The sequence below is a fragment of the Camelus ferus genome, chromosome 10 (genome assembly GCF_009834535.1).
Source record: "Camelus ferus isolate YT-003-E chromosome 10, BCGSAC_Cfer_1.0, whole genome shotgun sequence".
Lineage (NCBI taxonomy): Eukaryota > Metazoa > Chordata > Mammalia > Artiodactyla > Camelidae > Camelus > Camelus ferus.
The window spans coordinates 62,633,914-62,694,861 of NC_045705.1; the positions used below are offsets into that span (position 1 = coordinate 62,633,914).

Consider the following 60,948-nt stretch of genomic DNA (forward strand, 5'->3'; position numbering starts at 1 on the left):
CCATCTGCCCTTCCTGGAATGAGGGACCTGAACCTTTTCCCAGCCACATGCCTCCCCCACCTGCTTCACAGAATGCCGGCCACCTCCCCTCACCCTCAATAGCCAGGGATTTCTTTCAGCCCCTCTGGGAACAACATGCATCAACACAAAGATGTCACACATACACACAGCGACGCAGACCCGGCACCCACAGCGGAGCCCTCTCCATCCAGTGTTTGCTAGTAAAATGCCTCCGGTGGGGAGTCACCTCCAACTCACCCCTCATCCCAGCAGGGGAGATGGAGGGTTTCATTTGGCTTTTCATCTCTGAGCAAGGACTGGGGCGGGGTCCCCACTTCCCACTCACTCCTCACCCCAGCACCGCTCAGAGCCTGCTTGGTGGGATGTGGCCCCTGTCCCCCTCAATCCCCTCAGCCAGGCTTAGGGCCCCCGCAGGCCGCAGCCCTTTCCCTGCCCCAGCCCTAGGCACCTCGGGCAGGAAGCTGGCAGAGACCAGGCCCGCCATTCGAATTGGGGCAGATGGTTTTACCAAGGAGGAAGTTGACAGTTTCAACTTCAAACACGGGTGACGCAGGCCCCACACTGTCTGCTTCCCTGTCCCACCCCTGCCTGAGCCTGCCCGCCCTGCCCCCTCCTCCCAGAGAGGGACACACAGGGCCAGACGCACTCACCCACGGGTGCCGAGCTCACCGAGACTGAGGCAGGACGAGGCCGCGCCCATGGGGTCTCAGCATTCGCCGCTCGCCGCCCGGTACCTGCTGGGGCTGCTGGGTGAGTACCCGCTCTGGGGCGTCTGTCAAGGTACCTGGTCTCAAGGTGCCAGGGTGAAGATGTCAGTTCTTTCCTCGGTCTGACTCAGGCTTGCATGTCACCTCTCTGGAGCATCATGGAGGGTTGGGGCCACCAGGACTCCTGTCTTCTCCTCCAGCCCCAGCTCAGCTCTCAACCCTGCTTGTCTCACCCCCAGGGTCCCACCTCTGCTTCTCTCTTGCACTGTTGGGGACCTTACTGTGCCCTTCCAAGCGGAATTCATGCCAAGATAAGACTCAGCCTAGAGATCAAGTTGTGCGGTCCCCATTCCATGCAAGCTTCCCTGTGCAGCTACTCTCCACCCCATGAGTGTCCAGGCCGTTACTTGGATGCCTCCGGGGACAGGAAACTCAGCATCTCCTGGGCAGTTCTGACGATGCTCTGGACAGAGCAGACCTAAGCAGGGTAGGGACCACCTCTGGATTACAGTGGGACAAAGGTCAAAGACACACCGAAGTTCATCCCAGAGGGGCCTTACCCAGGCCTGCCAGCCAAGCGTAAGCACTCTCTGGGTCTGTTCTCACTCCAGGCCTGGAGGACGGGCTTCCAGAACTCTTCCCCAGGGCCATGGTGGAAATGACCTGGGGTCTCTGGAGAAGCTGGCTGGGGATAAGGTTAGGGCTGGGTGAGGTCTGAGGCATCCTATTTGCTGGAGGGGAGATGGTGGACCTGGCAGTCCTCCATCCCTTGAGACCTTGGGACACTAGCTGGGGACCGGAGTCCTGCTGCTAGGGCACTCACGACACTGGTAGTGGGGAGGATCTGGAGCAAACGTGGGGTGGGGAAGGGCAGTGTACTTTGTGGCCTAAGCCCTAGCATCTAAGCCTAGCTGTGTATGACCTCAGATATGTCCCTGAGCCTCTCTGGGCCTCCACTTCCCCATTTATAAAATGCCAGGGGGTGATCTGGATGAGATCTGTCTGCTTCTCAAGGGTCTGGAAGGTGTGGCAGGGTGAGAGGTGATTGACTCAGGACAGGAACAAGCGGGAGCTTGCGGCTTCCCAGTTTGGAGGGAAAGGACTCAGGGGACATTGCCTACCTGAGCAGGAAGCCTCAGTCCTTCCCAGAGAAGGGGGCAGGCAGGTGTGTTTGTGTGTGTGTGTGTGTGTGTGTGTGTGTGTGTTCATGGGCAAAACATGGCCTCCAAGTGTAGGCTTGCCTTCCCGCAGTGTGTGTGACAGTGGACGTGCACACACATGTTCTCATGGCTGTTCTTACATGGAACTGCAGAAGGTACAAAGGGCCTCCCGTCCCCAGGGCGGAGGCTGAGAGGTAGACCCCTGCTGCCCTCTGGGACCCTCCGAGGAGCTTCTGAGTCCTCCTTAGCCCTGGAGATTCCAAGGACCAGGCCCCTAAGCCCCGCTACCTACCCCTCCCCTGTGGCCTCTGACCCCACCAGGGCAGAGAGGCTGGCCAAGCTCCCAGCCAGGAGCAGGGGAGGGAGTCTTGATCTATGGGCCTCCTCCCAAATTCCATCAGGGCCGAGGCTCACGGCAAGACCAGGCCCAACAGAGCCCAGAGTCAGGAAGCGTTGGAGGCAGTGTCTTCACTGGAGTATAGGAACCATCTGGAAGCCCAGGAGCACATGGTTCCTGGTGTGTGTGTGCATCTGTGTGTGTGAACTGGTGGGTAACAAACATTCCCATTGTTCAGTAGGTCACAGCTTAAGAAATACTTTTAAAACCATTTTTTTCTGTAAGCTTCAAAACAGGAAGGAGGTGATCCCATTGCCCCCATTTTACAGTAGGGGAAACTGAGGTCCCTGGGGAGCATCTAGTGAGCTACAGAGCCCACCCCAGCCTGGTGCTCCTGCTCTCACAGAGGCCCCTCTGCACCCCGAGCTAACAGCAAAATGCACCAAAGCCACTCCTCCGAGTAGGAAAATGGCCATGGGACACAACCGCCATGCAGCCACCAAGGGCTAAGGATGCCTAGGGCTGGGGCTGGGGGCAAACAACACAGGCACCCTTCGAGCCATTCCAAGTAGAGGCATCGCCAGAGCCTTGGGGATACTGCGGCCTCCTGGCTGGCCATCAAGGTTGTGTCATGGCTTGGCGACCTTTGATACATGAAGATGCCCGTGGCCTGCTTCCCTCCGCAGCTGCCCTTAGCCCCAGCCTGCCTGGGGCTCACCTGCCGGGGGTGGGGCATAGAGGCCACCCTGATCACCACCCAGCTGGTCAGGCCCAGCCACCGGGACTCCAGAAGCCAGCACTCGGGCGTGGGAAAGTCATGGACTCGGCAGTTTGAATTCTCTTCTGTCGCTTATCAGCTGGGTGACCATGGACCCATTCTATGAGCTTCAGTTTCCTCCTCTGCAAAATGGGTATAATAATAGGACCTGCCTCATAGAGATTGATGAGGATTAAAGGAATCAAAGAATGTGGAGCCGTAGTAGGAACATCAGCACGGAGCATAGTAAGTGCTCAGTTAGCATTAACCACCATCGTAAATTAATTTATCATAGAAATAAATTTATTAATACATAAAATTATTGTATGAATTTATTAATTGTTATTTATTATACAATTCGGCATATCGATTTATTACTTATTATATAAAATTATTATTATTACTATCAGCCTCAGCAAGAGACAAGGTGAAGTAGGACCTGGTGGGGAGGAAAGTCTTGCCAGATGAGAGCCAGGCCATCAGCCTCTCTCTTCCCCAATCCTCCCGCACAGGCTCGGCATCCATTCATTTATCCACCTACAAATATTTACGGAGCATCCGCTACGTGTCCAGCTCTGTGTAAAGCACTGGGGCTACATCAGTGAAGGAGACAGGAGTCCCTCCCCTCATGGAGGGAGCAGCCGAAATATTCACAAATTTCTAAATATCGTGATCGGGGCAATGAAGGAAACAGCAGGGCTGAGATGCAGTGGCCGAGTTCACTTTCAAAGGGGCTCCTGGTCCAAGGGGTTCCCCTGTGAGGAAGCGGCGAGACCCAGATGATGGAAGGAGCCAGTCAGGCAGAGGAAAGAGGCAGGAGTGTCCCAGGCAGATGAGACATCGAGGGCGAAGGCAAGGGCAGGACAGGCAGACAGGGACTGGGTGTCCACAGTAGAGGAGGGGAGAGGGGGGAGCCAACTGCAAGCTGTCCCAGGCTGCAGAGCTGCAGCCCCGAGCGCCCCACCCCCAGCGGGGAGCAGCGGGACCTGGGGTCTCGAGGGCTGGCACTGACCCCTCCGGTCACTCTGGCCAGCTCCAACCATTCAGAGGGGTTTTTCCACAGCAACCAGGGAACCAGGGAAGGACTCCAACTCCACCCAACAACATCGATTGAACACCTGTCCTATGGGCATGCATACAGGTGCCTGGATAGCAAGTGTGTGTATGCTGTGTGCCCGCCTGCTATGTGTGTGTGTATGTGTGTACACACAAGCGTGAAGGCCTGTGGGGCTTGGGAGCAATCAGTCTGGGTTGGATTTCTGCTTGGCCACTCACAGATGGTAAGAACACCCTCTGAGACTCAGCCTTCTCAGCTGTAAGCTGGGGGTAACTTCAGAGGGTCATGGCAATCTTGAGATCTGGTTCATTCAGTCAGTCAGACAGCACGCGTTTAGCGAGCACCTACTGTGTGCCCAGTACTGTCCTAACCGCTGAGGACACATGAGGAACTATCCAAATTCCTGCCCAGGTGGACCTGACTTTGTAGTTGGGGTGCGATGGGGAGGCAGGCAAGAGATGAGGTAAGTCAATGACTATATGGATGTTAGGAGGTTATGAATGATGTAGGGTTGGGGACTGGGTGCTCCAGGGGGCCGTGCTGGACCTGGGAGGGTGCAGTGTTCTCACAAGAAGATAATATTTGAGCAACTATGCACAGGAGATAGTGGGTGCACCGTGCCCTGTGGGCCTGGGGAGGACCGCTCCAGGCAGAGGGGCTGTCACACACAGGCTGGTGGCGAGGCAGAGGCAGCCATGGAGGCCTCCGTGAGGACAGGACATTTTCTCCAATGAACTCAAGCTGCCCAGGTGCCCAGCAGAGGAAACAGGGTGCTGAGTATCCTGGAGAGAAAGGGTAACTCTCACCTCTCCAGGTGCACAAGTCCCATCTTGAGCCTCAGACCAGGTGCGTTTGGGAACCCGGAATTTTTCAGGTTGCAGGTAATATTGTTTATGTGCTATGTGCTCATGACACGCCAACAAGGTCCGGGCAATACCTCGTAATCAAACACATCCCCAGTTCTGCAGTGAAACTGAATTCACACACTAAAGGCACAAATATCTTCCCACCAAATGCATCAGAAAAGCCTTTTGGTTTTGGACTTGGAATTACAGTGGCAGATGGGACCCTGTATCACTTCCTCTAAAGCCACTACTGTCACCACGATTACCTCTGTCATTATCATGTATCCTTAGGGTGCTCGACTCTCAGGTTTCCACTAAGGACCCTGATACTCCCTTCTCCCTGGGGGCGCGGCTGGGAGAGATGTAGTGGGAACAGGGTACGAAATTGGTGGCAGTTGGCAGAAGTGACTTGGATCCCATGCGCTGCCACAGATGCCCCCTTGGAGTGAGCCTCTCCCTCTCCCTGGCCTCAGTTTCCCCTGTCTGTACCAAGAGGCAAGCAGGCTCTGGGGTCTCCCACTGGTAAACCCCCAGGGCACCCTGTTAAGTGATGGTGTTGCCAAGAAACCAGCCTCTGAACCCCGATAGCCGAACTGAGAGTCGGAGGCAGTTTTGAGAGGAGAGGAAAGAACAGCTTTATTGCTTTGCCTGGTAAACGGAGTCAGCAGGCTAATGCCTTTAAGACTGAGAGTCCATCTTGGGGTAAGGGTCCTGGGGTTTTATAGAAAAATGGGAGCAGGGAGGGTGGTAACAATCAGGTGTGAGCAGAGTCTACATTCCTTTCATCTTGGCAAGAACTTACTGCTGTTATGGAGGAATTGAGGGTCTGCCCATTTTCTCAAGGTTCAGTCCATGACCTTTCAAGACCTCTAGGGTAAAAGGATAAGTTATTCTAAGAAAAGAACGCACAGGGAGGGGAGCGTGTTAGTCAAAAGATCAGTTTAGTCACGAGTTCAGGCCTGAACAGCACGGTAGCCATCTTGTTAGTTTTCTATTCTTTCAGTGGTGATGGGGTTTCTGCCCTGACTCTACCACCAGTGAGCTGTGTGACCTTGGGCAAGTCACTCAGCCTCTCTGAACCTCAGTTTCTTGATCTGAAAATGGAGGTAAACATGGTCCCTTCATCACAGGGCTGTGGGTGGAAAGGACAGTTCCCTGGGTGTGAAAAGGCTTTGGGATCTGTGCCACTCTGAACAGAAGGAAGGGTTTGTCCCTGTGACAGTGGAGGCACACACTGCACCATGAAACTCATGCAGATTCAATCAGACGCACCAGGCCACCAAGGAGAGCGTGGCATCGCAATTTAGATAGTGAAGGCCATTCTGCCCATAGTCTTGCTATCACTCGTTGGCACAGGGCCTGGGTGGGTGAGATTAGAGACCCGAATCTGCTGTTCTTTCTGCCAACTCCAGCCCCCAGGCTTCTCTTGGCATGAGCTCAGCTTGATTCTTTGCATGTTTTGCACATAAAAAGGCCCCTGATCAAAAAGCAACCGCTGCATCTGGTACTCGACCCAAGAAACAGAATTTTGGCCCTTTATGATCTTCGTTTCCCTGAGGCCCTGATACAGAATCGGGTTAACACGGCTCCACTGATGAGTGTCGTTTCGGAGAAGCAGGGTTCCTGGACTTTCGAGTCAGCATCTCATCAGAGGATGAGGGAAGGGCAGTCCAGAATGCCCCCAAAAGACAGTCAGCATATCGTGTTTGTGGTAAATCGATGAGAATCTTATGGACCATTAGAGGGAATCACTGTTAATGGAAACAATGATTCGTCTGACTTCCAAACCGCATTAAATCAGTCTGTCAGTTTCCTTATCTGGAAAACAGAATGATGACAGCCTCTCTGATTGAGCCTGTCAGGAAGAAGTGGGGTCTCCCGTAAAATAGCCTCGCCCAGGGGGTCTGCACAGAGTAAGACTCAATGAATGTCCCAGCCCTGTGACAGTGGGATCTCGATGCCCGCTGGGCCCTCAGCAGGCCACGCTCTTGCCTCCACTTCCCAGTGTGTGGGAGCTGCGGGCTCAGATCCTCACTGGTCCAGGCAGACCCCGGAGTGAGTCAGAGTCGAGCATCAAGGATACAGGCTCTGAAGCCTGCAGCCTGGGCCAAATTCTGGCTCTGCTGTAAAATGGGATCCATAATACAAGTCCACCAACATTCATCTGCAATTCCGAAACCCAAAACCCGTTTGCAAATTTCGGGCAAACTGCATACAGTGCAAAATTCCGACCTGAATGAGTAGGAGACTATTTATAATCTTGGCGCATCCCACTCCGTGTGAAAATTCCTCACGTTCCACTGCAGAAACCATCATGTGTTTGAAGATGAGGCTCTCCAGACACAGGGTGATGGGGGGGTGGGGTCCCGAGGGTGCTGGCAAGCCAGGACAAAACAGGCCGAAACCTTGGAGCTCACGGCAGTGCAGCCCCATGTGGCCAAAGCATAGTGTTTTTCAAAAACATCTGGATCTTTGGGTTTTTTTTAAAGCAAAACAGAACCAAAAGAAAGCTTTAAAAACAATGGACTCAAAAAAAGATGTAAACACTGTGCAGAGCAAATAAAACTCATCCGTGGCCTGATGGGGCCAGCAGGGTCGCTGTCCAGAGATCCAAAGTTAGAACCATCTGGAATGTGGGGGGGCGCAAGAGGAGAGGGGAGGGAGGGAATGTGTATGCAAATGTCTCAGAGCTGCTTTCAGGAATTCATTTACTCCTCGCTGAGACTTCATCAGGGCAGGCAGGGTCAACATTTAAATCTCTGCAAAGGTAGAGATGTGGAGAGGGTCTCACGGAGAATTAAAAAGCTTTCTAACTCTCTGGCGTTTTTGGCCCTGAGCTTTCGCTGGCTTGGTTGGTCTAAGCCCTAAGTAGCGGGGCCTCCCAGGAGAGTTTGGCAGGGCAGGGATGGGGGCCGGCCCCCTACTGCTCCAGGTATAGTTGCTGATGATGGATTGGGAAATGGCACGATGCTTCCGTGCCTCATGTCCCTCATGGTCTCGAGGGTCCCCAGGCTTCCGTTTGCAGATTCTGCAGCAGCAGATCCCTGGGCCTTGGACTCCATGCAGGGGCTGGGCTAAGTTGTAGCCAGGGAGGGGGTGGTCAGAGGGACCCCAAGCACAGGCTGCAGGGCTCAGGGGAAGGAGGATGTTGGTCTGAGCCCCATAAGAAGCAGCTGAAAGAATGGAAATAAGTCGTGGGCAATCAAAACCTGAACGGATCCCTGGACAGACAGGAAGACGCAGCACCCAGGAAGCCTCCCAGTCAGTTACACATCTCACCTGCCCACGCCTGCCAGCTGCTGAGATGCATCAGGAACTAAGACTATAGACCCTGGAAGTTTGAGTTGAAAGGAAGGTGAGGGATGGTGGAATCTAACTTTATAGACAAAGAGACCAAACCCAGACAGGTTGAGTGGCTTGCCAAGATCTCACAGCAGATTCCTGGAAACGTCTTCCCACAGCATGTTTCACTGACTGAACGGAATCCCAAGTTCACCCCCTTTCAGCAGGCGTGCACGCCAGGAGCACGCAGGAACTGGTGGCACACAGGGCAGGCGGTCGCAGCCGTCCCTCTGAAAGAAAGGGCGGCAGCTGGGCCCATCAGTCAAAAGCACAGACTCTGGGCCACATGGCCTGGCTCAGAGTCCTGGCCCCAGCACTCACCAGTTGCTTAGCAAGTTACTTACTCTGTTTCCTTTTCTATAAAACGGTGATCACAATAACAGTGTGAAGTCTAAGTAGTGAAGTCTAAGAGAGTTAATGTGCAAAAATGCCAGGGGAAGAGTGCAAACTATAAGTGTTAATGATGGTGATGGTGATGGAGATGGCGCTGGTGACGGTGACAATGTTGGTGATGGTGACGGTGACAGTGACGGTGTTGGTGCTGCCGACCTGAGACCAGTCAAGCTCCCAGAGGGAGGCAAAGCCCTGGAATGCATAGATGCCTTTTCTCCACAGAGCATTTTCTTCTCCAGAATTTTTCTCAGTTCCCGGGCTGTGCAGTCTTTTCCTGAGAACATTCTCTGAGCAGAGCCTGGCTGTTCTGGGTAAGATCTGCTAGGCTGGTCAGGCCCAGTCCGTGCCCTGGGGGCGTCAGGGTCTGGGAGTTCCAGAACCACAGGGTCAGGGTCTAGGTCATTTTCATTTCTGCATTCCCAAACTTGGGACTTTGGAGGCCCCACTGGGTGGCAGAGAGCAGAGAGCATGGGTTTGGAAGGCAGAATCGTGGTTCAACTCCAGGCCTTGCCAGTGGCTGGCATTGTCACCCTGGACAGGGCACTCGCCCTCTACCAACATCTACACCGTGAACATATTCAGCTCGTGTTGGGGGGCCGTGTGGAAGATGAACAATGATATTTGTAATGACCCCTCCCCCAGGAGGCTGAGTACACAGTAGGTGGTCAATAATTGGTAGCTGCCGTTAATGAATGTTGACTGTGGTGACTTTGGGAATATGCAGGTCCTAGTGGGAAAGGGAAGTGGTGAGCCCTGTGACCTGGCTCTGCAATGGTACAGACAGGGATCGCTCCTGCTGGGGAAACTCCTGAGCAGGCCTGCAGCCCCACCACCCCTGCCCCGGGGCCCAGCCAGTAACACCAGCTCTGAGCACTGAACACGGGCCAGGAAGGCACAGGGCTAAGTCCTCTACATAGATTATTTCATCTCATCCTCATGACATTGCTGTCAAGTTGGTCCCTTTCTTGCTCCCATGCTGCAGATGAGGAAACTGAGGCTCAGGGGGGCTAAGAGACTGTACCCCAGGGCCCTCAGGTAGGAAGTGGCAGAGCTGGTACTCAGATCCAGCGAAAGGCATCAGTGTCCGAAAAGCTGCCCTGCGTCACACAGCGCCAAAGGGTGGATCTTTGGCCACTTCAAGCTGCCTCAGCCCTCAGGGCTTAGCCAAATAAATGAATCACTAAAGGTAGACAGACAGTACCATTCACAATGGGGATGTGGGACCAGAGGGAAGTGGGAATGAGAAGTCAGGGGTGAGAGTTGAGGGAGAGACAAAGCCTCCTGCCTTCTCTCTCACCAAGCTAGCCGGGCATCTCCACCATGTCCTCCAAGGCTGCAATAGAGCAGATGATTGACAGTTGGCCAGCCCCCTCCCAACCCAGGCCAGAGCTCTGCCTCTGCTCTAAGTCCCACACTCCCTCTGCGTAGGAAAAGCCTTCTCCTTCCGAGGCCCAGGACTCCCCGGGCCACCACAGTGGGCTCTTGCCAAGATGGACAAAACTTACCACAGGCCACAGCTTCATTATAAGGCGCCTTGGTTGTGGGGAGACGGCAGTTTGGCTGGTTCAGCTCTCCCCTTAAAATTCTACCATCAGCTTCAGAACACACAGGGAAAAATGGGCTTTTTTACACCCAGCAACAATTTCTCAAAAGCAACTTAAACACAGCCGTTTACTGTATAAAGTGGTCACCCTGATCCCAGGGTGAGAAGCCAGCCCAGGGGGCAGATGGAAACCAAAACACCCGCTCCATGACCGAGAAAGCCAGGCAGCAAATTTGGGGAGGGGGGTGGGCTCTGAGGCCATGCAAGCCTGCCACCCCACCGCATCCCCATCCAAATCAAACTTCTGCCCCTGCCACACATGAGCTGGCCACAGGCTGCTCGGCCAAGAGCCCGGCAAGGAGCCACTGGGCCCCCGCTGCACAGAGGGGCTGGGAGGAGGCGGAGCGTCCTACATGGCCCCCATTCCTATCAAAGAGGCACAGGCAGGAGCCAGGCCAGAGGGGAGGCCAGTTACCCCCCAGACCCACGTTCACTGGGCTCCTTCACCAACTGGCCACGTTATCGTGGGCAAGTCCCTTTGCCTCTTTGAGCTCCGATTTCCTCGTCTAGAACTGGGAGCTGTTAAAGGGAAATTGCTATCATTCTTATCCAGCCTTGGGAATTCTAGAAAGCACCAATGCTGTCCTGGATTCCCATTCTGGCTCATTTCTCAGCTCTCTAGAACCATGACATCCAAGCTTTTTTTGACTGAAAACAACACTCAGGAGATTTTTATACCACCACCAATGCACAAAAAGTGAGCCTTACCCTCACAAGACATGATGCATTCTGACATTCTCTATTCTACCCCATTTCATTTTTTAAAAAATGGATGGTTGCATTATCATATAATTTTTAAAAATTGATGGTTGCAATGCTGCATGTTCCTGCAGAGGGACAGCATGAGGAAATCTGGGGGGTGATGGGCTGTCGTACGCCTCGTTTGTTATGGTGATTACACAGATCTATATGTGTGTTAATATTCATAGAATTGTGCATTAAGGGAAAATCAATTTTACTGCATGTTTGTTTAAAAAGTAAAGTTTTAAAACAAGAAAGAGAAGTGATGGTTGCCTTGCATTAAATTGATTTCCTGACCCCCTAGGTGTTCCAACTTGTAGGATGAAAATCCCTGCCCCTGAACCCTGTGGTGGGTGATGGCGGCCGGAGGCGGAAAAGGCCATTGATCAGGCTGTGGGTAGTGGAGAGGCGGGGGGGGGGGGCGGGTGGAGAAGGGAGTGGGGGACAGACTTCATTTCCTGACGTCCTCTCTCCTTTCCGCAGTCACTTCCTGCCTCGGAGGCCTCCGAGGGCTCAACTTGGAGGAGTCAGGTAAGGAAGAGCCACACAGAGAGGGGGGCGTGGAGCAGGGCTGTGATGCCACCAGGCTGTAGGTGGACCTGCCATCCCTCTGTCAGAGTGAATCCACCCTGAGGAGTTGGGGAGAGAGAGAGAGAGAGGGCTCCGACACACATACACACACACGTGCACATGCACACACATGCACGCCCACTTAAGAGGCCCATTTCAGGTCGATGCCCTCGATGGCCATAAAGCACCACACAAATGCTAGCTCTCCTGATAATTATTATTACCACCCACTCACCAGGCACAGAAAACAGACTGGCCCGTAAATGCACCTTGCAAAGTCTTGCTTCCTACCCAGTCCTGCCAGATGCTCCCTGGTCAAAGACATTTGCAGCTGAGGCTGCAGAGAGAGGCTGCACCAGACTGTAAAGTGTGTTAAATGTCTTGCCTTTGAGGGTGGACTCAGCCTAGAGGCTAGTGTTTCCCAGACAGGGTTCCACGGAACTCGTTGGACCCACGTTAGGCAACACTACCTCACCCCCTGCAGACTGTTGGGGTGCACAGGCCAGGTAGAAGCAGCTGAGAAGTCCTCCAGCGAGGAACTCTGTTAAGCATTTTCAAATTCAGCGGTTCCCAGACTCATTTGACCACAGACCTCTCTTTTTTACATTTCCTGAGATAACATCATGCTGAATGTATTTGAGGATTAATGCGGCGGGAGGGTCCCATGAAGCCACGGTGCAAAGGGGCCTTGATGGGCCCTGAGCCAGGACCTGGAACCCTGTGATGGCAACCTAGCTCCCAGCTCTAGCAAGACTGCACCTGCTGTACGAGCCCACTTCTGTAACATGTGAGAACGGGCAAAACTCATCTCAAGTGACAGAAAGCAGATCAGTGGTTGCCTGAGGCCGGATTCAGGGAAATTGACTACGAAAGGGTGTGAGGGAACTTTCTGGGCGATGGGGACGTTCTCTGTCTAGAGGGTGGCAGTGGCCACAGGCATGTATATGTTTGTCATCTTCCACTGAACAAGTGCCCTTAAGATGAGTGCCTTTCCCTGCATGTAAATAGTACTCAATAACATTGAATTTACAAGTTAAAGGGTAAAAACCCAATTAGGAACCGGGCCCTATCCGCGATCTATTGAAACAGAATTTCCAGGAGTGGGGCGATTCTGCTGGACAGTGGGTGCCGAGAACCCCTCGCTCACTGCTCCAAGTTCCCCTGGGCTCTGGGGTCTCCAGCCCCATCCTCCTAGGCCTGGTTTCAAGAGACCACCTGGGGCAGGAGCAGCACCAGCCCGAGTCTCTGGGAAGTCCCTGCAGGGCCCCAGGGGAAGCTCACAGGAGAAGCCAAGCAGGCAGCGCGTGGGCAGAGGGAGCCTCCCTGGGTGTGGGCGCCAGGCGGGGAGGGTGCAGCGAGGGGACCTCGTGGAAGGCCCTTTCCCACCTGACCCCCACCCTCACCTCTTTGACCCCCTAGGGTTCAGTGTGAGACTCAGTGGTTCCGGCTCGTGGTGCCAGGGCCGGCTGGAGGTCAACGCCAAGGACACGTGGTACATAGTACACAGCCAGAGCTGGGGCCTGAGTCCGTTCCGCCAGGACTCCGCCGGGGCCTCGAAGCTCTGCCGGCAGCTGCAATGCGGGGAGCCCTTGTTCCTCGCCCACTCCCATCCCCTCACAGGGAAGCTATTCCTGAAACAGATCACTTGCCATGGACAAGTGGGGTCCTTCTCCAATTGTAGCTTGAGCTCCAGCAGGACAAACCGGGCAGAACCTCTGGCCCTGATCTGCTTAGGTGAGTAACTAGCTGGCCACGGGGGTTCCCTGGGCTTGGCGCCAGCCTCAAGGAGACAGCCCAGGGCCTGTGACCTGGAGCCTGAGCAGGCAGGTGGAAAGGGTCCCAGATTTACAACCACCCCCTCAGAAACATACACTGGTGGGGAACTGGAGGGGGCGCGCTGAGGGGGTGCCGGCACCTGTCTGGTAAGATGGAAAAAGTTGAGGACCTGGTTCTGCCAACTGCTAACTTCTCTCAACCTCTATTTTCCCAACTGTAAAACGAGCTGGTACTCCCCGCCTCACAGGAGGCTTAGAGACAGCGTGCGGGCCGAGGGGACTTGCATCCTGAGTTCTGGGTCTTTCTCAACACTGCCGGTTGCCCCCAGCTCTCCGCACACCCCCATCTCTTCCCTCGTCCCTCCCAGGGTCCCCAGCTCCTCTCTAACCAGAGTGTCTATTTGTAGAGCCACGGAAGACGACGCCTCCTCCCACGAGCCCCCCGCCCACAACCACGCCAGAGCCAACAGGTAAAAAGATTCTGAGGGCCTTGGGGGTCGGGGGTTGGATTTAGCAAGTAAAAACACAGGATGTGCAGTTACATTGGAATTTCAGATAAGAATGAAAAGTTTTAGTGTAAGTATGTTCTACACAATATTTGGGACCTTACCATACCCCTGGGCTGTCGGCTAGTCCATGTGTTAGAGCCACTGAGCAAGGACGGCCCCAGGGCTGGTCATCAGTGCTCAGCTCCACTCTGCCCCATGCCTCTCTTCCCCCAGCTCCTCCCAGGCTGCAGCTGGTGGCAGGTCCCGGGGGCCTGAGCTGTGCCGGTGTGGTGGAGTTCTACAGAGGCAGCCTGGGTGGCACCATCAGCATCGAGTCCCAGGATGGGACCCAGGACCTGGGGAACCACATCTGTGCAGCCCTCCAGTGTGGCTCTTTCCTGAAGCATCTGCCGGAGACCGAGGCCACCAGGGCACTAGAGGCTGGAGAGAGAAGACCCTTGCCAATCCGATGGAAAATCCAGAACACAAGCTGTGCCTCCCTAGAACAGTGCCTCCGAAAAGTCCAGCCCCAGGCAGGCGGCCAAGCTCTTGGCCTCATCTGTACTGGTGAGTGGGGCCCGGCCAAGACCCATGGGTATCCCCAGATAGTCAGTCACCACACGGTCTCCAGGCAGAAGCAGCCCCTGAGGGTCTCTTGGCCTGAGGAGAGGAAAACCTGGCTGGCTCTCAGGCCCACCCACCCTTCTGCTAGGAGGCCTCTGCAGGCTCTAACCTGCAAAACCAAACCCAGAGGTCTTGCCTTTGATTTTTTTTTTTTCCTAAATAGGAGATTTACTAGGGCTTTGAAGATGCATGTTGCTATAGAAATTGGCCAAAGCTGGTGAGATCACAACTCACTCTAACCTGAGCACGTGTGGGCCTCCAGGACCAACCCTGTCAAGCAGAAATGAATTCAGTCTCCATTGGGCCAGGCCCTTTTATGAAAGCCTGTCCTTCAAGGCTCGAGGCCTGGGCAGTTGGATCCCTGGGTTCTGTCCCATCCGTGAGTCACCAGGACTCAGAGCAGGAGGTACTTCCCACCCCAGGCCTCCGTTTCCCCTTTCTGAAAAGCCCTTCCTCCTCCTGAGGTGGGAGCAAGAGAATGAGAGGATGTTCCCAGGAGAAAAGTGGATCCAGGTGGAGCCGATTCCTCACAGCTCATCTTTTCCTGCCCCTGGGCAGAGGCTGACTCCCTGCTGGTGGCTGCCGAAGGGCACTGCCACCTGCCGGCCCCTTCACGGAAAGTGCCAGAGCTGTTGCAGCTGTGCAGGGGGTCCAGGGACAGAGCTTGATGGGGGAAATGCAGGAAAGGATGTCAGAAGAAGGAAAAGGCAGAAAGGAAGGTGGTCTCACAAGGTGCCCTGCCGCCCCCACCCCCGAGAGCTGGGCCCTGCCAGGGCCCCCACTTTGCCAGTGCCACAGGGCCCAGGGAACTCCCGCCCAGCCCGCTACCTCACCTCCCCTTGCTTTCCCCCCAGATTTCCAGCCCAAGGTGCAGAGTCGCCTGGTTGGGGGCAGCAGCTCATGTGAAGGCACTGTGGAGGTGCGCCACGGCAAGCAGTGGGATCCCCTGTGCGACAGCTCCTCGGCCAAGGGCTCGGCAGCGCGGTGGGAGGAGGTGTGCCAGGAGCAGCAGTGCGGCAACGTCAGCTCCTACCAAGTGCTGGATGCCACCGAGAAGACCTCCCAGGGGCTCTTCTGTCCCCCAGGGAAGCTGTCCCAGTGCTACCAGCTTCTAGAGAGAAAATCCCACTGCAAGAGGGTGTTTGTCACATGTGAGTTGGCTACAGGCCATGGTGGTTGGAGGGCGGTTCTGGATTTTCCTTCTAGGACTCAGTCAATGAGCCCTTTTCTGAAGAGCAGGCCCGGGGCACTAAACAGAGAGCCCCGGAGACCTAGGAAAGTGTGGGGAAATGACAAATAGGGGTGGGGAGGGGACAGGAGTGCTGAGACAGCAATGAGCATGAACCATAAAGGGGAGACTGGCCGTAACTGTTAGGCAGCTAATGAATGACACAACTCTCATTCCGTTCTCTATCCTCCAGATGGGAGACAGAAAAGCAAGGGAGCGGTGCTGCTCATTCGCTGCACTAGTGGTACCTGAATAGCACAGGAGAGAGAGAAACGAGGGGCGGGGGTAACAGCTCAGTGGTAGAGCACATGCCTAACATGTATGAGGCCCTGGGTTCAATCACCAGTACCTCCATTAAAAAAAGAGAGAGAGAGAGAGAAATGGCTGGCTGGCTACTGGTATACAGTCTTATACTGGTATGTGATGGCAAGGTGATCACTTATAAGCAACTGGCTAATGGTAGAAAGTTACAGAGTTGAAAACAGGAGTGGCAAACGATAGCCATCCGGATGATCAATTGTTAGATAGTAAATCATGGATAAATGACTGTGCAGCAGAGAATTCCAGAGATGGGTGGAGAGAGAACCAGATACCGCACTCGCTGGTGAATTACTGGGGAAGCCGGCCAGCCCGCAGCTTCCTGCTGATGGACAGTTTCCAGAGCTCCCAGGCCGGAATGACCTAACCCCTCCGCCTCCCCCAGGCCAGAGCTCGAGCCCAGCAGGCCTGGGCGCCGGCACCGTGATGAGCATCATCCTGGCCCTTGTGCTGCTGGCAGTGCTGCTGGTCGTGTGTGGCCCTCTCGCCTACAAGAAGCTGGTGAAGAAATGTAGGTGTCCGTGCCCCAGATCACATTCCTCTCAAGGCCCCGCGTGGGGAGACTGGGCGGGCTGCACTCGGAGGGGTCCCACCTCCAAGAGCCAGCTGCCAGCACCCCTGCTCACCAGCCAGTCCTGCCCCTCTCCTGTCCCCGCTCCCTCCCAGGCCCTTCTCTGCTCAGAGGAACAAACAGAAAGTCAGGAAAATCCCTGATGAGCCCACATCTGGAGCCCGGCTGGGACCCACTCCAGGCTGAAGGGAGGGCGTGGCCATCCTTTAGACCTGGGTGGGTCCAGGGGGTCATCAGCCCCCACTCTGATCTCAGAAGACACAAGTCCCAGGCCAGGCCCCACCACCTACCAGCAGATTGAACCACTTCCTCTCTGAGCTGATTTCCTCCAGCAACAACTGGGCGATGGGGGACCTTGTGAATGTAGAGGGTATTCCCCTGGCCTGGCAGAACTCAGGAGAAAATCATTCAGAGACAAGAAAGTGAGGCGGGAGAGGCTGGAAGGAGAAAGCCCAGAGGTGGGCAGGGTTGGCGGGGGTCCCTGGCGCCCTCTCAGGTCTTAATTCTGGTTCTAGAATTCTCTCCAGGAGAACCAGCCCCTCAGCATGCACCTGCTGCCTCCTCCCTCCTTCTCTGACTCCCCCCACCCCGCCCCACCCCTCCCTCACTCGACCCCTCTCCCTAACCCCCATCCTGATGTGTCTTTACTGTCTGTCGCCCAGTCCGCCAGAAGAAGCAGCGTCAGTGGATTGGCCCAACGGGAATGAATCAGAACAGTAAGTATCCCCAGAGGCAGGGTCCTTCCTTGGCCCCAGCCAGTGTCCCCCAGGCTGAGGAAGGAGGCCGTGGAGCAGGGTCATGAGTCACCGCTGACCACAGATGGAGCCAGTGCAGTGGCTGCTTGAAGCCTCTGATCTCCACCATGCTTGTCTAATGTTGTGCTTCTGGCCACAGGTGTGAACAGGTGGCACTGGGAAAAGGGGACTCCATGATCCAAAGGGTGTGGGAATCAATGAGTTCAGCAAGCCAGACATGGTTCTTTACTTCAGGACTTATCAGAACCTTCATTGGCATTTTTGCACTGTTCATCTCTGGAGTGGGCATACGTTTCTTAACAGGTTGTTCGAGCTAGATTTATCATGGAACATCTTTATCATGGAGCAACTTTAAGAAGCCAGTTTTAAAACCTTTTGATGCAGCCAGCCCAACCCCCACCCGTGTTCTCCACCCCCCTCTCCTTCTGGCCACAGCCCTCCCCCTGCCTCCAGTCCACATTCTCCCCTGCTTCACATGTCAAGGGCCAGATCCTTCAGGAAGGCTGTATGTTGTGAAGTCTTTCTTACAATATAAAGACCCTCAGCTCCAGGAGGGCAGGGACCGTATCTGTCCTATCACTTGTGTTCCAATCCCTTGCTTGATAAATGTTTGATGACTGACTGACTGACCAACTGACTGAAGGCCCACCAGCCAATCAGCTTGCCAGCCAATCCAAAGCTGCTCTAAAACTCTGAGCCCTGCTAGAATGAGACTCCCCAGGAAGAAATGGAAAAAGAAATGCATTGAAAGATCTCCAGGGCCCTTGTTTCCCACCCCACCCCCATTACATGGTGGGAAGAGGAATTTTGAGTCCTGGGCCCCTGTTGGGGAGGAGGAAGAGGAGGACAGAGCAGCAAGTCTAATGACACTCCCGTCTCCTGCTCAGTGTCTTTCCATCGCAACCACACGGTGACCGTCCGGTCCCAGGTGGAGAACCCCTCGGCCTCCCACGTGGAGAATGAATATAGTCAGCCTCCGAGGAACTCCCAAATCTCAGCCTATCCAGGTAAGCACTGGCTGGCACTCCTAGGAATGAAGGCAGGGCAGAGCAGAGGGCCACATGATTGCTCGGAGAGAGAAGGGAGGCTGCAGAGGGATGGTGGTGTTGGGAACAGTGGGGGTGTGGAGGGGATCAAACTGCCCCTTTGACAGCCAGTCACGGCAGGTTACGGAAGGGATACAGCTTAACAGGCCGCTCAGCTAGAGAGAAGGACGTGCCGGGATGCCATTAACCTCAGCACTGCTGTGACTGAAAGGGCCTGTTTCGCAATAAATGAGGCCCCTTGAATTCCTTTGAGGCAGAACAGAACCATCCATCAGTGGCCCGCAGAGCCCTGTATCGAATACCCTCTGATTGGCGCTGACAATTAAGCCCCAGGCAGCCCGGAGTTCAGCATCATTAGTGGACACTAGCTGATTCCATCACAACAGATCCAGGGCTGTTGAGCCACCAGCTCAGAAAGCCTCTGTGATCTTCCGACCCCTGCGGGGCTCTTGGCTCTAAGGACTCTCTCTGTGTAGCCTGGAGGGATAACCCGGCTGCAAGTAGCCTCCTTTCTTTCCGCAGCTCTGGAAGGGGCCCTGCATCGGATCTCCACCCAGCCTGATAACTCCTCCGACAGTGACTATGATCTGCATGGGGCTCAGAGGCTGTAAAAGGTGAGCCCGGCCCTCGGCCCCGGGACCCCTGCACAGCCCTGGAGACAAGCACCAGCCACCCCGTTCCTCACCTCCTGCTCACCCTGCCCATCCATGACCCGGGGGAGGTGGGGGCGGGGAGGGGCTGGCTGAGCATCTTGGCTCTTGGAAAGAACAAGCATCAGCAGTTCAGGAGACGGCAGCTGATTTGGCAATTTGAGCAGAGGGATCGTGGACCTTAAACACCACCTTAAACTCCATCTCAGAAGACCACACAAAAGAGCTCCTAAAAATAGGGGAAAGATTAAGAGATACAAACCACTATGTATAAAATAAATAAGCTACAAGGATATATTGTACAGCACAGGGAATATGGCCAATATTCTATAACTACAAATGGAGTGTAATCTATAAACATTTTGAATCACCATGCTGTGCACCTGAAACTAATACAATGTTGTAAATCAATGACCCCTCAATTTTTTAAAAAGCACCCCTAAGAGTGTCCAAATGGACTTGCACCAGCAAGAAGGCGAAACCACTGTCCCTGATACTGAACGGGAGCTTTGGGGGCCCGTCCCCCACCTCCCTGCACCATCTCCTCAGACACATTTCGTCACCCCACAGAACCAGGAATCTGGAACAAACGTCGAGAGCCAGGACTTTTGTCCTGAGAACTCTCTGCAGTCACTGCTTGGAAACGATGTCCCGGTTCCTGCCCGGTTCCTGCCCGGTTCCTGCCCAGCAGGGACATGGACATGACTCTCCAACACGTCCTACTGCCCTGCAGAGGCAGGCCAGCTCTGACATCTCCCCACTGAGCCCCACCCAGGTGAAGACCCCCAACACAGCTCAGCTGGCCCCTCCAAGTGTGGAAGCTGTGAAAGGGCGGAGCCCTGAAACAAGCAACCCTCCCCAGCAGAGACACTCGGGGTCCGGACCTGGGCAGCCCCCCACCCTCGTCCACAGGGTTGCTGTGCAGGATCGGTTCTCTTCTCAGACTTTGACCCCATGGGGCCCACAAGGAAGTCACACCTGGGGGATGGGGGCGGGCTGATTTCTCTCATGTATTTTTAATATGTTCTTTGTAAATAATGTTTTTTCTGCTTCCTGAGAACTTGCTTGCCTGCCCTCCTCAGTCCAGGGTCCACCCTGTGGATCCCTCTGGGGCTGCCAGTGGGAAGGGGATGTACCGGGCAGGCAGGGGGCTCTGCAGCCTCATGGTCAGAGGGCTGCGGACCTGACACAGGACTGCCGAGCACATCGCGGCCGCTGCCAGCCAGCACGTGCAGTGCGTGCCCGGGCTGTGTGTGGCTGCCTGACTTGGAGCCTGGTCACCAGCCCACCAACAGCCTGTCATCTGTTCCCTGCCCCCTACCCACCTCGCAGCCCCTCACTCGACCGAGAGCAGGGACCGCTGGCTGTCAAGCCCAAACCAGCACCCCCACCTCAGGGCCCTGCACAAAAATGGTACCTAGTAAATCCTAGCCGACTGGCGGTTTGGGTCAATGAACCTTCTAACCTGAGGGTCAGAGAACCGGGCTGAACATTCCTGTGGGTTAAATCACTCCCTTAACTAAAATAATCTCCTTACTCCCTGGAGAAACAGACACATACCTAACCCTGCAGTGGCCAGGTTTCCTTAACTACAGTGGGACGAGGACCTCTGACTAGGAACTTAAGGGCCCAGTAAAGGGAGAGTGTGCCTGGCCTCACCGAGCCCCGGGCAGCTGACAGTTCCCCGAGAAGAGGTCTTGGGGCTGGGGCCTTTCCCCACGTGATTTGGCCCTGTATCTGCTGGGAGCAACAGATACCGATGGTCCGAACCACAGAAGCTAACTCTGGAAGAGCAAAAAGAAGTTACTAGAAGGGTATGGCGAGGGTGGGGGTGTGCTCATAGAATCGGGGAGCTGGAGGGACACCTGCACGCCTGAAGAGCCTGGCCAGCACTCTGCTCCACCAACATCCTCCTACCAGCCCTCCCGCCCACCCCCGTTCCCGTGAGAGCCCGGGGCGTGGCTCTGCCCTGACCCTGCCGGGAATCCGGAAATGGGGCCACCCAGTCACCTTCCTGTATGTGGCAGGGGCTCCTATACTGGAGGGGCTCCTCCAAAGGGAACTGGGAGGCTGCTGTCAGGAAGGGGCTCTAAGGACCTCTTACTGCACCTTTCTGGAAAAAAGCTCTTTAATCTCTAGCTTGGCCACCATGGCCTAATTGGAAAACAAACCACCCCCCAAAAGAGATGCATTGAGCAGAAGATCTCTTTACAAGACTGTTTTCCTAGTAGTGGCTGGCTTGGGCAATGTATTTCCAGAAAGATCTGTTTGGTTAAGCAGCTGAATTAGAATCATCTCAGCCATGGAGGCCCCTTTGTCACGGACCAGTCTTGGTGGGGAGACACAGCCCGCGGGCCGCTGGTCAGCGCTGCTCCTCTGGTGAGCAACTCACGACGTCTCCCTCGGCTGGAGAAGGTGCCCAGCTGGGACCTGGGCCCACCTGGGTCCACATTCCAGCCTGCAGCCCTGCCAGCCAGAGCAGAGCAGGTACACCCTCCGCCTCCGCCAGAGGGGGCGGCTCACCAGTATAGCCCCACAGCCTAGCCCCCTCCCCTACATCATGCTGCCCACCTGACCCTCACGGGCAACCTGAGTCTAGCACATTCTCCTCACGTTAAGTCAAGGAAACTGGGGACTCCAGAAGGAAAGCTCGCTCGGATCACCAAGTACCGGGTCTAACTTCAAACATGTCAGGCCTCTTGGGTCTGGGAGGACTGAGTGGAACAATCTGATGGCTGAAAGGGCACTTCAAATGGCCTCACCAAGCGAACACAGCAAAGTGTCCTTCTCACCGAGCTAGGAATCTCTGTGAGGCTCTGAACTTGGCACTTAGAGCTTGTCCCCGAGCAGCCCACACTGCAGCGAGAGGCCCACTGCGGTCTGGCAGAGGATGCCCAGTGATTTCATGCAGCGAATGCAGAGAGGGAGGGCGTGGGGAGGACTCGTAGGCCAAAGTGAAGGTGGGGAGGGCCTGGGGAGAAGGGACAGCAGAGAGCAGCTCGGGTGACATGCACTGAGTGACCAGAGGAAGCAGCTCTCCACCGAGTGGCTTAGAAAGTGGCGTTTCCTCTATTCATTCGAACCTGGGTACACCCTGCCACCACCCTGGGACCAACTCGGAGCAGGTGACTTGATGCCCCCCTCCCCAACCCTGTGAGCTTTTCAGCTTCTTCCTACAAAGCCTCCTAGCTCTCCCTGCTGTCCTGCATCCTCAGCCCCGGACACACTTGCAAGGCAGGAGTTCAGGAGGCAGCAAAGGGCAGTAACCCTCTGACCCAACCTCAGACAGATTCACCTGTGGGCTTAGATTCCCCAGGCTTTTCTCCAGATGGTGGCCTCTCGAAGCCTGACAACTTCTGGGGCCACAAAGGCATCTCAGAGGAGCCCCTGAAGCCAGATCAAGTCTGCAAATCTGGTCTCCACACCATCCCCCCAGGCTGTGTGGCCCGGTCACTGAACCACCCACCTGCAGTCTCCTCCTGTTGTTTAAACTTGGGAGTCAAAGGGCCACTATGAGGACCCCACAAGAAAATGCCCATAGAAGGTTAATACACGGTGCAGCCCACTGAGTATTCAATACTGGAGATTCTCGGCACCTCCAGGCCTTATCCTCAGGCCGCCTGCCCTTGTCACCTTGCAGGGAAGGAAAAGCAGAGGGCTGAGTTGAGGGTCCGTTAGAAACTTGGCCTAGAAACCTGGCCTCCTGACTCCCTGAAGCTGCACTTCCTCCTGAAAGCAGAAGGCACTCTTTCAGGTCTCACGATGACCATCTGAGCTCAGGGCGAGCTAGAGAGGGAGGCAGAAGACTGCGTGGTTCCACAGCCAGTTCAGCGGCCTGCTGCCCCTCTATCCCAGTTTAGAAATGGGATGAGACTCTGACCCCAGCTGCGGGGCCTGGCCAGCCCAGCAGGTGGCAGCACTGCGGCGGCCTGTGCTCCGCTGAGGCCGGCACGCCCCCTAGTGGGGCTCTGTGGCCTGGCACCGCCCAAGCTCTCCCCCAGGACCAGGGAAACGTGCCCGCGCCAGCGTGAAAATGCCTCAGATGAGGAGACGGCCGGCGTAGGAACGGAAAGGGAAATGCTTTAAGAACCAGGCCCGGGGGGTGCAGGAGCAGGGGAGGGCAGCAGCTCAAGAGACAATATCTAGAAAGATGGGGCTTTGTGAAGAGGAATCAAAGAGGCCTTTCAGCAGGGCAGGATCCTGAAGGCTGCGGGAGAAAACGCAAAGCAAAGAATGCTGCCCATCATCCAGTTCTACGGGGAATCAAATCATTAGCCACTGCAGTCGCTGACCGACAGTGCACCCTGGAAGGCTGTGGGGTGAAAAACGGGATAAGGCACTCCGTGCTTTGGAAAAACAGGCTCCTTAAATAGATACCTTAGGGAAAAAAATGTTAATGAACCCAGGTTCTTGCACCTTCCCATACAGAGAACAGATCATTAAAGGAGATAGCTGGTTTGTGACATCCTCACTACTAACAGTAATTTTTACCAAGATGGGTGCTTGACCGCACACATTCCTCAGACAAAATCATATATACACTGGCTTCTCAGAGCTACTGAGAGGCTGTTTCCTGGGCAACTGTCCTATAGTAAGGTCCCCGAATAAAACTGAAACCAATAGCTCTTACGTCGTGTTTTTCTTTCAGTTGACAGTTTTGGTGACCACAAAGGGACCCAGAGCAGCTTCCCTCCACGCCTGAATTCTCCAAGGATCTGGAGCCTTGGTACCAGCAAGGGCCCCTTGTGCCCATCTGCCTCCTCGGTGAGCCCAGACGATTGGGTGAGTCTCTCCTGAGTCTCATATCTTCCATCTTGGTTGACAGTCCATTCAGTGTTAGTTTTAAAAGTACCTGACTTCTCAGTTGAAAGATACTGAGAAAATTGTTCAGTTGAAAGATACTTGGAAGGTTCGGACTGGGAGATTAGGTAGGAGGCTGGCCTGAAATCCTTCCTCAAACTGGCCATTTTACAGGGTTTGCCAGTACGAAAGTGAAGATACCATATGAGACCTTTCAGCTCCAAAGGGCCCCAGCTCCACCTGGCCAGGTACGGTTTTCTCGGACAACTGAGAAATTTACTGAGAAATTTCCGGGAATGGCGGAGGCGAATCCTCCTAACATGCAGCAGTCCCACAGGGAAACCCGCTCATTAATCTGAAAAACTAGCTCATCCAGGGAGCCACACGTAGAGACGGGCCATCCAGTGCTTTGAGCGCCCAGGGAGGGTTTAGCCTGTCAGGAGAAACTGAGACACACAGAGGAGCTGAAACGATTCTAGGGTGACACCTAGAGGTGCCTGACTGCACGTACACCCTGGCCAAAATCATACGCATACTGGCTTCTCCCCCTACCTCTGTGGAGCAGTTTCTCAGAGCCACCGAGATATAATTCTTAGTAAGGCCTCTGAATAAAACTGAAATCCCCAACTCTCATGTTTCCCGTCTTCCTTTCAGTCGACAAAATCAATGCCTCACAGGCAGCCACATCTTCCGTTCTTAAATTCACCGGAGCCACAAACCTACCTGTAACTCATCAAAGTTTATTATGGCAATTAATTACACAAACATCCCAGCAACCATTCACCCAGTCCATAAGCGCTCGAACTGGAAGAGTCCATTAGTGATTTCTCTGTATAAATAACTTCTGAGAAGCAAGCACAACTGGTAAGAGACCGACATCGCCAGTCAAGCATCCGATCGCATGCACCCACCAATGGCACGCAGGCCGGGAGCGGGGCAGGCTCCAGAGGTCGAGTTTCCCCGTTGGCCCCCAGCCACCCAGGCCCACCAGATGCTGGGTACTCGAGTAGTGGACATTTCAAGGCACATATGACTTCCTAACTGATAGCAGCTCCAGAGTCTGCCCTTGAGACCTGGTTCACGTCGGGAACAACCACATTAACAACCACATTAATGCTTTGCTCATCACACCCTCCCTTTGGTCTGTTGTCATGTCTCTTACTAACCGTGCTGAAAACCCCCAGTGTGCTGGGTGGGGGCTGCATGTGGCATGGAGTCACAATCCCTGCCCCTTACATTCTGAAGATGAGAGATGTAAAGAAACGGATTCTGATGTAGTGATGGTGTTTTACAAAGCACCATTTGGGAAGTAACTGTCAGGGTATCTTCTGATGTCTGTCTTAGGAGGGATTTTGGGAGTGGGGGAAGTGAGTTACATCCAGGAGCCAAAGGAAGGGGATGAAGGGAGGGGGCTGCTGCAAGTGAGACTCAAGGCACTGAAGGAGTGGATGGACGGGGTGGGCCTCAGAGGTCAGCCAGAAGTGGAGGGCACCGGAAAAGAGGGGGGGCTGGGGAGGTGACCCGGCCCTCCGCTCCTAAATGAGCCCCCTATGTGATCATGATCTCCTGGGCCAGAGCTGCTCCCTCTCCTCCAGCCAAAGGGTCCAAGGTAGCCCCCTGGATCCTCTAACCAGGGCAAGCGAGGTCTGGGGTCCACCTCACAATCCCCAGCCTCCTCACTGCGTTGGCTCCACTGCCATCATTCAAACTAGCATACAGAACAAGATTATCTGACACCAGTCTATGAGAGTTCAATTATGGCTTTGTGTGACTTAAAAACCATGAAGTATTTTTCCTAATAACTCTGTTCTCTCCCCTGATCCAACCCTGACATGGCGTGCAGGGCAGGCCATTCTTGAATGGACCTGAGAGACACAAAGAGCTGTAGCCCTCAGCTGAACATGCCAAATCCCAGAGGAGAGGGAGGGGGTGAGCAGGAGACAGAGACCCGGCCACCCTGTCATCGAGAGAACTCCGCATGGGGTTCAGACGTCCAGGAGCGAGTGCAGGCACAAGCAGAGGTCCACAAACGCGAGCATCTGCTCCCTCCCGGGCACCCTCGGTGAGGACTGAGCTCCCAGCCTGGTGAGCACCAGAAAAGCTAAAGCCAGTCACAGAAACGAGGCGCCCCCTTCCCCCGGGAGGGCAGCCAGTGCTGGGACCGGCTGGCGCCTTTCCAGGCCTGTGCACTCCCAGCCGGGTGCCCCCAGGCCCCCCGTGTGGGACACAACACCATGGGGGAGTCAACTCCACTTCCAGTTTAACCTCGAATCTCAGCAGTGGGTGGGCCAAAGGTTGTGCGCCAGGTAGAAGTAGGGAAGGCCAAGGGCCAGGACCATGTCTAATAGCCCGGCCAGGCAGGCCCCTGAGGCGGTGGAAACCCATAGGGAGGGGCGGGCCCGGGGGGATAGGGAGGCTGAAGGGGGCCTGGGGGCTGTAGCTGGCCTGGGAAGCTCGGGAGCTGGGGCTGCGTCGGGTAGGGAGGTTTTCCTCCTGTTGAGGGGTAGGGGGGCTGTTGAGGATAACCAGGACTGGGGCCCTGGCCCCCCATCACGGGGTACCCAGGGCCAGAGGCACCAGTGGGGGCCACAGGATAGCCTGGCCGGGGTGGCATGCTTCTCTGTGGGGACCAGGAGTAGCCTGCAGCAGCCCTAGGCCCCGACTGGGCTGATGAGTACGGGGGCCCCAAAGGCCCACTGTAGGAAAAGGAGGGCTGGGACACCACAGGGAAGGGGGCCGGCTGGAGCGCACCTTGGGCAATGGGGCCCGCGGGAAGGCCTGGAGAGGGGCTGTAGGGCAGAGGAAAGGGAGGGGCCGCTGATGGTGGCGGTAGCGTTGGCGGTGGCTGTGACTGCAGATCCTCAGCCACAGGGGGCGGCACCTGGGGGGTGGGGCGAGGTGGGGGAGGTGGGCGGGGAGGTGGAGCATCACCAGCCGGCTCCAGGGAGGCTCTGGGCTTCCTCATCACATCCTGGAGCTTCTCCACCCGAACCCGGCGCAGATGGGACAGCATCCTCATGGAGGAAAAGTTCTCCAGAAACGTTTCCAAGGGCACCTCGCCCTCCAGGAACTTCTCAGCCATGGCCTGGAAGACATAAACTCCAGTGGCAACAGGGGTCCTGTCGGGATGGAGGCCACCCAAATACCCCCAGGTCGGGGTCAGCTGGGCCCGGGAGCTGCCTGCCTCCTCTGGCCTACATTTGAGAAGTTCTCTCTATGGCCCTTATCACTGCGGATATGTCATACAAGCACATGGCTATTAGTCCATCTTCCTCGCCAGAAACGTGCCATGGCCACTGCTGTCCCCACCCCCGTATTGTGCCAGGCTCACAGCAGCTGCTGCATGTATTGTTGACTGACAGGACGATGAGATCTCCCCATCGCCAGCCCAGCCAGCCCAGGGGCTGTGGGACCCCTGCAGCGTCCTCCACCCAGAGCGTGGAGACGTGGAGACCAAAGAGAGGCCCAGAGGGAGGGAGAAGAGACGCCAGGCAGCCCCAGGAAAGGGGAGTGGCTGGGGGCCCGGCTTCAGGTCCTGCTGCACTGCCCATCCCCCAGGACTGCCAGCTGCCCTGTGGCCGGATTTCCGGATTTCCGCTTCAGCCAGTGAGGCTGGGCTCCTGTTCTCTGCATCCAAAAGGGGCCCCACAGAGAGACAGGAGGAAATGTCATCCACCTTGACCATCTACTAACGCCCGGTCCCACAGTCCCCCACAGGCCCGCAGACCTCGGGGCTCGGGACAAGGCCTCCCGCTCCAGGGGCCGACTCTTCAAGGGAGCAGGGGTGTCACTGGCCATCTCACCTCGGACTCCTCTTCAATCTTCATGCTCTCTATCTGCAGAAGGTCCAACAAGGTCCCTAGCTGCAGGGCTGCAGAGAATTTCTCTGAAAGGGAGGGCAGAAAGGTTGACATTTCAGAAGTGCCTCCTGATTCAGTATCAGAGGCCACGGTTTCCACAAGGCTCTCTGAGGGTTCCCTGCATGCTGGGGCCCAGCCGCCGCCCTGGGCCCTGCTGCAGAACACCTTTCGGTTCGGTTCCCTCAGGTCACCTTCCTGAGCAGAGAGGAGCTCGCCCAAGCCCAGCCCAGACCCTACTCCCCTGCCTCCCCATGCCAGCCTGGGAAGCAAGAAGCCCTGGGCTTCGGGGCACACCCACCAACCCCAATCCTGTTCTGTCTCCCAGGGAGTTTCTTCACCTGCCTGGGTGTCCAGTCCTCTACCTTCAAAACCAGGACAGCCCCTCACCTTCACAGACGGCAGGCTGGGACACAGAGAGCCCAACCAGCTCTGCAAAGCGCCAGAGCAGGGCTGGCTGAGTGGCCGGTGCAGGCTGCAGGCTCTCTGGGTTCCAGTCCCACCTCTGTGGAGCCGCAGAGCCCCAGCCACGTTCCTGACTCTCTCTGCGCCTCACTCCTCTCATCTAGGACATGAGGGGGACAGCAGTGCCTACCCTGAGATGGCTGTTAAAGCACAGCACAGGGCTGGGGACGTGGTGACCCTCAGTAACCGCTGGCCCCTTCCTGTCCTGGGGAGGGAGATGGAATCTGTCCTTCCACGTGACTCCAGCAGCTCCCAACCCAGCCAGGAACAGGGCCCTCGTGTTACCAGAGGCACCCAAGTGCACCGTCGCGGGGCCAGCCGCCTACCCAGCTTCGCCTTCTGCTCCTGGCACCGCTCCACCAGCTTCTGGAGCTCCTGGTACTTGTCCGAGAGGTTCGAGCGGCCGAGCTCCAGGGGACCCTGGAGCTCCAGGTTCTGCTCGGCCAGGCTCCGGTTGGTGGCCAGTGCCATCTCCCGTTCCAGCTGCAGGTCCTGGACCTGAAAGAGCAGGGCGCTTGACCGTAAGACCCACTGCCACCACCAGCACGCGGCTCGCGGTGGGCGGCACCCGGGGCTTCTGGGACTCATCACTGACCGTGGGGGAGCCAGGCAACACTCAGCCCTCAAGGAGAGTCAGACAGACCCAGGTACAAACTCTGAGCAAAGTAGTCCGACCCAGATACCTCACTGCATCCTTAACCCAGCAGCCTATGTGGTGGATACACGCGGGAAACTGGCACTGAAGGGTCATGAGATGAGCAGGAGGAGACCCACCACAGGCTACGCAGAGCTCCGGGGAGCGGGTGGAGAAAGTCAGAGGCTTTCTAGGAGGGAAGGGACCAAAAGTCCCAACCACGTATCACCAGGATTCGGAGATAAGAGCCCTACTCTGATATGCATGAAGGTGGCCTGGCCAGATGACAGGCCAGACACAGAATGAGGCCCCCAAAGAAGGTTAGTCTGAGGAGGGAGGAAGCCAGGGCCAGACCATGACACCGATGCCGGGGAGACCTGTCCCTGCCTCCTTCACAGGCATATCCTGCAGAGAAGCCATGCAGATGAGCTAACAGAGGGGTCTCCAAGAACTGGAAGGGAGTCCCCAGGCCAGCAGAGGACTCCTACCCACACAGGTGACCTGTGGCACCTGAGGCCCTGCTGCCAACCTTAGTGCCTGGACTGCCCATATGTGCCCCACTGAAAGCACGTCCCCAGGCTGAGCAGAACTTTGGCCCATCAGCCAGGTCCTCTGTTGTCACCAGCTGCTGAGGTGGCAGCCCCAGGAACCCTTCCCAGACCTGCTCATACCTGAAGCCCCATCCATTTGCCAGGGAGTCCTCTTCACTGAAAGGAGGGCGGAGGTCACACCCACACCCCTGCGGGAGCGGGGACAACACACCAGCAGCACCACATGACACAGAAGAAAGGACACGGCACCCAAAGCCGGGCTCAGGGTGCAGCTCGGCGAGACCAGCTTCCATGCAGGAGCCGTCGGGCAGCTTTTCCACTGTGGTCGGCCCTTGGTGACCAGGCCACCAAGCCTGACTGGCTCGTCCCCAACCAGATGCAGGAAGGCTGGGGGCATCCTGGAGGAGGGGGTTTCAGAAGGGCCGGCCCCCTGCTGATCCCTGACCACGGGGCCTGGAGCCATGCACTCTGGAGCAGGCCTGGAGCTCCAGACTGGAAAGAAGGATGCCACGGCCACCAGAGATCGTGGGGCCCAGCCATGGTCTCTCAGGTCTGCACCCATATCTGGGCTGTCTGATTTGCTGCCACAAACACCCTCTGGAGCCACTCAGCAAGCACACTGACTCAGGCACACCTGCACCACGTAGTTCCAGACTCACTGTCACCAGCCGTGAGAGCTTTTTTCCCTTGAGTGACTGACACGGAGTGGGAGGCCTGAAGCCCCCTGCTCAGCTGCCCAACAGGGGGCCCCAGATCCTCAGCGCATCCTCTGTATACCTTCACCGCCTTTTCCCTGGACCTCAACCAGTAAGTCTACAACCAGCAAAGTATCACTCTCCCCTACACCCGCCCTCCCCATTTCTGCCCCACTCCTAGGAAACTCCCCCAATTTTTCCCCATCTGGGGTTCGCTACAAAGCCCTCCGCCAGACATTAGAACAGGTCAGTAAGATAGTCTAGCACCCCACCCAGAAGAGCTCGCCCACCCTGCCTCGACCCCGCCGTTCACACTCGTCCACGTGGAGAGGTCCTGCTCTTTTCTCCAAGCAATGTCCCCGCCCCAAACTAAATGAGCTCCCGTCTCTCCTCACAGCCCACTGCGACTCAGGTGTCATTTTCCAGCCCATGGTAGAAAGCTAGCCCAAGGGGTCTGGACAGTCTATGGAGCTCTCCCGCCTTCATCTCCCCTTGATCCCGAGTGTCTCTCCCATCAGAGAATTCAAATCCATCCATCAAGACACAGCTGCGCACCACAAAATTCAACATGCCTTTTGCCCAAGCTGGTGTTTCTGCCTGTTTTCCGTGATTCCGCGCTTCGCCGCCGCCATTTCCACCAGCCTGCCCAGCTTGGAAGTCAACTAATCATAATGATGTAATCAGGCTTGTTTCTACACGGTTCTGTGTGCTTTAGAGCAGGCCTTGGGATCCCCAAAGCACAGTGCTCGTGCCAGATTCAAGAAGCACTTGGTGCTTAACATGGGGAAGGCGAAGGCGTGAAGGCTGGCACCGAGCTGGCTCGGACTGGACCCGGCAGGGCTCTGGGCCTCACCAGCCCCTGGAGCCAGCCTCACAGCTGGACCAGGACAACTTTTGCTAACGTCCCTGCTGAACGAGCTCTTGCTGGCTCAGGTTCAGCTCAGGGTGGCAGGACACACCACATCCAGCCCCCGTGGCTCTGCTCACACCCTGCCCCGTCCTCCGTGCCCTCCGGCCCCTGCAGAGATTGCTCCTATGGGTAGAGGGACAGCGGGGCAGCAAGCACACAGCACGGGAGAACTGGGAGAGCACGTCCGGCTGCGCATCCTGTTACGGAGAGGGAAGTGGGCTGCAGAGGCAGAAGGAGAGAAGCTGGATGGCGAGGCTTCCTTTTCTGGGGTCAGATATTGTGAATTCACACAAGAGACATACCACTTCTGTTCACCAGTAAAGATTAAAAACACACTCCAAATGCGAATCAATGAGCCTGGCACTATTTGTGTCCGTGTCTCCCGCACGCTAGGGGCAGGAGGCAGCAGCTTGCAGTGTTGCCACCTCCAGGTGTGACTATGGGCATGTCCAGCCCTGCGGCCACAGCCACATCCAGCCACCTGACCTCTCCGACCTCACAGGGGAGTCACAGGGACAAGGAGACGGGGAGGCCGGGAAAGCCTTTTATAAAGGGCAAAGCTCTGTACGTTCAGAAGGGATGTTTCATTCCCATCGGGACCGTGATTAGGAGCTGAGTCAACAGTTAGGTGCTTGTTCTGAGAAGGAAAGGGTTAACAGGATTAGGAGGTGAGCCTAATCCCAGCCCCAGCACGGCTCCTCCAGCTCTTCCTCCTCTGGGAGCTGCAGGGCCAGACAAGGCAGCTGGGGAAAGACAGCTACAAAACAGCACCAGTGCTTCTAGAAGCTGCCTCCAAATTCAGGCTGGAACAACAGGGTGGGGGCTCCTAGGGCACACAGGTCCTTGAAGGCACCAGGAGCCCGGCTTTGTGCGGGGGCCCTGGACCCTCTAGCACTGCCCGTCCTGGAACTCCCAGAGGGCCCAGGAACTGGATTGAGACCTCAGGGGCTCCTCTGGCTGGGTCCACATCAAGGGCAAGGCCATAGAAAGAGGAGATGAACTTGACCCAACCTCCCAACCAGCCAGTGCCCTTAAGAAGGGCCCCATTCCCATCTGCTGTCTTTGGCCCCATGACAGCCTTCCTCTACCTCAGGGGACTCCTGGGCCAGCCGGTCAATGGCCTCCGGGTCATTCTGCATCTCCTCCAGCTGCTCCAGGGTCTTGTCTTTCAGTGTCTCCATCTTTCCCTGTGAACACAGAATGATGCTGAAGTGAGGGAGGGGACAGCTCAGGTAGAAGGGACCCCCAAGCCTATATATTACCTGTCAAAGACAAATTGCAGTTTTCCAATGACGCTTTGAGTCCATATGCAGGCTCAAGGAGGGGCACACTTCGGCCACCCTGCCCATCCCCTGTACCCAGGGAGACCAAGGACTGCTCCTCCACCCACACCATCAACAGCAGGATACAGTGGATGCACTAGGAAGCCAGAGGCTAAACCATGATTCTTGGCAGGTGCCAGATGAAGCTCCCCAAGGAACAGGCGGGAGGAGGGAGAGAGACAGCCAGAGACAGAGACTAACTTGGCCCCGGGCCACCTGCACGCCCTCTGGGAGGTGTCTATTTCTGTCTGGGCCCGAAATACACGCACCCTCCACACACTGAGACTTTCCCGGCCTCGTTGTCACAGGCTCAGCTGCCCCCTGCCTGTTCTATTCAGTGCCTTGGGTTTCCCTCGAGGATTCTCTGCGGCGGCAGCCCTCTCCATGTGCCACAAAAATGGACTGTCACATGCGTGTCCTCATCAGAGAAGAACAAAAAATAGCCACCAAATTGGCCCCTCCGGCAACCAAAAGAAAAGGAAATCGACCGACCTGAATAGGACGTCTGCTTTGACCGGACAGCCGGTTTCAGCGGTCCTCTCCCTCCATCACTCTGCCCAGAGGGACATCGACCAGTGTCTGTGACACAGGGGTCACAGTCAGACCCCAGAACGGAACCCCAGGGACAGAGAAGAGGAAGCACAAATGTACCCAGGATTCCCCTTCTGCTGACAGGATCCTCTATTTTCATCTGTTCTCAATCTTTTCTAGACATGCATTTTATAGCCCTGAAGTGGGTTTTTCTCACTACAAAGGCTATGGAAGTTTTCCAAAGATCCCAGCACTGTAGAAACCCAGAGCCCCCAACCCCCACACCAGCGCCCGGCGCGAGTGAGCCAGCCCTGACGCCTGGGCCCAGGCGGCAGCGGGGCAGCAGGCCCAGGGTCACTGTTGTGCGGCCAGAGGCCACCTCCAGGTCTGCTTCCTCATCTGTACCAGGAAGGGTGGGCTCCTCCCAGCACCAGCAGAAGACTAAGGAGAAACTACATTTGTGTGTTTGTTTCTGAGGTACCACTGACCTATAAGACTGTTCGTTCCCATTACACACATAGTGACTTTTTTCCATGCATTTCAAAATGACCACCAGGGTTAAGTCGGGTTATGATAAGTCACCATGCAAAGATACTAGTTATCGATTATATTCCCCAAACTGCGTTTTATACCCGTGACTCATTTATTTTGTGGCTGGAAGTCTGTACCTCTGAGCCCCCTCACCTATTTCCCTCCTCCCCTGACCCGACCCCCGCCTCTGATAACCACCTGTTAGTTCTGGTATCTATGACTCTGTTTCTGTTTCATTATGTTTGTTCGTTTGTTTTGTTTTTTTAGATTCCACAGATAAGTGAAATCACACGACCTTTGTCTTTCTCTGTCCGGCTTATTTCACTTAGCATAATAATTTAACTTAACTAATTAAATTTGTAATGATGTTTAAGGTTTTGCCTAAGCTACCTGGATCAAGCTAGCTTGGCATCTCCCGTCTTTCCACTCCCTCCAGCTCTGAGGGGACTCAGGGGGACTAGCCTCATGGGACAGGAGAAAAGCAAAGACCCCGAGAGAGGAAGGGCTTTGTCCACGAGTCCCTGCACAAGCAGGATGAGAATCAGGGTTCACCCCATGTTGTTTCTATGGCGTCTCCACCAGGACCCCAAATGCACTTCCCTCTAGGTATCAATGGCCTGGCTTGCGTAGGTATGGTGGGACCCAGGTCTTCCACTCCAGGATTTGAACTCCAGATATGCGGCCCTGTGACATCAAGCACCATCGAGTGAGGCAGTGTTGGCAGTGGCCACCACAGTGTCAAGGTCAACCAGCGGAATGTGGGGTCGACAGCCCTGGAGAGGTGAGCCCACACTCTGGCCAAATGCAGGGGGAGAGCCCTGCAATGAGCATGCCCGCCACGTCAGGCTTCCAGCAGGTCAGGAGACCCACACCGCGTGCAGGCAGAGCCAGGAGAGGCCGAGGGGGCCTGCACTGGGCCCCGGAGGAGCTCATCCAACTGAGCAGGAGGTGCTGACGTAGGACCCACCCTGCAGCCGCCCCAGGGGCCTGGCTTCCCTGACCAGCTTGCCTTTCCCAGCTACTTTTTCCCCTAAAAAAGGGGAAATATTTTGATTAGACAAGTTACCAAAACAAAATCTTTCTAGAACCTTCAAATATTTTACAACATTCTGAATTGTCTTCCTAGGGGGCTGGCAAAAGGCAGGGCTGATGCCCGGCAGGCTCGAGTGCACGTCCATCCTTCCGCGGGCCCCTGTGGAGGAGGCTGTGAAAGCAAAGTTGCCAAGCCCTCCCACTGGGCTTGAAAGTCCCAGGTCACACAAAGGGGACCTGATGCTGCTAAGAGCTGCGTGATGCTGCTGCTTCCACAAGGGACGGGGCGGCAGCAAAGATGTAACCTGTCATAAAGGTTTGGTAACAAGTCACCAAAGATATTTAGCAAGAAAGGAGACTTCTCTGTGTTCAGTAAAGAACAGTGGCCAATCAAGGAATGAAGAAGGAAGGGAGCACCCTGGGTGATTCTAGAATGCTCTGAAGTGTGCACCCCATGGTACCACGAACACCTGGCCCCCCCGAGATACCTTCCCCTCTAACCGCCATCCCAAATAATAACCTTGCTCTGCCATCTGAAGCCCCACACCTAGCTCTGTCTGATGGCTTTAAACTCCTTGTGGCAAAAATCCCTGTAACATCAATCTGCCTGGTGATCTGGATAGTCCCGTGTCTTTAGACATCAAGAAGTCACCCCAAAGTGGGCAAGGAATGAAACATACAGCTCTCCAGGAGTCCACTCTGCGTACGGAATGTGATCTCAGGTGCTGGTATGAACCAGAGGCCCGAACCCGGACTTTCATCACCTGTCTGTGATGACCATCTCTACCGCTCCCTGATGGGGAAAGATGACCCCAGAAATGCAGAAAAAAGGCCAGATCAGCCCAGGGGCCATAAATCACCTCTCCCCTGTGTCAATTCCCTTTCATCGAAGACTTCCGTATCTGAGCTACCTCAAGAAGTTCAAGTACGAAATACGTCCCTTTCACACAGGTCAACACAAATTAGAATGGACTCTCAAGGTCAGCCTGCATACCCGATGACCTCGATACTACTGGAAACAGACCCCTTTCCAGACAGCAAGTTTTCAGTTGAAATGTAACCAGCTACCGCGGAATGCGGGCTGTGGTGCCTTTCTTCTCATTCCACCTTCTCTGGTTTCTAACTCAACATCCCCCTCAATTCTACCATGCCTGTTTCACAAGGGGTAGAGTGGCATGTAACTTGCCTGTGGTGACAAGAGTGGGGACACCAGACCTGGGAACCCTGACACAGCCTGCTGTTCCTTCCACCAGGCTTTGCCCCCCGCCCTCCTCTCACACGGCCTCACTAGGCGCTGCTGGCACGTGTGAGAGCCACACGTTCCTGCTCCTTCTGGAACAGGTGCGCTCAAGATCCCATGCCCACATGTGCCACACTCAATTTTCCATACTTGATGGTCCCACAGCTCCTTTCTTCTGAGATCCAAACCCTTTGCAAACTCTCCCTTTAATGTATATAATCACTCTAGTGAGGAAAGGGAACACAGGGTTTAATACCCCTATTTCAGAGATGAAATGAAGGCCAGAGAGAAATCATAAGGGAATTGCCCGAGGTCCTATAAACTGCTGGGGTCAAACGACCAGAGGCCAGAGCTTCTTCCCAACTCTGGTATTTTAACAAACGATACCGGGTAGTGATGAGGCCAGAGTTTAGTTATAAGATCATCCAAAATGCAGAGATTACAGGCCCATGCAAGCCACAGCTTATCTGCCTCCCCACCACGGTCCCTGCCTCCCAGCTAGAGGTGGCTCACATCTGCGCCGCTGACAACATCTCAGGCCAGAGGAGCAGGCAGGCAAGTTCCATTTTACGAGATTTATTGTGGCATCACCTACCCCTGGAAGTCACTGGTGCCTTTCCTTCTGAAGTTCACAGAAATCACCTGATCCTGAGTCACCCAGTGAGGTTGAAAATAGCATGCATTTCCCTGGGTCCACAATTTGAAAAAACAGCAGGACAACATTCTATCCGAGGCCCACAACACAGGTGCCCCTGAAGTCTGGGCACCTGCCACCTGCCAGCGTTCTGCCTCCGGATCATCCAATGTGGCAGAAAAATCCAAACCAGTGCTCCTCAAAATGGCCAAAACCACCGACCAACCTCCACAAAGTGGAGAACTGGGGGTGAGGGGTTGGGGGTGAGAAGCTATTTGGGGACGCAGAGTCCAGAGGTTTTCGCTTCTGGAGGATCTGACGTGTCCAATGACCTCGCCACCTGGGCCCCGACCTGGACCCCCTGCCGCTTACCAAGCGCGCAGGAGAATGCTGGCCGCTTCCTGAGCAGTGCCCGGAGTCTGCCCCGGGGAAGGGACAGCAGAGGAGAGTTGAGGTGAGGAGACAAGACCCATGAAGGCAAGATTTCCTGTTCACCTCTGCACTCCCAGGACCCGGCAGAGGCTGGCACATGGACAGCTCAGGGTGATGCTTGCAGAAAAACAGAAGGAGGAAGGGAGGGAAAGAGGCCATCAGCTGGAGGGCAAGGCACGCAGGACTTGGGGATATGAGGACAGGGCTGCTTCTACTTTTTCAGCCTGCATTCATTTCTCCATGCTTCACTGAATAGACCTTTAATGAGCCGTTACTACATGCCAAGAACTGTGCAAGGCCCCAAAAGGAGGAAGGACAAATGGGGGCAGAGGGATGGAAATAAACATTTACTGACTTCTTACTGTGCACCAGACACAGCCTTAACATATGTAAAAACTCTCTAGGAACTCAGTTTGGTTTGAAAAAACTGAAACACTTCACAGCACATCCTGGTGAGTACAGCTGAGATGGAGGGAGCAGTGGAGTAAGGAGTTGGGGGGGGGGTGTGAGGAGCCCGCAAGGCCTTGCTGCAGGTGCTGCTCGCCGGGACCGGAGTCAGAGGGTCAGGGGCAGGTGACAGCGGGGCCATCGTGGGAACCACCGTAGATCTGCATGGCTGGGAGATGGACTGGGGGAGGCTGGGAAGGTGGGGAGGCAGCTACACAGCAGTCACAGGTACAGAGAGACAACACCTCTTCGAGGGCAACACCATCAGCTCTCAGGAGATGAGATTGAGACAGAGCTGGGAAATGAGCAGGCGCCAGCCTGCGTTCCCTCCACTGAGAAGAGACAATGTCTCACCACTTCCTCACAGCCTCTGAGAAAGAGAAGTTTTCTTTTCTATTCTTTCCTTCTTTTTTTCACCTCCTCTGCAGTTTCCACCTCCACCAGAGGTCACAAACCCAGATGCTAAAACAAGCCAGGAAGGCATGTCAGAGGCTGTGTCCCCTGAAAGCACGGGGCCCAGCCTGGCTCGGGTGCCTCCTGCAGGTAGGAGGGCGGGCCTGGCGCTGCCAGACCTGTCAGGTCTCCAAGGAGGCTGGAAATCCAGGTCCTGTGGCATCTCCCCATTTTTCAATTGCAGGAGCCAAAGTTGTAACAAACCTGGGGCGGGCTATGGTCTGTCAATTGAAATCAACACCAGACCCTCCATGAGAGACGCATGCGAGGAGGACAGATTCCATGGGGCGGGGTGTGCGTGGAGGGGCGAAGTGACAGACATTTCTCAGGGTGTCCTGGAGCCCACCTTCTATCAAAAAGCACTGAGTGTGGGGGGCCGACAAAGCTGGAGCAGCGCCAACCAGGAACAAGGAAGCAGTTTCCAGAACGGCTGCTGGGCTGTGCTAATCCACAGGCCATGGTGAGGGGACACAACCTCTCTGGCCGCTGGCCCCCACTCCTTGCACCTCTTGGCCTCAACTTCTTTCCATTACTTTCTATCTCAACGAAATCGATCTCACATACCTCGGACACAAGGAACACGATCTAGCAGAAGATAGTGTGGCCCAGAGGCAACTACACTTCACCTGGTGGACCAGGGCCAGGGCAGTGCTTTTTCTCACCACACCCGGAGGGGGAGGCTGAGAACCTCAGTCAGAGGGACTTCTGGGGGAGCTCACCTCAGGGCAGCCTTCTAGATCAGGCCTCAACAGGGGCAAAAAGGTAAGGTATTGATGTCTCTTGATCGATGAGGATCTTTTTCCCAGGACTGTTCAAGTCAACAACATATAGTTTCAACTGATACCAGATCCTTTGCAAGGATAAACTGGGTAGGGGGGATACAGTAAAGACCGAAAGCAAACCGTGGCACTTTCTAAGCGTGAAAGAGCTTATATCAGAGTAACGTGTGCCAATCCTAAAGGCGCCCCGCACCCCTCGCTTCTGCCTAAACAGTCAGTGCTCTCCCCACACCAGGTGCAGAGGAGAAATGCATAGAACTGGGAGACAGATGCCCTGGGTTTGCGCTTTGGCTCCACAGCTCTTTACCTGTGTGAGCTTGAGTAAGTCCCACAGCCTCAGTGTCCTTACCTGGAAAACGGGCTCCATGATGATAACCCCACCTTGGGGACTGTGTGTGCACCTCGGATGAGCAAACAGCCCTGACAGGGCTTTGCAAGCTCCTAAGCACCGAACAAATATTACTTGTTCTGCCTCCTTGGGGAGGAGGGGTGGAATCTGATGATTAGAGGTAATTCCTGACCCCTCTGGGGCTCAATATTGAGTCAAACTAAATGACTGCTACTAGTCAGCCATAACACAGAACTGACTGAGCCAGGCACTTCTGTTTTCCTGGTGGAGCTAAAGGACTGGCTGCAATCACTCCCCTCCTCACCGTTCCCAGCCAACATTTTCTTGCCAGCTACTTCAAGCCTGAAATCACACTGCAAGGAGAGTCGTAAAGGCCTTTGGTTTCTTGTAAATTTCCCACGCCTACCTATGGCAGCACAAGAAGCCGTTACCACGGCAACCTGCACCAATCTGCACGTGCGACACGGAATTGGCCCCATCCCGCTCCTCACGTCAAAAACACCTGTGGTTGCCTTAGAAACCTTCCTAAGCTTGCTGCTTAATGAGGAAATACACGTTGACCTGATCTAGTTTTCTTTTCCCAGAGTGATTCCAGCCGTGCAACCAAGCAGCCAGACTGTCCAGTCACCTAACTTCCCAAAGGAGGTCATAAAAGCAAACCAATTTCTCACCTGGCCCCGAACGCCATCCAACTGACCTGCTCCAACAATGTGAAAACTTGGCACGTAAGCCTCAGAAGGGAGACTTTTTCAGCTTTCAGTCTAAGGAATTTCTGGGGTTGGATCGAGGCTGGAGAGCCCTCCCCACCCTCAATGCTAAATAGTTAACACAGCGTGAAAGATAGTGGAAAGAATTCAGGGCTTGGGAGCCCAACATTCTGGATTTAAACCCCAGCTCGACCTTTTACTAGCTACATGACTTTGCGCAAATTATTCCGCTTTCTTATTCTGTTTCTCATTGGAAAAATGTGACTAACTCTACCACTATCATGGGGTGGCTGTAAGGATTCACAGAGAAATAAACAAGAAAACGTCTGGAGGTGCTAGGAAGGTCTCGCCCAGCAAGTGCCAGGCACCATTAACACATCCACTCTCACACCTTTTCTAAACTGCTGTTGTAAAATACTGCCTGACAACCTTGCCAGACACCCAGCCAAGGCGCTTGGGGGAGGACTCTGAAAGAACAGGTCCCAGAGGGAAGCAAAAGGTGTGGCTTCGAACCAGGCAACAAATCAATGTGAACAAAGGTCCACAAATATAAGGGGGCCCAGACACCCATGGGGGGATGGACACTCTCTCAAGACAAGGCTTTCTGAAGAAAATGGTCATCTTTACATAAATATTTACTTAACGATGGAATGCTCCTCAGGTCCACTGAATAACTCCATCTGACCCTTCGCTTCCCAGCGGTAGGCCCCCAAGTGAGAAGATGCAGGACTGATGAGCTATTGACTGTGTCAAGGGCTGGGGGCACTCTCATCACCTTTTTTACCTCTACCAAACTAGATTCCCGTCACAGCCTCCACCTCCATCAGTCTCACCCTCACTTCGAAGCCTCCAGGCCATCTCCCTCACCTCTATGTCCATCACCAGATTTTATATAGTCAGGGTTCCAGTGTCTTTTAGGTGCATCCATCCCCATCTTCCATCTTTAGTGCCTCTTCCTCACAACCATCCTGCCAGGCACCTCTGGATTAATTTTTTTTTAAAAACACTGCTTCCAGCCCCCAACATTCCCTGAATCTGGCTACCTCTTCCCTCCTCCCCCGGCTTTTCGCCATCCACCACCACTCCACAGCCCCCACCTGCTCCCCGGCCGGGAGCAGTCTAAGCACAGCCTGATACGCTGTCAGGACACGCCACCTCCATCCTCTTTTCCCACTTGGCTGGTGTGCCCACTCTTTTTGTCTTCCTAAACTTTTTCAACTTCTTTTTTAAAAGAACATTTTGGGGCTTTGTATTTTTTCCAAACAAAACATTACCAGAACCCCCCCAGGCTTTCTGAAGGAAATGGTTGTCACAGAACAGATCACAGAGGCCCTTCTCTGGGTGAAGGGGTAAGGGAGAACCCTACTCTCCCAACTCAGTCTCCCCCTTGACCTCCAGGGGGACGCCTGAGGCATCTTCCCAGAAGGCAGCTGGAAAACCATTGCCCGAAGCCCTCACCTCTGTTGATGGCAACCCTCCCTGCCCCGCCCTCTGCCTGAGCTCCCGCCCTCCAGCTGTGATGCCTCAGCAGGCAGGGCACAGAAGGAGGGAGGGAGGGCTCTGCGTAGTAACGCTATGTGGTACTCACAGAGCACGTGGGAAGACAGGACAAGTCTTTGGGAAAGGGAGCAAGGAAAGGCAGAGGCAGCTCACTTAATCTCTCCATACCTCAGTCTCTCCTGTAACACAGGACGTTCATAAGGATGAAATGAGTTAGTGCCTGGGAGGCCTAACGCCCAGCTCTCAGGCCCGGCTCAAAAAAGGGCCACGATTCTCAGCACCACGGCTGAGCACGCACGCTTGGCCCACTCCTACCCCTGCACCTCAAGCCCTTCCCACATGGACTCCTCCAGAAACCACGTCAGTCAACACAGCGACAGAACTCTCATGCTGGATGGAACTCAGGACAATTGCATTCGGCTTCCATCAACGTGCTGGCCAAAACATAGGTCATTTAATAAGGAGCCTGTTCCTGAAGCTTCCTGACAGTAAAACACAACCCAGCCACTTAGAGAAGCCCCTTTCTTCTCTGGGTCCCAGCTCTGAAATGGAAAAGAAAACCATTCTAAGCAACTTCACACAAACTTCCTTGTGTTTCCCCTCTCTCCCAGCTGTTGAGGTGACTCAGAAAGGAGTTCGCTCTGTAGTTGTTAGTCCTCCACCCAATCCTGCACCTTCTCACCCACAGATCAAGCTGAGCAAACAGGTTCAACCATTCCTTAATTTGAAAGACAAGATTAAGGTCATGCCAAAGGCCTACTCAGGATAAATAACCAGGAGTCTGTATGGGGTCACTCAAGTGTGTCTGTTCAAAGGCCAACATGATGAGGTTCGTTCTTGTCGCTATTTGGGGCTGCCCCAGGCTACACACCCTACCCTTGCCAGTGCTGTCTGACCCTGCGAAATTCTGGGTCCAGTAGAGGCAGGCAGGTGTGGCAACTGTGTAGCCACAGAAAAAGAGAAAGCAGGCCAGAGCCTCCTCAAAGCTACTCTTGAGTCAGGCAGGGATCTACAAAGATCATCATCAAACAGGAGAGAGGTGGCAATGCCATACCAGCAGCCACACTGAGCTCAGGACTCATCTCCATCCTTGTGCAGAATGTCAACCCCCAGCTGGCTTCTCCAGCAGCCACCTGCCGGGTTTTAACAGACTCAGGCCTCTGCAGCCCCCTTCCACATCCCTCAGTAATCTCCAAAGAACACAGTCAATCAGAGCTCTCACACTCTGCTTAAAATATTTTTTTAAAAAACTCAGTGTTTGGTCCCACATTCAAAATCTTGTGCTCCTTGTCTTGGCATACAAGGCCGTGCACCAGCTGACCCCAAGCCTCCCCTTCCAGGTAGCTCTCCCTCCTACTCCACGGACCGTGTACTCCATCAACACTCGGTTCTACCTACTATTCCCAGAACAAAGAACATGCTTCCGATCACCTGATAAATACTCTGCATCCATAGAGATCAATACAACAGGGATCGTGCCCTCTGGGAGTTCCCAGATCTGATGCTCCACCTTTGCTCTTGCTGTTCCCTCTGCCTGGGAATTCTTCCCTACACCCTCTCCAGCTTCAAAATGCCTGCCAATCCTTCCCTGTTAGCTGTCCAGGAAGCGTGGCTTGTTCCTTCTCCGAAAAACTTTGTCCTGTGCTCCCACGGTGCTCCGTAAGTACCACGTAGCACTTCCATGTAGGAATCAGTATGTTTCTGCAGCAAGACTGCGAGCTCCCCAAGGGCACAGCGCCCGACTCACTCATCTCCGTGTCCCAGCACCTAGGTCAGTGCCTCGCACACGCGAGGCACTCAGTGAGCGCTGACTGCACACGGACCGCCACTTGTCAGCAAGCTTACAAGGAAGGGACCAGATTTACTCTCCTGCCTCAAACAACTACAGACAAAATTAATGAAACAACAGTCTTCAGACGTGGGACATCAGGCAGTGAAGGACGAACTCCCAAGAATGGGGAGCAAACAAGGTGAGCCCTATAACTGCCCCAATCTACTGTCTAGAGAGAGCTTCCAGGCCATGGCACGGGCCCAACAGTCTCCCCAAGTTGGGAAGAGAGGGCTGGGGCTCTAGGGAGATCAAGGTAGCCGGAGTTCACAGGGTCAAATACCAGAGAGGAGAGAGCTACACAGAGAGAACTCTGGAAATCTCCAGTGGGCCCCACTCTAGTTTTCAGCTGAGTGCTGATGGTCAGGGAACAATCCTTAGACGTCAGAATGAGCCAAGACTAATTTGTGTCTCCACTTGCCAGAGTGGAAATGCCTCCTAACTCACAGGACATCAGCAGGGTACTAAGGAAGGTATTGCCTTGGTACTGGGGAAGGTTAATCCTGGTCTAGAGGTTGTTCCAGTCCCAGCTAACAAAGTTTAACAGCAAGACTTTGAAGGATCAAACTATTTCCAAGTAACTTAATAGTGCCCCCAAACAATGCCAAGAATATTTATAGACATGCAAAAATATCAACAACAACAAAATCCAATACCTAATAGGGTAAATTTTTAACATGTGACATCCAGTCAAAAATTACCAGACATATGAAGAAACAAGCAAATATGATCCATGATGAGGGAAAAATCAATCAACAGAAACAGGCTCAAAAATATAGATAACAGAATTAGCAGACAAGGACACTAAAATGGTTGCTACAACCGTACTCCATATATTCAAAAAGCTAAAGGAAAGACTGAGCATGTTAAGTAGAGTCATGGAAAATACAAAAAAGGCCTAAATTAAACTGCCAGAGATGGAAACTACAAATGTCTGAGATAAAAGGTGTATTAGATGAAAATAACAGAAGGTTAGATACTACAGAAGAAAAGACCAGTTAACTTGAAGAAATGGCAATAAAACTATGCAAAACAAACAACAATAACAACAAAAAAGACTGTGGAGAAAACGAACTGAGCATCGGAGAGCTGAGGAACAACCTGAAATATCCTAATATACATGTAACTGGTTTCCTCAAAGAAAAGAGAGAGAGTACAGAAAATATCTAAAGAATTAGTAGCTGAAGAAAATTCCAAATTTGATGAAAGCTTTAAACCCACAGATCCAAAACCTCAACTGACCCAAGCACAAGAAACATGAAAACTACACCAAGGAACATCATAATTAAATTGTTTAAAAACAGTAATAAAAGAAAAGTAGCCAGAAGAAAAAAAGACACATAAGAACAGAACAAAAATATGAATGACAGCAGATTATTTATATGAAATCACCCAAGCCAGAGAACACTGGAATCACATCGTCAAAAGCTGAAAGAAAAACAATTGCCATAAAATTCTATACCCAGGGAAAATACCTTTCAAAAACAGAGATAAGAGATTTTCGGTCAAGATGGTGGAGTAGTAGGACCACCAGCTTGCCTCCTCTCACTACAACAAAACCACAAATGGCTGCTAAAGAACCATTGAAAAAAAAAAGACCAGAACCTAGCAAAAAAGATCTTCAACTGGAAACATAAAAAGGGAACCAAAGCAGGACAGTAGAGGGAAGGTATGCTCACAATACAATCAGGCCTCATACCCCTAAGATGGGCAACCTCCAAGACAGAGAATAATTAAATTGCAGAGACTATCTCACAGGAGTGAGAGTTCTAAGCCCGACGTCAGGCTTCCCAGCCTGGGGTTCTGGCATTAGGAGGAGACCCCAGAACATCTGGTTCTGAAGGCCAGGTGGCTTAATTGCAGGAGTTTCACAGGACTGGGGGAAACAGACGTCACTCTCTTGAGAAGTGCACACAGAATCTTGTGTGAGCCGGGACCAAGAGCAGAAGCAGTGATTTCATAGGAACCTGGGCCAGACCGGAATGCTGGTTTTGAAAGTTCTCCTGGGGAGGTGGGGAGTGGCCGTGGCTCACCCTGGAGACATAAAAGCTGGTGGCAGACATTCAGGGAGTGTTCATCTACAAGAGCTTTCCTGGAGGCTGACATCTTGCTTGGGTCACCAAGACCTAGCCGCACCCAACAGCCTGTAGGCTTAAGTGCTGGGAAGCCAGAGGCCAAACAACCTACTGGATGCAAATGCAGCCCTACCCACCAGCAGACTTCCTGAGCCCACAGCTGCCTCTAGACAAGCCCCTAGACATGGCCTTACTCACCAGAGGACTAGGACCTAGCTCCACCCAGCAGTGGGCAGGCACCGACCCTTCCTGTCAGGAAACCCACACAAGCCTCTAGTCCAGCTGCACCCATCAGGGGGCAGACACCAGAAGTAAGAAAACAACAGTCCCACAGCCTGCAGAATGAGTCTCCAAACAAAAGCCAGACTCCACCCTGGAACCAGCTGGACCCTAGCTTTGGGTAACAAGGGGGAGTGCATTGCTGGGACACAGAGGACATCTCATACAGAGGGCCACCTCTCCAACGCCAGGAAATGTAACTAACCTACATAATAATACAAACAGAAATTTAGACAAAATGAGGCAGCAGAGGAATACATTCCAGGCAAAGGCACAAGATAAAATCCCAGAAGAAGAAATAAGTCATGAGGAGATAGGCAATCTACCCAAGAAAGAGTTTAGAGTAATGATTGTGAAGATGATCAGAGAACTTGGGAGGCAAATAGATACACAGAGCAAAGTGTTGAGCAAAGAGTTAGAAAATATAAAGAATACCCAAACAGTTGAATACAATTACTGAAATGAATAATACACTAGAAGGCACCAAGAATAGACTAAATGAACCAGAAGAACAGATTGGTGAGCTAGAAGACAGATTAGTGGAAATCACTACTGCAAGAAAAAGAAAAAAAAAGAAAAAAGAATGGAAAGAAATGAGCATAGTTTAAGAGAACTCTGTGACAACATGAAGTACACTAATATTCATATTATAGGGATCCCAGAAAGAGAGAGAAAGGATCTGAGAAAATATTTGAAGAGATAATAGCCGAAAACTTCCCTAACTTGGGAAAGGAAACAGTCGCTCAAGTCCAGGAAGTACGGAGAATCCCACACAGGATTAACCCAAAGAGGAACACACCAAGGCACACAGTATTCAAATTGACAAAAATTAAGGATAAGGAGAAAATATTAAAATCAGCAAGAGAAAAGCAACAAATAAAATGCAAGGGAACTTGCATAATGTTATCAGCTGGTTTTGCAGCAGAAACTCTTCAGGCCAGAAGGGAGTGGCACGATATGTTAAAAGTGATGAAGGGGAAAAGCCTACACCCAAGAATACTTTACTCAGCAAGGCTCTCATTCAGATGTGATGGAGAAATCGAAAGCTTCACAGATACGCAAAGGCAAAAAGAATTCAGCACCACCAAACCAGCTCTACAACAAATGTTAAAGGAACTTCTCTAGGTAAAAAAGAAAAGGCCACAATTAGAAACAAGAAAAGTAATCATGAGGGGAGGAGGGTATGAATACAGGGTACCTAAAATGCATTTGAAATTAAGTGATCAGCAACTTAAAACAATCATGTGTATATACAGATTTCTACACCAAAACTCCATGGTAACCGCAAACTAAAAATCTATAATAGATATACATGCAAAAAAGAAAGAAGAATCCAAATGTAACTCTAGAGTCATCAAACCACAAGAGAAGAGAATAAGAAGAAGAGAAAAAAAAGAGAACTACAAAAATAAATCCAAAACAATTAACAATGGCAATAAGAACATATGTATTGGTAATTACCTTACATGTAAATGAATTAAATGCTCCAACCAAAAGACATAGACTGGCTGAATGGATACAAAAACAAGACCCATACATATGCTGTCTACACGAGACCCACTTCAGAGTTAGAGAAACATGCAGGCTGGAAGTGAGGGGATGAAAGAAGATAGTCCATGCAAATAGAAATCGAAAGAAAGCTGGAGTAGCAATATTTACATTAGACAAAATAGATTTTAAAATAAAGACTGTTACAAGAGACAAAGAAGGACACTACAAAATTCTCAAGGGGTTGATCCAAGAAGAAGATATAGCAATTGTAAATATAATAATGACAGTGTTGTGTGGGACTTATAACATATATAGAAGTGAACAGTGTGACAAGAGCACAAAGGCCAGGAGGGAGGAAATGAGAGTATACTATCGTAAGGTTCTTAAACTACATGTAAAGTAGTATAGTATCACTTGATGATGGGCTGTGACAAGTTAAAGATGCACACTATAACCTTAAAGTAACCACTTTTTAAAAAGAGTTATAAAAATAAATTTTTAAAGTTATAGCTAGTAGACTATAGCTAATAGCTACAAGAGTTATAGCTAAAAGGAAAGAAAAAGGAATCATAAAAATTACTCCAGTCCTAAAGAGATTAGGAAAAAAAGGGAAATCGGAGGAAAGAACATGGAACAGACTGAAAAGAAATAGCAAGATGACAGAGTTAACCCAACTACACGAATAATCACATTCGATGTAAACGGTCTAAACATCCCAATTAAAAGCAGAAATTCTAAGACTGGATTTAACAAAAAGCAAAATTATATGCTGCCTATAAGAAACCCACTTTAAATATAAAGGTACAAATAATTCAAAAGTAAAAGAGTATAAAAAGATATATCACACTCATACTAATTTTTTTAATCCCTATCCATTTTTAAATTGTGCTAAAATATTCATAAAATTAACCATTTTTAAGTATACAATTTTGTGACATTCCATACACTCACACTGTTGTACAACCATCACCACCACCTCCCTCCAGAACTTTTCATTATCCCAAACTGAAACTCGTATCCATTAAACATTAACGTCCCATTCTCCCCTTCCCCCAGCCCTTGTACCATTCTTCTTTCTGTCTCTATGAATTTAACTACTCTAGGAACCTAGAGGAGATGGTGTATCTCTTTATATCCTTTTACTTTTGAACAATTTGTCTTTATATTTAAAGCAGGTTTCTCGTAGGCAGCATATTGATGGATTTTGCATTTTGTAAACTCCAATACATAAGAGGAATCATGCAACATTTGTCCTCTTGTGACTGACTTGTTTCACTTAGCATTATTTCTTCAAGTTTTATCCATGTTGTAGCATGTGTCAAATTTTCCTTCTTTTTTAAAGCTGGATAATATTCTATTGTATGCATGTACCACATGTTATTTATCCATTCATCTGTTATTGGACACTTGGGTTCCTTCTACCTTTTGGTTATTGTGAGTAATGCTGCCATAAACACTGGTGTACAGATGTCTGTTTGAGTCTCTGCTTATACTTCTTCAGGGTATATACCCAGAAATGGAATTGCTAGATCGTATAGTAATGTTATCTTTAATTTTTTAAGGAATTACCAAACTGTATTCCACAGCAGCTGCACATTTTACATTCCCACCAGCAGCATAAATAAGGTTCCAATTTCTCCACATCTTTGCCAATACTTATTTTTTTAATAGTTATTCTCATGAGCATAAAGTGGTATCTCATTGTCATTTTGACTCAGATTTCCCTACTGACTAGTGATGTTGAGTACTGCCATGTGCTTATTAGCCATCTGTATATCTTCTTTAGACAAATGTCTTCTAAAGTCCTTTGCCCATTTTAATCAGGCTGTTTTGTTTTTTCATTGTTGGGATGTAGGAGTTCTTTATTCTGGATATCAATCCACTAGCACTAATTTGTTTTTAAGTTGGACTGGCTATATTAATATGAGACAAAGTACGGTTTCAGAGCAGAGAATATAACCAGGGATTAAAAGAGTCATTTCATGATAAGAGAGGTCAATTCATCAAACGAACATAACATCCCAAAATGTTCATGTACAGGACAGAGCTTCAAAACACATGAAGCAGAAACTAACAAAACTATAAGGAGAAATGGACAAATTCACAATTACAGCCAGAAGTTTCAATGCCCCTCTTTCAATGACTGATAGAACAAGTAGACAGGAGAGCAGTAAGGACACAGAAGACTGGAACAGATCCACCAACCAACTTAACTGACATTTATGGACCACTCCACTCAACAGCAGCAGTAAACATATTCTTCTCAAGTGCTCACAGGGCATTTACCAAGGCAGACCATATGCTAGGCTATAACACAAGTCTCAGTAAATTAAAACAATCCAAAACATACAAAGCACATCCTCTGTTTATAAAGAAATTAAATTAGAAACCAATGTTTACTGGACAGAAGAATAAAGTAATAGCATAATGCTGACTTTCCCTCTTATACTACTTGTAATTCTACGCAGGAGGGAGCAGATAAATCAGCAGCGTGACTTAAAATACATACATGTCTTCAGTCCTAGGCATACCTGACCTGGGGTATCTGACATTCACGGCTCATTCTCTCCTCTCCTCTCTTCTCTGGCCCATCCTAAGCTTAAGACACCACTTGTCAGCCCCAGTTAAATCACGACAAACCTGTCTGGTATTTGCGCAAGTATTTCACATAAACCACAGAAAGGGGAGATGTGCAGTGGAGGAACACATGCATTTAAAGCTCCCTAAACCTCAGAGACTGGGCCTTCACAGAGATGTCTCTGTCATAGGCCAATTATCCTGGAATGAACTGGAACCTTCTAAAAATTCCAGACCCCAAGGAGAAACTGAAATAATTTCTGAACAGAGAGCCAATCAGATTAAAACAGGTCTTTGCTAAGCTATTAGGTCAGTCTGGAAAAACCCTACTAGGGCTGGCCAACAGTGTCCAGAGATGATTCATATGGCCAGTTACCCAAATGTGCTGTAGCAGCAGATTTACGGCAGATAAGCAAATTTCACAGCAACAAGCAAAACGATAACAAGAATCCTTAGAAACAATTTCACTGCCAAGCTCAGCAAATCTACAGACTTGTTAAGGCAGTGCTTCCCAACTTAGGGCAAATGTTAAAAATACAAATTCCTGGGTCCCTCTCCAGAGTCTAAGCAAGACTTCCTAGAAGTGAACTGTATTTTCAAGAAGTATCACAAATGATTCTTAACATCCAGCAAATATACTAGCTTTGAAATGCGACTAACAACAGGTTAAAAATCCCTACTCGGCCACTTACTGGCTATAGGACCCTACCCTAATTACTTAACATCTCTATGACTCACTTCACCTGTAAAATGGGCTCACCTTGAAGTGTTCTCAGAATCCAGCATGTTCATAAAGCCCCTAGAACAGAGCCAACGGCACATGGCAGCCAAGAAAGAAATCAGAGCTACTGCTACCTAAAATTGAAAAAAAAAAAAAAAAGCTACCGGCAGCTGCCCAGATGAAGTCTGCAAAGAAAAGTTTCTACTTAATGGAAATGACAAGGCACCAAGCCAGATTTCTGAGATAATCTAGGAAAAAGCTTTTCTGAGCACTGGGATAGACAAGAACAAAAGACACTCACTTCAGTGGGGAGGGTCTAGCTCAAAGTGGTAGAGTGCATGCTTAGCATGTATGAGGTCCTAGGGATTGAAATAAATAAACCTAATTACCTCCCTCCCCCGCCCCCCAAAAAAACCTAATAAAATTAAAATTAAAAAAAACCTCTCACTTCAGTGTCCAGTATTTCGCCCCAAGCCCTCCCATCCAGAACCAGAGTTCAGGTCTGTGCAGGGTTGCAGCTTTGGACAACAGCCAAAGAAACCGTTTTCTTCCCAAATCACTGTTACCACCACCTTCAGCTGTAGGTCTGCCAGTCGCCGACGGTGGTAACATCTTGGATGCACCAGTAGGAAATGGGACTCTTGGGTAAGAGACAGGGAGCCAATGAAGAGGGTGGAAAAGCCTGAGTCAGCAATAGTATTACTGGGCTACTGCTGAAGTGGAGGGAAGTGAGTTTGTTAAGTTTCCAGAGCTAAGGGTGGACGTTCCCAGGGTGAGTGAGCCCAGACATTGTGTAGCTGAGAAAGCATCGACTCATCTCAAGGCCTGAAACCCTGAGGTGTAGAGTCAATTCTGCCAGTAACTAATTCTCTCCCTCTCTCTCTCACACACACAAACACACCCCAATGCTCTTTGTACACAGCAGGTCCAGGACTAGGGGCTGGTCAGTGATGCTGGGCAGTCCAAGTCCGGGTCCAGAATAAAGTATAAGAACAGACCCAAGGCTGAAAGTCCCATCCTCACTGCCCTGGAAAAAAAGCATAGCTCAGGTAGTTAAAGACAAGAGTGTCCTTCAGACCCCACTCTTGGGCCTGTTTCCCCACCTGTACAATGGGCAAACTGGCTCTAACGTCACCAGAAGTGTGACCAGCATGATGTCCAATACGGGGTGGAGGACGGCCGGTGCGGGATGGGGGGGCGGGGCTGGAGGCGCGACCAGCGCAGGGAGTTCAGGCAGTGCTTACCGCTTCCCCTCTCTTCTCCCGCCCTCCCACCTGCGAGGGGCAGGGGCGCCGGCCCTCGGCGGGAGTCACGCGGCTCTCGCGCCCAATCACCAGCCTCTGCCAATCTGGGGCCGGCAGGAGGGGGCGCGCCGCGAGCGATTGCAGCGCCACCCCCATCCCCGTCCTCGCCCCTCCCTGGGCCCAGCTCACCTACCCCGGCTGCCGCCGCCGCTGCCACCGCCGCCGCGGGTTAAATCGCAGGCCGCGCCCACACTTCCGGGGCCCGCGTGGCCCGCCCCCTCCTGCCGGATATGACCCCCTCCAACGTCCGGGTGCTGGGAGCTGGGCTCACGCTACTCGTTCCTCCACACGTTGGGCGCGCCGCGGGCTTCTTAGTCACCACGACGCCGCCCCGCCGCCCCCACAACACTCACATTCGCGGTCCCTCGGGACCTCACCCATAGGAAGGCCCACGAGACCCCTCCCGCGTGCGGTGCAGCCAGGCCCCGCCCCCGGAGGGACCCCGCCCCCCGGGAGGGACCCCGCCCATTGGGCGGAGCCCAGACCGCCGTGGGCGAGTGCGCCTGCGCAGGCATCTGGAGTTTCTCTGGTCTGCGAGAGATTCTAACAGAACTTGGCCTCGGCTTTGTGGGGGCTGCTCAAAGCGGTCCAAAAGAGACCCGAAAAGAAATGAATGGAATCCCAGCACCGAGGGGACCCCCTAGATGGTCTGAGCTCTGACTGCGGAATCCCGACGCCAGAACTGGAGTGATCACAGTCTTAATTGTACCGTGGCAAACAGCAGTGCCTGTCCGTCTGGAACTAATTGGCGGGCTCCTCAAAACAACTCTGAGTAGCTTCCCCTAAAAGTAACCTGTTTTCCCAGGCCCTAGGTTACATTTAGTCCATTCTGAGTGGGTAGTGTTTTAAAAAATAACAGACGGCTTTATATATCCTCACTTGCCCAGAATCACGAGGCTGATGCCATGTGAAGCAAGACCTTGATGCTCGCTGGCCCTCTCTTCTTTAGGCGCTCATTCTGAACAACAGGCCTGGAGGTGCCCATTCCCTGTGTTATTTCTCAGCACCGTCTATAATTGCACCTTTGTAAAAATAGGACCCCAGGAGGAGAGTTTCTTAGACCAAGGAAACCGTGCCACACAAATTCAAAACCTTATTAGATGTTAAGACCTTGGTTGCTGGTTACAGAAACCCAACTCAAAACAGCTTTTGCAAAATGGAAATTATTGGACCGCATAACAGCAAAATCTTGGGGTGCTGATAGTGCCAGGAACAGCAATATTCAAGGCCTCGTTCTCCCTATTTGATTCTGTTCTTTTTCTTTGGTGTTAAGACCCGTTCCTTTCTATACAATGGAATAAAGTCTCTTCAGCAAATGGTGTTGGGAAAACTGGACAGCAAGCATGTAAATCAAATGAAGCTAGAACACTCCCTTACACTATACACAAAAATAAACTCAAAGTGGATCAAAGACTTAAACATAAGACAAGATACAATAAACCTCCTAGAAGAAAATATAGGCAAAACATTATCTCACGTATATCTCAAAAATGTTCTCCTAGGGCAGTCTACCCAAGCAATAGACATAAAAGCAAGAATAAACAAATGGGACCTAATTAAACTTACAAGCTTCTGCACAGCAAAGGAAACCGTAAGTAAAACAAAAAGACAAGCTATGGAATGGGAGAAAACTTTTGCAAATGAAACCGACAAAGGCTTGATCTCCAGAATATATAAGCAGCTCATACGACTCAATAAGAAAAAAAAAAAAAAAAAAGATCCAAAAATGGGCAGAAGACCTAAACAAGCAATTCTCCAAGGAAGAAATACAAATGATCAATAGGCACATGAAAAAATGCTCAATATCACTAACTATCAGAGAAATGCAAATCAAAACTACAATCAGGTATCACCTCACACCAGTCAGAATGGCCATCATTCAAAAGTCCACAAATGACAAATACTGGAGAGGCTGTGGAGAAAAGGGAACCCTCCTACACTGCTGGTGGGAATGCAGTTTGGTGCAGCCTCTGTGGAAAACAGTATGGAGATTCCTCAAAAGACTAGGAATAGACTTACCATATGACCCAGGAATCCTGCTCCTGGGCATATATCCAGAAGGAATCCTACTTCAAAAAAGACACCTGCGCCCCAATGTTCACAGCACCACTATTTACAATAGCCAAGACATGGAAACAGCCTAAATGTCCATCAACAGATGACCGGATAAAGAAGATTTGGTATATTTATACAATGGGATACTACTCAGCCATAAAAACCGACAACATAATGCCATTTGCAGCAACATGGATGCTCCTGGAGAATGTCATTCTAAGTGAAGTAAGCCAGAAAGAGAAAGAAAAATATCATATGAGATCGCTCATATGTGGAATCTAAAAAAAAAAAAACAAAACATAAATACAAAACAGAAACAGACTCATAGACATAAAATACCAACTTGTGGTTGCCAAGGGGGCGGGGGGCGGGAAGGGACAGACTGGGATTTCAAAATGTAGAATAGATAGACAAGATTATACTGTATAGCACAGGGAAATACATACAAGATCTTGTGGTAGCTCACAGAGAAAAAAAAAAGTGACAATGAATATATGTATGTTCATGTGTAACTAAAAAATTGTGCTCTACAGTGGAATTTGACACAACATTGTAAAATGACTGTAACTCTATAAAATTGCTTAAAAAATAAAATATCCAAAAAAAGACCCTTTCCTTTCAGTAGATAGTCTCAAATTTTGGAAAGAATGTATCTGATTGGCTAAGATAATCATTGTTACCCCTATCCAGCAGAGTTTACTCTTCTTTGCCTCCATTGGGTCAGGTGATCACCTTTCTCCAATGAATAGTCACCCATTAGAGCACAGAAGGGATCAGTGAGGAAGTCAGTCTCTGCTACTGACCCTTTTGAGACACCTGTAACTCATTTGAGAGATGCCATGGCTGGTTTTGCAAACACATCCTTTGAACATAATGTTAAAGTGGCTCCCATTGACAGCAGCTGCCAGAAAGCTGGGTTGAAACTGCTTGTAAGGGGTGAGGAGGGCCAGGGCAAATGACCTTAAACCCTTTTGTGCTATGTAATTTTTAATACCGTACATGTATTACTTTGGGGGTAAAAAAAAATTAGAAAACACTGATAGATTAACTCGAGTTTATCTTCAGCAATCCTTTTACTTACTGGTACTGTGTTGGAATGTGGAATGTAGGTGTGATGGCTGGAGCTAGATTAGTCATCTTGAACCATGAGGCAACCATGAGACTGGAGGCCATACTGACCACACAATTAGGAGCTTGATCCCTGACACAATGGAGCCCTGTGACCCTGCTGGATGCCCACCTCCAGATTTTTTACAGGAGAGGGAAAAAAACCACCTTTGTAAACCACTGTTATTTAGGGTTTTCTATCACTCATCCTTTAGGTCTTAGACTCCAATTCTGGAAAGTCCCTCTTGTATCCCCAAGGCTGGTTAAGTACCCCCTTTATATTTGTCAAACACCCCACACTTTTTCCTTTCTTGGTATTTACAACGTTTTTCTGTAATAGACCATTCCCTCCCCCTAGATAGCAATTTCTGTAAGGACAGGCAAAGACTATATTATACACCATTTTACACAGATGCTAGAAACTCCTAACACAATGACAATAATGACTTGTGAATGTGACAGATATGGTTATTCCACTGAGGGTGTTGAGAGGAAATGACAAACTGCTGCATACTCTCCGAATTAACTGGGTCATTGCCAAATCATCTTATGGTAGGGCGGGGGTGAGCGCTGGCCCTCCTGAATAACTAAAGACACAGAATCAGGGCAAAGGAGGGAGGGAGAAAAAGTGGCAGGAAATTCAAGTCATCTGAGGCTGGTGGCATTAGAACAGGGTGCTCTTCCTACCTCGTTTCTTTCTGTTTTCCACTTCTGGCTCTTTTCGGCTTCCCCTGGCTCTTGCCCCAGCCCTCTTTGGCCCTGGACCCCCATCACTTGCACCTATGTCCCCATATACCATGCCTTGATTATACCCAATGTCATTCATATTCAGAGTGTCCCTGATACATGCAAAAAAAGAGAAAGAGAAAGAAAAGGCAGCTCCTTACTCTTTTCTCTTGTTCATTCATTCCCCATATGTTCACCGAATACCCGTACTGCTAAGACCTATGGATACAAATTGAACACATCATCTCCAGCCTCAAGGAAATCACATCCTTGGTTGGGATGTTAGAATTCCAAGACATCTCAGCCCTTTAGGTGATCTTGATCAGGAGCAAGAAACATTAAAGTAGAAATAGTCATGTTTCTACCCGCTTCTAAAAAGTGTTTGCTCGTTTAGCTCCTTAGCTCCTGGATCTTGTGATGCTGCTGGCCTGGATGGACAAGTGATGCTAACAGAGGTAAGGAAGGATGGACAGGTAGGTCAGAATGTAAGGTAACAAAGGCAAGATATTTAAGAAGCTGAGATATTGAGAGAGATTTAGGAACTGAGTTGGAAAAGCAGTTTTTAAAGGAAGTTTGGCCATGTGGTATGTATAATCCCCAATTCAGTCTCCAGGAGACCTTCAGTGAAGATTTTGGTGTTTTGTTTGTTTGTTTGTTTGTTTGTTTGTTTGTTTGTTTTCTGGAACTGCAAGTCTGATATGTCTGGATGGTTTCTCGCTCCTGTTCCTTCTTCATCGCTTCCACACTGTGCCCAGCAGTTCAGCCTGCTCCATTAAAAACGGTTTTATTTTGGGGGAGAATATGGTTCAGTGGTAGAGCACATGCTTAGTATGCATGAGGTCCTGGCTTCAATTCCCAGTACCTCATTAAAAAATAAGTAAATAAATAAATGTAATTACCTCCCTCCACCCAAAAAATAGAGGGATTCAGAAAGGTTTTGTGTCTCTGAGGAAGGGGCTGGTGGCTGCCTATAAAATCATCCATTCCGTTTTTCCTTCAACATGGAATATATTTTGTTATATAGCAATGTGCTCAGTAGCTAAAAGACTGCATATCCCAACTTCTTTTACTGTTAGTTGTGACTTGGTGACTTTGTGAGATAAGCAGACGTATTGAGAGGGATTTCTTGGAAGGCTACTTTAAAGGAGCTGATTCAGTTGGGAGATGAGTCTCTTCACCCTCCCCACCTTCTTCTCAACTGTTGTCTAGATGTCTGATGTGATGGCTGGAACTCCTGTAGCTGTATTGGACCCTGAGGCGACCTTGGAGATGGAAACCAGTCAAGCTCTGGATGGCCTAACTCCAGATTTCTTTAAGTTGGAGGAAAAAAAATCAAGTTTTATCTTGTTAAAGTTATGGTTCTTTTAGGTTTTGTGTAAGTGTAAAATGCTTCCAAACTTAAATCTGGTACTACTATGGTTAGTATGGTACAGCTTTATTATTGTTATTTTGGTGGTTTTGGTAAATGAATTTATATTTTAAATTTTTCTTTCCTTTATTACTTTATTAAAGTTATGTAAAACCACACATATACAGTCTCGTATAAATGCAAAATTGTGATTGTAAACATGCTTTCTTATAGTTTGTGGATTTTTTTTCTTTTCTTTCTTTTCTTTTTCTTTTTTTGTTTGTTTGTTTGTTTTGCTTTGTTTCCCCACTTATCAACATCTTAGGATATGTCCTCTCATATAATCTCATCCAAATCCGTATCTACAAGCCAAAAGAGGCTGAGGGGCAGGGTGGGGCAAACCAAAAAAGGACAAAGTATAGGCACACAAATGAGGTTGGTGGCCACTGTAACTTGTCATAAATATTCTGTAACAGGATCACACTTTCCCTGCCCTTCTATGTACCCACCACCCCCAGGTGTTCCATCACCATGGAATTTACTTTGGCCAGTGGAAAGCGAGTAAAGGTGATGTATCCCTTCCAAATGGAAGCCTTTAAAAAGCAGAGTCCAATTTGCCACACACACCCTTCCCCTGCATCCGGAAGGGGCCTCCATCAGCTTTCCTCTCCAAGTGACAGTGATGGTCTCCCTGCCCACCGATGTCAGATGTGAATGAGAAATAAACCTTAGTTGTGTTGAACCATTGAGATTTGGGGGTTTTATGTCTCCACAGTATGACTCAGCTTATCTTCACTGAAACAAGAGGATATAACAGGGACTGCTCATTGTCTCCTTCTTCCTTTGGTAATTAAACCCCTAGTCTAAAGCCACCCAGCTAAAGTGTAGCCTCTCTTTCACCTAAAAATGCCACCTATGACTTCATTATAGCCAATGAGATGTGACTGGAAGTAATTGTATAATTTCTGGTTATGCCCTTTAAGGAAAGGGCATGTCCTGCTTCCCCTTCTCTATGTCCTGCTAGCTGGAAAGCAGATGTAATGACAGGAGCTGGAGCAGCCATATTAGACCGAGAGATGACTATCACACATGGAAGATGGCAAAGCAACTAGAAAGAATGTGGGTCCCCATCACTGTGGAGCAACCTGGACTATTATTACATGAAAGAGAAATGAAGTTGTATTATATTTAAGCCTCTGTTATTTAGGCTTTGGTTACAGCTGTTGAACCTGCAACATAATTAACCTGGATGTTCGCCTTGTTTTGAGCATTAGAATATAGTGGACAGAGACATGATCTACATACATGGACTTATGATTGTGTTAAGTGAGCTCCCTGCCCTCCGGAATATGTGGTCTAGGCTGAGTTTCAGAAAATCAAACAAGGGCAAAGGTGCATGGCAAGGAAAGTTTCAAGGTGCTCTACAAACATTCGCAGGGGAAACCCAGATCAGTGGTTTTGGTGGGTTGCCTGAAGAAAGGGACCATCTTAGGTCAGCCTCCCCAGAAGTTGCCCAGGATGAGAGGTTTCATATATGTGATTTATTTCAAAGTTGCTCCCAGAGAAACCAGTGAGGAAGCAAGGGAAGCAGGACAGGGAAGGGGATGAAGCTGAGCCTGGGTGTGATTTCATGCAAGTCTTGGAGGGGGAGGCTCCTGCCTGCTCCCACAAGGAACTCTGGGATATAAGTTGTGCCTCAAAAGTGCCCCAACCCCGGGCTTTCACACTCCCACAAGCACTGACCCCTGAGCCTTCGGCTAAGAGCCACCCAGTGTCTCTGGGCTCTTGGAGTAGATCCTCCAAAGACAAGCCACAGGTGCCACTAGAAGCAAAACCACAACCAAAGCAGGGAAAATGCAACCTCAGACACTAGGGTGTTCTGGACCCACTCTGCTCTCTCCAGCATCATAGCAGGAATCCCACTAGGGGAAAGAGGCCTCCTCATCTCTAGAGGAAACCATTTCTGATGAACCAGGAAGAGCTAGAAGCTGGAACACAGTGCATTTCACCCCAGCAGAGAGCATTTCACCCTTGCATTTAAATCTCCAGGCCCCTGCAATACATACACATCCATGCGCACGTGCACGTGCACATACATGCGCAGGCAATGTTTTTAAAAGCAAGATGCAGGGACCAGTGTGATTGTTGGTAAAGTGCTCAGCCAAGACAGGACAGGCTCCGTCTCTAGTTTGGGCCCCCTTCGGTGTCACACTGAAGCTCCCCTACACTCTAATTTCCAATGACCTTGACACGGGCTGCGATAAGTCTCCAGAAGTCAGACAAACCTCCCCAAGCCCTCAGCCAGCTGGAAGTGGGAAGGAAAGGATGGCCTCTCCTCCAGGCAGCAGTCCTGAAGCAGTCCCCAGACCAGCTGGAGGTCAGACAGCCGCTGCTTGTTCCCGCTCAGGCCTGGAGGCCCACAAAGCAGCCCTTTCATCCCACAGCTGGACAGCCCTACACAGCGATCGCACAGCTGGCGAGAGGCTGACTCAGGATTCCAGCTTGCGGCTCCCCTCCTCCTGATCTCCAGTCCCTGCTTTGCCACCAAATTCCCTTGGTCTACAGCAACCTTGGCCAAGTCCCTGCTGTCCTCTGAGCCTCAATTCCTCATCTGTAAAGCCAGCAATGGAACTAGAGGGTCCCTCAAGGCATTACAGGACACTGAGACAGCTCCTTCTTAACCCCTGTGTCCCAGACAAGCTTCCCACATACACCAAGTGTCACAGGTATGAATTTGAGTCCAAAATACACGATTAACTTTGCCAACAAAAAATTGTCCCTTGCCGTCTGACACTAAAGAATGAAGTCACGAGCCACTGTTGTCGCTGAACTTCAGCTCACCTTGAAAGGAGTTCAGGGCTGAGATCAGGAATGAGGCACTCCGTGCTCTGGGGAAACTGATGGGAAAACTGGTGGAACAGTCCTTCAGAGAGCTGAATATTTTCAGGAGGAGATTTTATGAGCCCAAATTCTTGCATCTTCTTATATCTAAAAAAGCACTAAAATCATTCATGGAGACGTCTGCTCTTCGTGACTAGCAGCAAGCCTCTGCCAAAATGTGTGCGTGGCTGCACGTATCACCTTCACTAAAATCATAGATATTCTGCATCCCCTTTGACCTCTTCAGAATACTTCCGAGCTATCTGGGAGGCTGCCTCCCAGGCTATAGTCTGTATCTTACCCCAAATAAAATTTAACTCATAACTCTCGCATTGTGCTTTTTTTTTTTTGAGTCAACAACTTTATACAAAACTCATATAGCAAACTACACTTCAATAACAAATTTAAAAATTTAAATTAAAAACAAATAAATAAAAATAAAAAGCTGATTGAACACACACAAAAAAAGAACTCATATAGCACTTACCATGATTTTAAGCACCCTACGTGTATTAACTCATTCAGTTCTGTTACTATCCTTTATTTAAAGATGGGGGGTGTGAGGCACAGAGAGGGTAAGTAACTTGTCCAGGTCACACAGCTAGCAAGTGGCCTACCTAAGATTTCAACCCAGGCCCTCCGGCTCCAGCACTGCTCTCATTTTCTAAGCCATGTCACATACCCTTTTTTTTTTTCAATAGTTCCGTCTTCTTTCCCTTCCAGGCCAGAGAGAATTTATCTCCTGCTCTTCCCCCTCCTCCATGGAATCCTGTGAGATTTCTAGACTATTGTGGTGTCAAAAGAAAAATGGAGGGGATGCCCACTGTGGTGTCACCATCATATCCATAGCTCTTCCACCCACCTGGTGACATGCTAGTGCCCTCTGTCTCTGGGCAGGTCACAGACGTGCCCCTCCCAAGGCCCAGGCTGGAGCTAGCATCAGTCCTTGGGGATGGTACCAGCTCCTCTCGAGGCCACGTGCTAGGCGATCAGACCTCAGCACCCATCCACCTCCAACCAGAACTTCTGTCCCTTACCGCAGATGTGACGAGAAGAGAATCAGCCTCGGTCATGCATGGATGCCCAGAGAGAGCAACCCTCCCTTCCCTTACCAGCACTTACTCCTCTACCTCCTCCTGTTAACTTCCGCCGCTTCGGAGGGAGCTTTCTTCAGAGTAGTTCTAGAACACTGCTGAGCTATTAGCTACCACGCCTCCTAGCCTAGAATACTACCCTTTCATTTCCTACGGCTGTGAGAACAGGAAGGAAATTAACATTTCTGCATAACACACACACACACACACACACACACACACACACACACACACACACACACACACCCCTGTCTGTGCAAAGTGCTAGGCAAACAGTTCGAATAACAATGGGAAATTAATCACGAAAGTTGTTACCAAATTAAAGTTAAATCTGCCTTGCCACCATTTAACCTTTGTCTCTGTTCTGCTCTGAAAAGTCACCAGAGAGTAAGTCCAGTCCTCTGTTCTTGTGGAAAACTTTCAGAGATTTGAGGTTGGTCTTTGTACCCCACAAAAGTCTTGATTCTCCAGAGTAAACACACTCCAAAGCATCCGTCCCGACTCCCTCTTCCCGGTGAAATGGAGGGTTAGAAGCTAGGGCTTGTGACCTGCACTCAGGGTCCAAACGCTCCCCCAATCTCGTTTCTTCAGCTTTTAGGTTTTGGG

General features: G+C 51.6%; 2 protein-coding genes and 1 long non-coding RNA gene across 8 annotated transcripts; 2 read left to right on the plus strand and 1 right to left on the minus strand.

Annotated features, from left to right (window-relative positions):
• The first annotated feature begins 621 nt into the window (after window positions 1–621).
• Window positions 622–20,057, plus strand: CD5 (CD5 molecule). The gene is made up of 11 exons (XM_032489521.1): window positions 622–771; window positions 11,447–11,494; window positions 12,953–13,267; window positions 13,716–13,778; window positions 14,031–14,363; window positions 15,275–15,571; window positions 16,352–16,477; window positions 17,200–17,253; window positions 18,180–18,299; window positions 18,861–18,952; window positions 19,559–20,057. The coding sequence occupies exons 1-10, from the start codon at window positions 720–722 to the stop codon at window positions 18,947–18,949; spliced, it is 1,497 nt and encodes a 498-aa protein (XP_032345412.1). The 5' UTR covers window positions 622–719; the 3' UTR covers window positions 18,950–18,952; window positions 19,559–20,057.
• Window positions 20,058–25,446: 5,389 nt separating this feature from the next.
• On the minus strand, window positions 25,447–60,455 carry VPS37C (VPS37C subunit of ESCRT-I). Of its 6 annotated transcripts, XM_032489524.1 has the most exons (6): window positions 51,266–51,548; window positions 49,868–49,962; window positions 31,989–32,087; window positions 28,437–28,608; window positions 27,592–27,674; window positions 25,447–26,873 (listed from the first exon to the last, which is right to left on the minus strand). In XM_032489524.1, exons 3-6 carry the CDS (start codon window positions 32,079–32,081, stop codon window positions 26,130–26,132), a joined length of 1,092 nt encoding a protein of 363 aa, XP_032345415.1. In that variant the 5' UTR covers window positions 32,082–32,087; window positions 49,868–49,962; window positions 51,266–51,548; the 3' UTR covers window positions 25,447–26,129. The 6 variants fall into 6 exon arrangements, with proteins under 6 accessions (XP_032345415.1, XP_032345416.1, XP_032345414.1 ...); XM_032489525.1 differs by lacking the exons at window positions 49,868–49,962; window positions 51,266–51,548 and adding an exon at window positions 60,371–60,455; XM_032489523.1 differs by lacking the exon at window positions 49,868–49,962.
• On the plus strand, window positions 46,025–46,425 carry LOC116666494. Its single transcript, XR_004323385.1, has 2 exons — window positions 46,025–46,164; window positions 46,391–46,425. It is a non-coding gene; the product is annotated as an uncharacterized LOC116666494 (long non-coding RNA).
• Window positions 60,456–60,948: the final 493 nt, after the last annotated feature.

Coding starts and splice junctions, on each gene's coding strand:
- CD5 (XM_032489521.1), top strand. CDS start 720: ATGGGGTCTCAGCATTCGCCGCTCGCCGCCCGGTACCTGCTGGGGCTG. Junction 772..11,446: donor GTACCTGCTGGGGCTGCTGG/GTGAGTACCCGC, acceptor TCCTTTCCGCAG/TCACTTCCTGCCTCGGAGGC. Junction 11,495..12,952: donor GCTCAACTTGGAGGAGTCAG/GTAAGGAAGAGC, acceptor TTGACCCCCTAG/GGTTCAGTGTGAGACTCAGT.
- VPS37C (XM_032489522.1), bottom strand. CDS start 51,228: ATGGGGGTGGCGCTGCAATCGCTCGCGGCGCGCCCCCTCCTGCCGGCC. Junction 28,609..31,988: donor TGGCCCAGGAGTCCCCTGAG/GTAGAGGAAGGC, acceptor CTGCTCTTTCAG/GTCCAGGACCTGCAGCTGGA. Junction 27,675..28,436: donor GGAGCAGAAGGCGAAGCTGG/GTAGGCGGCTGG, acceptor CCTCCCTTTCAG/AGAAATTCTCTGCAGCCCTG.